Source organism: Salmo salar, chromosome ssa12 (genome assembly GCF_905237065.1).
Source record: "Salmo salar chromosome ssa12, Ssal_v3.1, whole genome shotgun sequence".
Lineage (NCBI taxonomy): Eukaryota > Metazoa > Chordata > Actinopteri > Salmoniformes > Salmonidae > Salmo > Salmo salar.
This window is the reverse complement of record NC_059453.1, coordinates 17573182-17638181: the sequence shown is the minus strand read 5'-3', so window position 1 is coordinate 17638181 and position 65000 is coordinate 17573182. Positions and strand designations below refer to the sequence as shown.

At 42.6% G+C, this 65000-nt stretch overlaps 2 protein-coding genes, 1 long non-coding RNA gene and 2 pseudogenes across 3 annotated transcripts in view; all 5 read left to right on the top strand.

The window, feature by feature from the left end:
- Window positions 1-5018: 5018 nt before the first annotated feature.
- On the top strand, window positions 5019-18707 carry LOC123725438 (B-cell receptor CD22). Its single transcript, XM_045690919.1, has 9 exons — window positions 5019-5115; window positions 9775-9852; window positions 10116-10457; window positions 14080-14301; window positions 15881-16144; window positions 16309-16399; window positions 16505-16559; window positions 16643-16878; window positions 17758-18707. The coding sequence occupies exons 2-9, from the start codon at window positions 9798-9800 to the stop codon at window positions 17861-17863; spliced, it is 1371 nt and encodes a 456-aa protein (XP_045546875.1). The 5' UTR covers window positions 5019-5115; window positions 9775-9797; the 3' UTR covers window positions 17864-18707.
- Window positions 18708-28742: 10035 nt separating this feature from the next.
- On the top strand, window positions 28743-29591 carry LOC123725437 (uncharacterized; annotated as a pseudogene).
- Window positions 29572-33997, top strand: LOC123725436 (uncharacterized protein K02A2.6-like; annotated as a pseudogene).
- Window positions 33998-47028: 13031 nt separating this feature from the next.
- On the top strand, window positions 47029-54716 carry LOC123725434 (uncharacterized). The gene is made up of 6 exons (XR_006757904.1): window positions 47029-47171; window positions 47546-47609; window positions 52738-52815; window positions 53098-53442; window positions 54185-54249; window positions 54428-54716. It is a non-coding gene; the product is annotated as an uncharacterized lncRNA (long non-coding RNA).
- A 5929-nt stretch (window positions 54717-60645) lies between these two features.
- LOC106601629 (B-cell receptor CD22) overlaps window positions 60646-65000 on the top strand; it is an 8449-nt gene continuing 4094 nt past the window's right edge. Inside the window, exons 1-4 of the mRNA XM_045690915.1 lie at window positions 60646-60911; window positions 62068-62145; window positions 62431-62760; window positions 64269-64478. Of these exons, the coding sequence (XP_045546871.1) occupies window positions 62091-62145; window positions 62431-62760; window positions 64269-64478 (595 nt within the window). The 5' untranslated portion in view covers window positions 60646-60911; window positions 62068-62090. The remainder of the gene's footprint in view (window positions 60912-62067; window positions 62146-62430; window positions 62761-64268; window positions 64479-65000) is intronic.

Sequence of the window (65000 nt, the reverse complement as noted above, 5' to 3'; positions counted from 1 at the left end):
CACTACCAGAACCCACCACAGGGGGTATTGTATAGACAGACTGCACTACCAGACCCCACCACAGGGGGTATTGTATATACAGACTGCACTACCAGAACCCACCACAGTGAGCATAGCCATTATTAGAGGAGTTTGATTTCTGATTTGCCCAAAACACTACAACAATAATGAAATACATGCTGTACATGAAATACATGCTGGACCTCTCCTCCCCTCAGGACTACAGTGCTGGACCTCTCCTCCCCTCAGGACTCCAGTGGTGGACCTCTCCTCCCCTCAGGACTCCAGTGGTGGACCTCTCCTCCCCTCAGGACTCCAGTGGCGAAACTCTCCTCCCCTCAGGACTCCAGTGGTGGACCTCTCCTCCCCTCAGGACTCCAGTGGTGGACCTCTCCTCCCCTCAGGACTCCAGTGGTGGACCTCTCCTCCCCTCAGGACTCCAGTGGTGGACCTCACCTCCCCTCATGACTCCAGTGGTAGGCCTCTCCTCCCCTCATGACTCCAGTGGTGGACCTCTCCTCCCCTCAGGACTCCAGTGGTGGACCTCTCCTCCCCTCAGGACTCCAGTGGTGGACCTCTCCTCCCCTCAGGACTCCAGTGGTGGACCTCACCTCCCCTCATGACTCCAGTGGTGGTCCTCTCCTCCCCTCAGGACTCCAGTGGGTGAGTATGTTTAATTCTGGTTATTCCACAGTATATATTCCTACAGTTATAGGTTCTATAGGCTGTCTCAAATAGCACCCTGTTCCTATATGCATTGTATTTTGACTGTGGTCACCTCCCTCCCTTCCTCTCCTACATTCTGTACTTTAGTTGTGTGGAGATATAATTAGAATGTTGAACTCTGATACTCTCTATGTTCTGTAGTTGTGGGGAGATAGAGAGTATCAGAGTTCTACATTCTAATTCTTTATTCGGTACTGTAGTTGTGGGGAGAGAGAGAGTATCAGAGTTCTACAAGAGAGATTATGTGCCTTTGTCAACTTCAAGAATCCCAACGTGTCCACTTGCACCTTGGAGAGGCTAAAGGTGAGTGGTGGGATGAAACATAATGCTGTCATATGCATTGAACTATGTGAGATGTGCTATCAATTTTTTAGCTTGACCTTAAGGACTGTGTACTTTTGGGACCATGCTATTGGTTCAATTGTACTTTTGGGACTATGCCATTGGTCCCATTGTACTATTGGGACTATACTATTGGTTCCACTGTACGCTTAGGACTGTGCTATTGGTTCTATTGTACTTTTGGGACTATGCTATTGGTTCCATTGCACTTTTGGATAATCTTTATTTAACCAGGCAAGTCAATTAAGAACACATTTTTATTTACAATGGCGGCCTGGCAAGAGGCAAAAGGTCTCCTGTGGGGACGGGGGCTTAAAATGAGGCAATACAAACTAGTGACATGGGCTGACAACTAGAAACAGCTACATATCTCAATAACCTGTTCATCTATTTGTCCTTTGAACTCCTCCAATGGAGGACATTCTAAGATCAAGGGGCTGAATAATGAAATTAAAGGACTTTTTTTCATGTTTGGTTCTAATTTTCAGAACTGTTAGCATAAAACAAGATAGAGATCTGAGTTTGTATGTGTTCACATTTCATGCTAGAAGAGAGGATATATAACATGGCAGTTTTCCTTAAATGGTCTTCTAAATAAGAATGTACCAGTGTTGGAGCCTGCGTGTTGCTACTGATGTCCACCTGACAGCACTGTAGAGATCACAATGGTGAGTTAGACGTCTCTGCATGATACACAGAGTCAAGAGCCTTCAGTGTAGAGCATGAGTCTTGCACATAAATAGTATCACTGTCCAACACAGAGAGAAAAGTACAACGATTCAACTCCTTTCTGGTGGCAAATGATAAACAAGCCGGTAATAAAATCCAATGCAATGTTATTGGTTTCATTGTACTTTTGGGACAATGCTATTAGTTCCATTGTACTTTTGGGACCATGCTACTGGTTCATTTGTATGTATTTGGACTACGCCTGCGGTTTGTCTTCCTGTCCAGGGGGTGGAGCTGGAGAGTACCAGGCTGGTGCTCAGGTACCAGGACAGCCAGTATTACAACAATATAGAAATACATACTGTACATCTAATAATGATTTATTGTGAGGTTTAGCTACGTTTCACCAAAGATAGTACATTAGAATGACTCTCTGGTTTTACAAATAATAAGTGCACCTTTTCTTGTACTTTTGAGACTAATCGATTGGCTCCATTTTACTTTTGGGACAATGCTTTTGGTTCCATTGTACTTGTGGGACTTTGCTATTGGTTCCATTCTAAATATTTTGACTGTTGCTGCTGTTTGTCCTCCTGTCCAGGGGGTGGAGCTGGAGAGCACTAGGCTGGTGATCAGGTACCTAGACCGCTGGCTGTAGAGAACCCCTCCCTCTCCTCAGAGGACCAACCCTATAGGCCTCATCACCTCCTCAGCCTCCCAGTACGCCTCCACAGGGTACGGACATCCACAGGGTATGGACATCCGTCTGTCAAAACATCATTATGAGTTATTCTAAAGTGTTATCAATCAACTCATAAACTTTTGAAATGTACAAAGTGATGGAAGGAGGAAGCAGGAGCACAGGTGCAGGTGCTTGTGTTTTGATACTGTTTGTCTCTCTCTCCCAGGACCAGGAGGATGGCTCCCATCAACGGTGACGAGTGTTTCTTCTGGAGGACCACCGGCTGTTTCTATGGTGACAAATGTCGCTTCAAACACAAGCCTGACTAGAGAGGAAGAGACAGGAATCCATGGCAACGCTGACCACCATGACAACCCTGACCACCACACAGTGACTGGATAGTAGAGAGGGAGGAGAATGATGAAGATTAAGGAAGAGGATGAGGGACCGTGTCCCAACTTTAAAAGGGAACAGGAGGTTTGGGGGGATGGTGGATGGGGGGACAGAACACTAGACATATAGAATGAGTGTGTGAAGTGTAAATCAAAGTGAAGAAGAATGCACCTCTGATTTCCTTCCCCCTCTCCCTCGGCATGATCTGTGAAACATGTCATCATTGATGTCAGATGATGGAGATGATGTCATCATTGATGTCAGATGATGGAGATGATGTCATCATTAGAACTTGAAGGGATCTTTGCCCAGTGAACCTCCTCTATGATGACCATGTTGTAAACACTAAGGAGGCTGACATCTGTTGTTATCATGTGTTTTACTGTGTATGTATGTTGGTCATGTGACTGGACATGTGACCTGAAAGTGTGACCCCTTGTGATGTCACTGTGAGACTCACTGCAAGCCTGATGCCATAGGGTGTTTAGTAATTGTCCCTACAGGGGATAAATAAATGCACATTTTTTATTGAATTACAATTGAATATGGGGCATGTTCCAGGCAGACTATATTGCAGTCACCTGCCTGCTCTCACAAACATTAGTCCTTCTCCTTTTTAACCTAAAGGGGTACTATAAATCAAAATCAAATATCTAAATGATCCATGGTACGACCACCTTAAACCAATTCCATATGTCAGCTAGTAGAACCCCCCCAAACGGCTTAGACTTTTAGATGTTCAGAAACCCAGTGTCAGAGGGAGCAATGTCCAGCACCTAAACACACAAATCAAATCAAATTGTATTAGTTACATGCGCCAAACACAACAGGTGTAGACCTTACTGTAAAATGGTTAAAAACAAGCACTTACATAAAAACAACTGCATTGTTAGTTAAGAAAATAATACAAAATGCTATAAAAAAAGATCACACAATAAAATAACAATAATGAAGCAGCAATAAAGATTATTCATTGTCATTTAAAGGAAACACGAATCATGCAGACACAATGGGACACAATAATCCCAGACAGACAGACAGACTTAGTTATATGCATGTCAGGGTTCACTTTGGGTCCGTTGTTCTGAAGATCAGTGAGCTGAAGACACCTCTTTCACACAAGCACACTGGAAATTCAGAGCAGCTTGCCTTGGCCTTGGCATAATGACAGCTCAATGTTGTCTGTTGTTTCTAGCTAGCTAATGTTGATAGCTAAATGTTAGCTTGTGAGCTAGCTAGTTAGCTAACTATGGGGTCTTGCTGTAATTCAGCGGCAGCGCATCGTATTGTTCACAATCCAGTCCATTCAGAGTAGCTGTGTGACGCACAAAAATTCTTATTTTATCGCTGAATAACAGCAGCTTCATGTAACTTTTCTACATCCATAACAACTAGCTCTCTAGAATTTGATTCATTCTCCATAAACCTCATATACGCCATCTAGCAGACACTTTTATCTAAAGTCATTCACTCAGTCATTACAGTCATGGTGCATAGATCCTTCATATGGGAAGTCCCAGCAGGAATGGAACCCATTCACTCAGTCATTACAGTCATGGTGCATAGATCCTTCATATGGGAAGTCCCAGCAGGAATGGAACCTGTGAGCCATGCTGTACAAACTGAGTCACACAGGACTACTCTATTCACACTTAGAATAAGAGTGCTGATCTAGGGTCAGTTTAGCCTTTTATTAAACTGTGATGAATAAGAAATGAACCTTGTAAATATTTAATAAGTAACAATTTTTTTGAATATTTCTTAAAGCAAACTCGGTATCTGATTACAAGAACTTTTGACCAAAACGTTATATATCTGAATTAGTCAGCCTCGATGTTCAGTTATATTTTACATTACTATTATTTTGTTATATGTTATTGTGACAGGTTAAAGGAAATACTCATAGCCTGTTATACATTAAAAAGTATTAGTAAGTTCATAGTATGTGAGGATCTTAAAACATCTAAGGTTAAAAAGATCATGCATTCTATATTAGTTGATAGAGATTGATAACATTCATATAATTGTGTTAAAAAGTTAAAATCCGTCAAGCGTACAAAGGGTAAGAATTGTAAAAGGAATGTGTAAACATTACATTGATTACTTTATTTTGTGGTGCCTAATTGAAGGGGAAAAGTGTTAATCTGTGATCTACTAAATGCTCTTAATCTATGAGCCTGAGATCGATTGCTCTGGTCTCCACCCAAGTTCGCGGGGAAATCGCGGGTTTTTCCTCATTGCACTGAAGGTTATTGAGGAAACGATACCATATCATGCTCGTGATTATTTCTCCCCTTTTTCAGGTACGTTATTGAAGATTAAACAGAGTCATTTAAATGTAATAACTCGCTAACATGTCAAGAGTGTTTAGGTGTGTCTTAGTAACATCTTGAGGAAGTTAGAGTTAAGTTTTCTGAGAGTAATATGAGCTCTGCTCGGTTGCATGAAGGATAGCTTCGTACTGAGAGTAGCTGCCATTTTATGTCGATCATCAATGAACATGTGCGTTGTTATTAATAAGATATTTTGCGGTGTTGTTTGTATAATGGTTTTTCAAACACTTTATTGACTGTTGATAAATTGAGTTATGGTTTACTGAGTTAAAGCTTTGTGCTTGACAGTTACATTGATATTAGTATATGTTTCAGTGAATTCGTGTATACTGTTGTGACTTGAATAAGCCTTGTACCCTACAACACTAGCTCTTTCCTGTAGATCTGTTGTTCTGTAAAATGTGTTACTTTTGTAAAATGATTGCACTAAAGGTTATTGAGGAAACGATACCATATCACGCTCGTGATTATTTCTCCCCTTTTTCAGGGGCGTAACAATCTGTCTGAAAAAATCATCAGACTTGTGAGACTAAATATGAACTACTGTATTACTTCATATGGTACTGTAACATGATACACATAATATACGTTTGTGTGATTTCTTAAATAGTTTTTATGACAAGTTAAGGCACAATTTTGCCTCAATGTCCAGGAAAGAGTTCTGCTTGATGCAACGTTTCTTATTGCTTTAAAAAAATGTGTGAAGTGTGATATTTTTTGTAGTCTTTTCAGAATAAACTTCATTGTCATTGTTTCCACCTTGTTATAACAGTTTCTTCAGTGGAGAGGAAATGAAAAGCTTTCAAAATCTCACCTCTTATAGTGTACAGTACATACAGTAACTACAAATAATACATTTACATTGGTTTGGAGGGCAATAGTGGTTTATTCACCTTCAATATCATCATCATCTGTACAAAATAAACACAGACACTTTCAGAAGGAGCAAATGTCCTGTTACATGAAATATTATTTATTGCCATTTTAAAAGACATCATGCAGACACAATATGACATCATGGATGTTTGGAGTGTTGAAGGTAGTTCCATCAGCGAGGGCATTCCACTCCGGAAGACAGAAAGATGGAACATACCGGAATGTTCCATGATTGTTAATATATCTCACAGTTTATTTCTTCATTTAAAGCCTTTGTCCTTAGATGAATATCCACCATTTTGTCCAAGTAGTAGTTAGAGAATAGAATACATCATTGTTTAGTGAGAATGTGATGTCATATGTTTCATGACCCCCTAACTAGTGTGAAACTTTCCCAGGTAGGAAGAGAGGGGTGAGGGGTGGATGGGAGAGTGGAGATCCAATGGAGAGGTATCGTTTACCCCCCTGACATCTCCATTGAGTCTGTTTTTGGATAGAGCATGGGGCGGGGGCAGTGGGGGTAAATATGGGCGTCCCTTCTGGTATGCCACACCCACAGGAAGTGTCACTAAATGACGTCGAACAGATGCATTGACTGCATGATGTTCTCATCCTGGCCTGGAGGCAGGAAGGGACAAAATGCACAACGGGTAAGAGGCAGCTGGAGAGAAGGTTTAATTCTATTTCCATGTATCTCTTTCCTCCTAGAAACCCTGTTGTATAAGAACCCAAAGTGAACCGGAGGGCCTTGTTGTGGTCACAATAACAACCCTTTGTCAGACATCCCTGTGGTCCTTCACACATTCCTGAGTCAGTACCTAGGGATTAGTAGAGGTCATCCAGACCGTTTTTACATGTATAAACAGCTGGATCTCGTCTGAGTGGTTAGCTGACAATGCCGAGACCCGCTACGTACTTAATGCTGATTGGTTTAGGTTCTGTCCACTATAGTGCTGTCTGGTCAGAACATGGTGTTGAGGCCCGTCACTCTACTCTTGATGGTCACCACCACCACATACATGCAGACACAGCTGTTTCCATTTGAAGATGTTTTATATTATTGTGTGGTTATATTGGCTGGTCTCACACTTCAGTAAGGAACTGCATGTCAAAAGTCTGTCAGCAACACAACACTTCTCAAGACTGAAGATGCCGTGCACTAACTAAAGGTGAGGGGAGGTGGTGTCCTGCAGCGCATCCAAGTACCCTGATTGGTTGGATGAACAGCGGTGTGAAGGGTGATTGACAGGGCTGCAGGCCAATCAAGTTGAGAAGGCAAACACATGCACACAGTCATACCATGCCCATTGGGCTCTGGTCAGAGGTAGTGCACTATAGGGATTGGGGTGTCATTTTGGACGACCCGCGGAATAAAGTAGTTTGTGGGTCTAAATGTGTGTTTTTTTGTCAAGTAGCCAGTGTTGTGTTCCACCATTCTATCTGATTCATTTCCAGTTTGTTATGTTGTTATTATCCCAACATTGTTGAGGACATTATTATTAGGATGGTGCAGTAATGTTGAGATGCCAATAGGGAGATCTGTAGTCTAGAACACTGGAATCTTCAGTACCACTTTGATACAGCTGATGAGGAGTGTAAATTTTAATGGGTTTGTAGAATAGAATGAAAATCTAATCAAAAGGTTACCGTGAAATGCTTACATACAAGTCCATGGAGCTTACCAGCTGTCAGCAGCATACCACCCTGCATCCCACTGCTAGCTTGCCTCTGAAGCTAAGCAGTGTTCACCCTGGTCAGTCCCTGGATGGGAGACCAGAACCTACTGGCAGTGGTGTTGGAGGGCCAGTAGGAGGCACTCTTTCCTCAGATCAAAATTATTATATGCCCGAGGGCAGTGATTGGGGATATTGCTCTGTATAGGGTGCTGTCTTTTGGATGGGACATTAAATGGGTGTCCTGACTCTCTGTGGTCACTAAAGATCCCATGGCACTTGTTGTAAGAGTAGGGGTGTTAACCCCAGTGTCCTAGCTAAAATTCTTGATCTGTCGCTCATGCCACCTAATCATCCCCTTATTTGAATTGGCTCATTCATGCCCCCTCCTCTTACCTTTGAACTATTCCCCAGGTTGTTGTTGTAAGTGAGAATGTGTTTTCAGTCAACTTACCTGGAAAAATAAGGCTTAGATAAATAATAATAAATATATATAGAACTTTGACCTTGTCCATGTAGAACTGAGAGGGGCAAGGCAACACATTCTAAGATATTATAAACATTCTAAATAGTTGGCTATAGTAAACACATTCTAAGATATAAACATTCTAAATAGTAGGCTATAGTAAACACATTCTAAGATATTATAAACATTCTAAATAGTAGGCTACAGTAAACACATTCTAAGATATTATAAACATTCTAAATAGTAGGCTACAGTAAACACATTCTAAGATATTATAAACATTCTAAATAGTAGGCTGTAGTAAACACATTCTAAGATATTATAAACATTCTAAATAGTAGGCTGTAGTAAACACATTCTAAGATATTATAAACATTCTAAATAGTAGGCTATAGTAAACACATTCTAAGATATTATAAACATTCCAAATAGTAGGCTATAGTAAACACATTCTAAGATATTATAAACATTCTAAATAGTAGGCTACAGTAAACACATTCTAAGATATTATAAACATTCTAAATAGTAGTCTATAGTAAACACATTCTAAGATATTATAAACATTCTAAATAGTAGGCTACAGTAAACACATTCTAAGATATTATAAACATTCCAAATAGCAGGCTATAGTAAACACATTCTAAGATATTATAAACATTCTAAATAGTAGGCTATAGTAAACACTATTCTGACGTGCTGGTCTGGTCCTCATGCATGTTAATGTCTTAAAGAGGAAGGAAAGGACAGTTCTGCATCAGCTACTTGTGTTCTGACTACTATAAATATGTATCAACCACAGAACCAACACTTACTAGCAGTTCCCACTCACTACCAGTCAGTTGACTCACTGTACAAGACCTCTCCCCTTCAGTCTGTAAGTACTCTTGATATCTTGAAATATAGTTGTTTGTTTTTAGCCACAAGTCATGTACTCAAGGGTCTCGGACTTGGAGTGCTGATCTAGGATCAGGTCCTGCTGGTCCATATAATTATGATCTAAATGGGAAACTAATCCTAGATCCTACTCTGAGATACTTTGTGAATACAGACACTATCATATAATGATGATATTAAAGGTATGTGTCTGTCACTTACTGTTTATCCTCACAGCTTGGGGATAGGAGTTATCATTGAACCTGGTGGTCAGTCTTTAGGCTGCTGTACAGCTTGACGGACCGTAGAGGATTGAACATTTATCCTCCTATATTTGGGGTTCTGAGAATAAAACAGCTTCAGAACAATCAATGTAGAAATATATGTTTACAGTACTACACATCTGTTCAATAAGTGACTTGTTGTTGTTGATGATGATGATGATTATGACTTTATTTTATCCATTAGATCTTTTTTTCTTGCATCATACATCATGTCATCTTAAATAGACAGACGTAGACAGACATGCAACACATCACACACATTACATACATAGTACAATAGACTTACAGACAGACAGTATTCACATAGACAACCATATAACACAATACAGCACAACACAATATGAGCCTGGTTCATTTTCAGTAATAAGGCCCTGTACCCCATTTACAGTTTCTACTTCAATGTATCAGGTGGAGTTATTCACCAGCTATAGAGTGAGTTGTTGTTTATGTTTCTAAGACTGCAGGGTGGGAGATGCAACAATGGCCTTGAGAACAGCAGGAAGTGTGTTGGTGGTCTTTCTCTGGTCTGTAGCAGGTATGGTCTCACTCTTAATTGTATTATAGTATCCTTAGACATTTCTAAAAGAATACAGATCTTGATGTTATTCTGGAGTGTTCAGTGGTGTCGTCTGTTAGGAATCTCCACTTCACTTTTATAGCTTCTTTTCACACCTCAATAAGTGCAGCTGTAGTTTCCATTCACACTCAACTCAGCAACTACAGACACAAAGTGTGGACAAAACCCTACTGTTAGTGTAAGCCAGTAGGTAATACCCTTGTGTTGTGTGAATGTTTCAGTGGTACTGGGTCAGACTGGCTGGAGTGTGACTTGCACCAAGAAGAGTATCTGTGCCTTTAAGGGGTCAAAAGTGGAGCTGTCCTGCTCTTACACATATCCCAGCGTTCATACAATCACAACAACCTTCTGGTTCACTAAATATGATGCTGAGGGGAAACCTGTGAGTCTGAGAGATGACCCAGACTACAATCGTCGTGTGACGTACCATAGAGATAAGAAGAATAGACTGACAATCAGAGACCTGAGAGAGAAAGACTCAGCTACGTACAAGTTCAGATTTATAACAGATCAGACTGGAGGGAAATATACTGGTGATCCTGGAGTCACTCTGTCTGTAACAGGTACAGTAACATTCTATATACTGGTGATCCTGGAGTCACTCTGTCTGTCACAGGTACAGTAACATTCTATATACTGGTGATCCTGGAGTCACTCTGTCTGTCACAGGTACAGTAACATTCTATATACTGGTGATCCTGGAGTCACTGTCTGTCACAGGTACAGTAACATTCTATATACTGGTGATCCTGGAGTCACTCTGTCTGTCACAGGTACAGTAACATTCTATATACTGGTGATCCTGGAGTCACTCTGTCTGTAACAGGTACAGTAACATTCTATATACTGGTGATCCTGGAGTCTCTCTGTCTGTCACAGGTACAGTAACATTCTATATACTGGTGATCCTGGAGTCACTCTGTCTGTTACAGGTACAGTAACATTCTATATACTGGTGATCCTGGAGTCTCTCTGTCTGTCACAGGTACAGTAACATTCTATATACTGGTGATCCTGGAGTCTCTCTGTCTGTCACAGGTACAGTAACATTCTATATACTGGTGATCCTGGAGTCTCTCTGTCTGTCACAGGTACAGTAACATTCTATATACTGGTGATCCTGGAGTCACTCTGTCTGTAACAGGTACAGTAACATTCTATATACTGGTGATCCTGGAGTCACTCTGTCTGTCACAGGTACAGTAACATTCTATATACTGGTGATCCTGGAGTCACTCTGTCTGTCACAGGTACAGTAACATTCTATATACTGGTGATCCTGGAGTCTCTCTGTCTGTAACAGGTACAGTAACATTCTATATACTGGTGATCCTGGAGTCACTCTGTCTGTTACAGGTACAGTAACATTCTATATACTGGTGATCCTGGAGTCACTGTCTGTAACAGGTACAGTAACATTCTATATACTGGTGATCCTGGAGTCACTCTGTCTGTTACAGGTACAGTAACATTCTATATACTGGTGATCCTGGAGTCACTGTCTGTAACAGGTACAGTAACATTCTATATACTGGTGATCCTGGAGTCACTCTGTCTGTCACAGGTACAGTAACATTCTATATACTGGTGATCCTGGAGTCTCTCTGTCTGTAACAGGTACAGTAACATTCTATATACTGGTGATCCTGGAGTCACTCTGTCTGTAACAGGTACAGTAACATTCTATATACTGGTGATCCTGGAGTCTCTCTGTCTGTAACAGGTACAGTAACATTCTATATACTGGTGATCCTGGAGTCTCTCTGTCTGTTACAGGTACAGTAACATTCTATATACTGGTGATCCTGGAGTCTCTCTGTCTGTCACAGGTACAGTAACATTCTATATACTGGTGATCCTGGAGTCTCTCTGTCTGTCACAGGTACAGTAACATTCTATATACTACTTTTCTTTCCTTTTCAAATCTTTATTTATTTATTTGAGGTTTTGCAGGATGAAATCTATTGAGATGCATCACCTAGTTTTCAAGTGTTTAAATGAAAAAAGCAAAGCAAACTATACTTACTAACAAGAATAATATGGCAACTAATCAAATCAAATGTTATTTGTCACATACACATGGTTAGCAGATGTTAATGCGAGTGTAGCGAAATGATTGTGCTTCTAGTTGCAACAATGCAGTAATAACTAACAAGTAATCTAACAAATTCACAACAACTACCTTATTCACACAAATGTAAAGGGATGAATGGGAATATGTACATATAAATATACGGATGAGCGATAGCCGTGCGGCATAGGCAAGATGCAGTAGTCTTTGATGTACCTGTACTGACCTCGCCTTTTGGATGATTGCGGGGTGAACAGGCAGTGCCTCGGGTGGTTGTTGTCCTTGATGATCTTTTTGGCCTTCCTGTGACATCGGGTGGTGTAGGTGTCCTGGAGGGCAGGTAGTTTGCACCCGGTGATGCGTTGTGCAGACCTCACTACCCTCTGGAGAGCCTTATGGTTGTGGGCGGAGCAGCTGCCGTACCAGGCGGTGATACAGCCTGACAGGATGCTCTCGATTGTGCATCTGTAACAGTTTGTGAGGGTTTTAGGTGACAATCCACATTTCTTCAGCCTCCTGAGGTTGAAGAGGCGCTGTTGCACCTTCTTCACCACGCTGTCTGTGTTGGAGGACCATTTCAGTTTGTCCGTGATGTGTACGCCGAGGAACTTAAAAGGGGGGGTGCTCCCTCTGCTGTTTCCTGAAGTCCACGATCATCTCCTTTGTTTTGTTGACGTTGAGTGAGAGGTTATTTTCCTGACACCACACTCCGAGGGCCCTCACCTCCTCCCTGTAGGCCGTCTCATCATTGTTGGTAATCAAGCTTACTACTGTAGTGTCGTCTGCAAACTTGATGATTGAGTTGGATGCGTGCATGGCCACGCAGTCATGGGTGAACAGGGAGTACAGGAGAGGTCTCAGAACACACCCTTGTGGGACCCCAGTGTTGAGGATCAGTGGGGTGGAGATGTTGTTTCCTACCCTCACCACCTGGGGCGGCCCGTCAGGAAGTCCAGGACCCAGTTGCACAGTGCGGGGTCGAGACCCAGGGTCTCGAGCTTAATGACGAGTTTGTAGGGTACTATGGTGTTAAATGCTGAGCTGTAGTCAATGAACAGCATTCTCACATATGTATTCCTCCTGTCCAGATGGGATACTGCAGTGTGCAGTGTGATGGCGATTGCATCGTCAGTGGACCCGTTAGGGGGGGAGATGTGGAGTGGGTCTAGGGTGACAGGTAGGGTGGAGGTGATATGATCCTTGACTAGTCTCTCAAAGCACTTCATGATGACAGAAGTGAGTGCTATGGGGCGATAGTAATTTAGTTCAGATAGCTTAGCTTTCTTGGGAACAGGAACACTGGTTTCCATCTTGAAGCATGTGGAGACAACAGACTGGGATAGGGATTGGTTGAATATGTCCGTAAATACCCCAGCCAGCTGGTCTGCACATGCTCAGAGGACACAGCTAGGGATGCTGTCTGGGCCGGCAGCCTTGTGAGGGTTAACACGGTTAATGTTTTACTCACGTCGGCCATGGAGAAGGAGAGCCCACAGGTTTTGATAGCGGGCCATGTCAGTGGCACTGTATAGTCCTCAAAGCGAGCAAAGAAGTTGTTTATTCTGTCTGGGAGCAAGACATTGATGTTATCTTTTAGTAATCCGTGATTGACTGTAGACCCTGCCACTTGCGTCTCATATTTGGGCCGTTGAATTGCTACTCTACTTTGTCTCGATACTAACGCTTTGCTTGTTTGATCGCTCACCGAGTCAGCGTATTCATAAATGTTGTTGTCTGAGGCTACCCGCAACACATCCCATTCCACGTGATCAAAGCAATCTTGAAGCGTGGAATCCGATTAGTCAGACCAGCGTTGGACAGATCTGAGCACGGGCATTTCCTGTTTTAGTTTCTGTCTATAGGCTTGGAGTAACAAAATGGAGTCAAGGTCAGATTTGTCGAAAGCAGGGCGAGGTAGGACTCAGCTGAGTATCGCTTCACTTTTAAAACAGACAACTTTGAATGGGGTCATAGTTTCCCAGGAACAACTCTGACTGTCACAGGTAATACTACACTGTATGATACAACTGTAAATCATATTGAATTACAGGAGAAAATAAATGAACCATCCTGTTAACACAGAGGTGTATGTGGTTTTATACATATTGTTTCAGGTCTGCAGGTGAAGGTGACTCCTGCTGGAGAGGGACAGAGGACACTGACCTGTAGCACCACCTGCACTCTGACTAACAACTTCAACCCCACCTACATCTGGTACAAGAACAGACAACCTGTAAGAAAGGCCTCCTCCCCCATGTACTCCATCAGCAGTGAGGATGCAGACAGTTACTCCTGTGCTGTAAAAGGCCACGATGGTCTCAGCTCTCCTGCAGTGTGTGAGTACAGTACAATAGTACTGTCACGCCCTGATCTGTTTCACCTGTCCTTGTGATGGTCTCCACCCCCTCCAGGTGTCTCTTATTTTCCCCAGTGTATTGTTCCCTGTGTTTCCTGTCTTTCTGTGCCAGTTCGTCTTGTATATTCAAGTCAACCAGCGTGTTTTTCCCGTGCTCCTGCTTTTCTATTCTCCTTTACTAGTCCTCCCGGTTTTGACCTTTGCCTGTTTTTCTGGACTCCATTCCCGCCTACCTGACCATTCTGCCTGCCCTGACCTCTAGCCTGCTTGCCATTCTGTACCTCTGAACTGGTTTTGACCTTTTGCCTGTCCACAACCATTCTCTTACCTACCCTTTCTGGATTGTTAATAAACATCTTGGACTCTGACCATCTGCCTCCTGTGTCTGCATCTGTGTCTCACCTTGTGCCCTTATAAGTACAATATACTACTTAGCAAGTATCATGCATCTTACTTTATCAATCATTACAGAACAAAAAGCCTTTTTTACTCATTGTCTATATTACTGTAAAATCTTATAATTATTATGAAAGTATTGTGACATTAAGGCTTTGGGACATTAATCTTTTACATCAGACAAACCAAAGAACACCTCAGTGTCAGTCAGTCCCTCTGGTGAAATAGTGGAGGACAGTTCAGTGACTCTGACCTGCAGCAGTGATGCCAACCCACCTGTGGACAAATACACCTGGTACAAGAAGAATGGAGGTGACTATCAGAGTATGACAGGACCACAGCATGTCTTCAATCAAATCCAGTCATCTGACAGTGGAGAGTACTACTGTGAGGCCCAGAATGAGATGGGGACAGACAGGTCTAGGACCATAAACATGGATGTGAAGTGTGAGTAAAGTACAGCTCAGTGTTTGAATGATAAGGTAGCAAAACAATTGGAATTAAATGCATTAGTCCTAAAGCATAACATCTCCATCTGTATTTATTAACGTTTTGTGTAAGTTAGAGTTTTAGATAGTTCTCTGACTTAACAGATCATTTATTTTTGACATGACATTTGTAAATATACTACGGTCATAAATATACTACTGTCATATCCTTCTGACAAATTCTCCTTTACCAGACGGCCCAAAGAGCACTTCAGTGTCAGTCAGTCCCTCTGGTGAAATAGTGGAGGACAGTTCAGTGACTCTGACCTGCTGCAGTGATGCCAACCCACCTGTGGACAAATACACCTGGTACAAGAAGAATGGAGTCTACTATCCATCAACCACCTATATGACCACAGGACCACATCTTGTCTTCAATCATATCAAGTCCTCAGTCACTGGAGAGTACTACTGTGAGGCCTGGAATGGGATTAAGACAGGGAGGCCTGAGTATATCAACATCAATGTGAGATGTGAGTAAAGTACAGCTCAGTATCACATGTGTTCCTGTTAATGTTTTGTGTTAGTGGATTCTATTTTTAATAGTCTGGCTTCACAGATTTTTGACATATCATGACCATTATAATCATCTGACAAATTCTAATTTATTTTTTTACGTTTAATTTGTAAATATACTACTGTCATAACCCTCTGATAAATTCTCCTTAACATCAGATAAACCAAAGAGCACCTCAGTGTCAGTCAGTCCCTCTGGTGAAATAGTGGAGGGCAGTTCAGTGACTCTGACCTGCAGCAGTGATGCCAACCCACCTGTGGACAAATACACCTGGTACTTTCAAAATGAGACTTTTCTAAATGGATTTGGACAGATGTACAACATAAGTAAGTTCAAGTCTAAGGACAATGGACATTACCACTGTGAGGCCTGGAATGGAAGAGGATCTAGGAACTCTACAGCTCTGATGATCATTTTACCAGGTGAACTTTCATCTTCAATATTTCAATACAAAATGACATTTCAATCTAATATTAATAATTATACATTGGCTTATCAGACTGTTTAATATTTATATATACATTGAGATTAGATCAGTTAACAAATATTGTACTATTGTACTCATATCATCCATATTATATTATAGGGAAACAGACCTCAGTTGTGACTGCAGCTGTAGGAATCATAGTGGTTGTTCTGGTTCTCATCCTCTGTCTCTCTGGACTCATGTGGTTCAGGTGAGTGATTCTTTTAAAGATTATTTCACTCTAACACTTTTTTATTAACTTCATTTGTTCATTAATTCATTAAATAATAAATGTATTAATTAATGTGCAAACCAGGAAGAAGTCCTCCATATCCACCTCTGACACAAGAGACACATCAGAGAATGTACAGGTGAGTCTGTTACAATCAGATTATTTGTATTGCTTTGTGGAACATTTCTACTCATTATGTTGTCTGTCCTCTCTTCCCATCAGGGAGACTCTAGTCCAGTGTATGAAAACGTCTCAAGCGTGGCCATGGCCCCTACTGCAGCAAAGACAGCAGCCACCGTCGACCAGGATGATGTTCACTATGCCAGCGTCCACTTCTCTCGCTTCAAAAACCAGGAAGTGCCTCTGTACTCCACCGTCCAGCTGCCTCAACCCCAGAAACAGGACGAGGATGTCCAGTACGATGCTGTAAAATTCAACCTCTCCAGTGCTGCCAACCAGTGAGCATATTCTGCCATTGAAACAACATAGAGTCAATTCTAGAGCATTGTGGATACACCGCATTACAGGAGAAGTTGGCTTTTTTACAACCAAATTTCTATTTTTTTTATGTAAATGCCATGTTATAGAAGGGTCCAGACACCTTTTATTGCGATTTACCCAACCAGCAATTCACTTCCTCATCCTCGTTGTGCAGTACGGAGGCTCTGAAAAAAGATAAACACTCCAAAAACACCCAAATACTGTCTTTTAGAAACAGAAAGCTCTCAGTATAGTGATGCAGGTCTTTAGATGTAACAGTTGTACACATGAAATTGTGTCATTCCAAACTTTATCCACAACGTTATATTCCATTTTGTGTGACTCGTGCTGTTTCCCCGTCCAACTGTTCTATTCTCTGTGTATCATGCTGCTAGAACGGACGAGAGGCATCGTTCAAGTCTCAACAACATGGAACATAACGTTGCGGATAAAGTTCTGGATGACACAATTTCATGTGTACAACATCTAAAGACAAGCATCACTATAGACTAGTTAGAGCTTTTTAGATTCTAAAAGGATGTTTTGGGGTGTTTTTGGAGCCCACTTACTGAACAACGAGGATGAGGAAGTGAATAGATGGTTGGGAATAGTTTCTCAAAAAAAGAGTGAATTCGCACCAAAATAATCTGGACCCTCCTATAACATTCCAGTTACATATGTTTTTAGATTTGGTTGTAAACAAGCTATATTCTTGATTACAGCTCATTCACATGCTGCTGCTTATTGGACGAGAAGACCATGATGGGTCTTGGTCAAAGTAATGCACTATAAAAGAGAATATGAAGGTTTTTTGGAGGGATGCAGATTCAGTTAAATTTCTGTTTCTCTTTCTTCAGACCCACGGCAGCACAAGCAGCTGAGGAGGACTCTTCTGAGATCTATAGTAGAGTCAACAAACCCAGAGGACCTGAACACAACAAACCCAGAACCAAGAAGACCTGAACACAACAAGTTTGACAGAAACCTTGTATATCTGGACATGTCTAGTCCAACTAAGTGTTATAATAATATATCATGATATGCCATTTAGAAATGCTTTCATCCAAAGTGACTTATTATGTGTGGATCCATCTTTCATGCCGGTGGCACCATTGGGAATTGAACCCATACACCATGTTCTACCAACTGAGTCACAGGACTATTGTATTCACACTTAGTAGGAGTGCTGATCTAGGGTCAGTTTTGCCTTTTAAACTATGATGAATAAGATGGGAAACCTTGTAAATCATTTGTATGTTAAATATTTTTCCATAAATGTTTAAGTAACATGGAACAGAATCTGAACACAACTTTGCTTTGTATTTCTGTAATAGCCTCGATGTACAGTTCTATTTTATATGAAGGCTGAGAACATTATAAATATATGTTTTAATTTCTTCTTGATGTTTGCTCACAGGAACAATACTTCTATTCTACAGTTGTCACGACTTCCACCGAGGGTGACTCCTCTCCCTGTTTGGGCGGTGCTCGGCGTCGCCGGCCTACTAGCTGCCACCGATCCCCTTTTCCTTTTCATTTAGTGCTGTCTAGTTTTACACACCTGTGTCTTGTTTTCTCTGATTTAGGTGGGTATAATTTTCCCCGCTGCAGGTTAGGCTGCGTGCGGGATTGTTTGCCTTAGGGAACATGTAAGGGGTGCGTGCCTGCACCACGGGCGTTGTTTGTTTCATTTACGGTATGTGTTTACCGGGGACATATTTGCTCGTGGCTAGTGGAGTTGAGGTTTCTCCCCTGTGTGTGTCGCTGTGCTTGTGGAACCACCAAAATAAACAATGGATTCTCCTTGAACCCTTCTGCTCTCCTGCTCCTGATTCCACACACCCCCCTCCATCGAGAGGCCTTGTTACAATAGTACCATTCTGTTGCATTCTACAGTACTTTACTATTATACTACATTCTACAGTACTATTCTGTTACATTCTACTGTCCTGTACAGTACTATTCTGTTACATTCTACAGTACTGTACTATTCATTTACATTATACAGTACTATTCTATTACGGTACATTCTACAGTACTATATTGCAGTATACTGTACTATTCTATTACGTTATACAGTCCTATTCTATTACAGTCCTGTACTTTTACAGTACAGTACTTTTACAGTACAGTACTATTACAGTACTATTCTATTACAGTACTGTAAGATGATACACAATGTTACCTTGATATTTTCATATACATTTATTATTGGTTTTATGACAAAGTTATGGTAATATTTTACCTCATTGTTCTGATGCAACGTTTCTTATCACTTTGTAGTGTCTGTGACTGTCATATGATGACATGCTATTTTAACAAATCCATTACCTAACGTTTAATTGATTATGTGATTGAATTAAATCATGCAACAATTAACTCACTAATAACCTGGGGCTTATTTAAAGGATTTCTCTCTTCCAAATGAACTCTTACAGATCTAAAAATATCTTACATTTCAGTCATCCATTATTCTTGACCTCATTCAGTCTCATCTGAACGTCGTAAAATTATTGGTTATCTGCACGAACTCTGGTTTCCATAATGAATCAGCAATATACACATTGGCTTATTTATTTAATAACTAAATAATCACACAGAATGACATAAACAAACAGTAGATATTGGTTACTGACAATGATAGAAAAGTCCCTAGTGCACTAAGCGGATATGACCTCTCGGTAGACAAAAGAAAGGGGCGGGAAAGACAAAATGGATTCACTACACAGTCTATAATTACATTCATTGAAATGCTAATCCTTTGCACATGAACGGCCGCTCATTCGAGAATAATTGCAATGTTATATATATATATATTTACGCCCCTATGTCGTTGTCATCTTCTCTGTTGGAATCCTTGATCTTCCTGTGGGTTCCTCAGTCTCATTTTGTCCAACTAGTAATAGAGAATAAAGGACATTATTGCATAGTGTGAATGTGATGTCATATAGAATGAGTGCTATGGTCTCCAACACAGCGTGACTCTTGAGCCCACCATCCCAGGTAGGGGTTTTTGGGCAAGAGGGCTAGAGGGGAGAGAGAGGGAGACCCATGAGGAATGGGGGAGGGGCATGTTTTACCCCCTGACAGCCCTAATGAGTCTGTGTTTAGGGATAGAGGAGAGCTAGGGGTGGAGGCTGTGGGGCCAAATATGGGCATCCTGTCCAGAAATTCCTCAATGGTGACCACACCATCTTTGTTCTTGTCCATTTTCTAACAGAGAAACAGTTGAATATGCAACCCTTTCTCTTCCCCGAGGGTGTCTCAGTGGGAGTGGGATATGTAAAAAACATCATTTCACACCACACACACACACTGTACAGGTTACACACCTACATCTGAAACAGGACAAATATAAGCACAACCTATTTGACCTTTTTGGTCCTGGTTGTTCATAAGGTCTGAGTGCACCAATAAGGAGAAGATTATGTCCACAGGATCCTTTTAAAACACTTTGTGGAAAACACAGGATGTAGACGTATCTAACCCTTGATCCAATTAGAAACCACAGGATGTAGACGTAGCTAACGCCTGGATCCAATTAGAAACCACAGGATGTAGACGTATCTAACCCTGGATCCAATTAGAAACCACAGGATGTAGACGTATCTAACCCTGGGGCCTGGATCCAATTAGAAACCACAGGATGTAGACATATCTAACCCTGGTCCTGGATCCAATTAGAAACCACAGGATGTAGACGTATCTAACCCTGGGGCCTGGATCCAATTACAAACCACAGGATGTAGACGTATCTAACCCTGGGGCCTGGATCCAATTAGAAACCACAGGATGTAGACGTATCTAACCCTGGGGCCTGGATCCAATTACAAACCACAGGATGTAGACGTATCTAACCCTGGGGCCTGGATCCAATTAGAAACCACAGGATGTAGACGTATCTAACCCTGGGGCCTGGATCCAATTAGAAACCACAGGATGTAGACGTATCTAACCCTGGGGCCTGGATCCAATTAGAAACCACAGGGTGTAGACGTATCTAACCCTGGATCCAATTAGAAACCACAGGATGGTGACGTATCTAACCCTGGGGCCTGGATCCAATTAGAAACCGTGCTAAAGCATTACAAGGTAATTTCCAATTGAGCCGACATCTGCTGTGTTTACCTTGAATGTGATCTCCACTAACGCAGGAACTCTGCCTTTAAATAAACATATTGTCTACAAGCACATTTGGGTTGACTGAAGGGCCACAGTGGATTCAGAAAGTATTCAGACCCCTTGGCTTTTTCCACATTTTGTTAAGTTACAGCCTTATTCTAAAATGAATGAAATTGTTTATTTTCCCCTCAATCTACACACAATACCCATTAATGACAAAGCAAAAACACAATTAAAAATGTTTGCAAACATGTGGTTAGTTCTGTTACCTGGAATAAGTTGTCGACATGCTCCATGGGTACATTTTTTATATTATTTAACCAAGTAAGTTGACTGAGAACACATTCTCATCTACAGCAACAACCTGGGAAATAGTTACAGGGAGAGGAGGGGGATGAATCAGCCAATTGGAAGCTGGGAATGAATAGGTGACTGATGGTATGAGGGCAAGATTGGGAATTTAGCCAGGAAACCAGGGTTAACACCCCTACTCTTATGATAAGTGGCATGGGATCTTTAGTGACAAGAGAGTCAGGACACCCGTTTAGCATCCCATCCAAAAGAGGGCACCCAACACAGGGCAATGTCCCCAATCACTAACCTGGGACATTGGGATATTGTTTTAGACCAAAGGAAAGAGTGCCTCCTACTGGCCCTCCAACACCACTTCCAGTAGCTTCTGGTCTCCCATCCAGGGACTGACCAAGACCCACCCTGCTTAGCTTCAGAAACAAGCCAGCAGTGGGATGCAGGGTGGTATGCTGCTGGCCAACACATTCCCATCATATTGTATCATAGATGGAGAGCATGATATGAGTCATCCCCTGGAACACATACACCACCCTAATCCCTATATAGTGCAATACTTTTGACTATGGGCTCTGGGTATTGCACTATATAGGGATTAGGGTGCCATTTGAGACAGAAACAGTGTAACAGAATATGACATTGGCATGTTGTCCCAATACAGACATCAGTTTGTAGCGGTACTGTTAGAGAGAGGTAAAGAGAAAGGTTTTTATGTTCAGGCGCCAGACAGGTATTAACCTGCTGAACTGGAAAGAGTAGGATAGATAGAGAACCACTACCAGACAGGTATTAACCTGCTGAACTGGAAAGAGTAGGATAGATAGAGAACCACTACCAGACAGGTATTAACCTGCTGAACTGGAAAGAGTAGGATAGATAGAGAACCACTACCAGACAGGTATTAACCTGCTGAACTGGAAAGAGTAGGATAGATAGAGAACCACTACCAGACAGGTATTAACCCTGCTGAACTGGAAAGAGTAGGATAGATAGAGAACCACTACCAGACAGGTATTAACCTGCTGAACTGGAAAGAGTAGGATAGATAGAGAACCACTACCAGACAGGTATTAACCTGCTGAACTGGAAAGAGTAGGATAGATAGAGAACCACTACCAGACAGGTATTAACCTGCTGAACTGGAAAGAGTAGGATAGATAGAGAACCACTACCAGACAGGTATTAACCTGCTGAACTGGAAAGAGTAGGATAGATAGAGAACCACTACCAGACATCAGCAGAAGAGACTGCCTATAGGGTAGCCTGTTGGCCAGATAGCCAGTGGAGGAAAAGACACCATATAAAAACACACACGTCACAGCACAGGGGTAACCCAACCAATAATACCTCACACAAAATTAATGTCAAAGCAATTCAAAGGCAACTTCCTGGAAACAATGGACAAGAAAGAACCCAGTCATAAAACGTAGAGAATTTAATATATTCTGTATTACCTCCAAGTGGAGGAGGGAGGGGGTATGAATGGGTGTGTTCATAGACAACAAAAGGCCTTAAAAATGTCCAAATGTCAGTTGTCCCACACAAAATCAATAAAGTTCAAAACAATACACTCACACAACCTGCCTCTAACTAAAATGTCAAACAGTAGTACAGTGAATTATTAGTTCACTGAAGGCAGTTTACATAAAAAGGAGCGCAGCACAAAGAGAGAACAAATTTCACTGTAAAGCACTGAAGAAGGAGATAGAAAGTGAGATGGGCTAAACTGTTGTGTCCAGGCTTGAACGTGCATTTGTCCGTCCGACACAATATTTGGTTGTTCATTTGACAAAAGCTTGCAACAATGTTGCTAGTAATCGATGAGATCAGAGGCCAGAACGCTTCCAACTTGTCAGGAGTAGCGCGACAAAAGGCGACCAAACTTGGAAACGTTATAACTAAGCACATTGAAACTAAAGAAGACTTGCTCTCGCCGATCGAGAGCTCCTAACAGAGCTGGAAGAGCCGTCTTGATTTCCTCTTTCCTGACTGCTGCTGCGCTCTTAAAGTGGCAGTGCATGGTGAAGGCTCCGTGTAGGATTTCGTTACTAGTGTTTGTGTGCTTAACTGTTGCTTTGTCAAGTAGCCAGGGATGTTTTTCACCATTCTATCTGATTAATTTACAGTTTGTAATGTTGTTATTAGTCCAACATTATTGAGGACATTAATATTTGACTGCTGCAGTAATGTTGCTATGACACTAGGTGGAGATCTAGTCTAGAACAATATTCCGTCAGTAGCACTTTGATGAGAGTAAATTGAATGTGTTTGTAGAATAGAATGAATGGCATCATGGAACTGACCAAATTTAAATGGAACTTTGACCTGTTCCATGTAGAACTCAGAGGGACAAGGCAACACTGTCTTGTTTTGCACGCTTTGTACAAAATAATAAAATGCAGTACTACAGGATATTTCTTAACGTAGCTCTTTATTAGCTAGCTACAACTGCATGTTCACTTATCTCCAACCATGATCAACTGACCATGACCTCACCATCTGGGTGGTCTTAACCAATCATAGCACAGTATGATACGGCGGTAAAATGCATCCAATTACAATTCAGTATGTTTACACATATGAATATTACATCCCCCTTCTTTTAAAACAAAAGACAAATGTTTACATATTCTAAGCGTTTCTTTTGAATACATGCTCTGTAGTATGAACTCAAGGTAAGTAACCATTTATATTGCATACTACACCAACTGAATCAACATAGACTCTGAAACAATGATCCAACATACTGTTACGTTTCGAACAAGGGATTCTCAGCAACTCAGCTTTCACTGTAGAAATGACATCTTAACAATTCAAACAAATACAATACCAAAGCATTTCAAGTGAACTTTCAATAACAAGTTTACAGTCTGGAACTCTTTTAGGGCAGCGATCCACCTACACCCTTTGACATTTCACAGGTCTAAGACAGCTCTGGGCTTGACCTCTCTTCCTGACCTTGTGCGATATGATGTTGAGCATGCTTCTGTGTCAGTCAGCAGTTCTTGTGGTGTTGCAGGTAAGTATGGTGTATGTTGTGCTGTGTGTGTGTTTAGTCCATCACGTTCTCTTTCAGGGGAACAGTTCATCTCATCAGTGTGTTATTCTTTTGTGTTCAGTAGGTGACGACGATTGCGGTGGTACACCGCTCCTTCTGCTGTGCGGACATGATATGAGCGTTCAGTGTCAGCTGGCTGGATGACGACTGCTGGCTTCCAGGGGCCATGCTCCTGGATTGTAACTGACTCTCCGTCGATCAGTGGTGACAGTCTAGCTAACCTGTTGTAGTATCGCTTTTGTTATTGTTGTCTCTGTGCACGTTTTTCATGCATTTCCTTGTAGCTGACGACCTCAGGTTGCAGTTGCTGGTTGGTGCTGGGAAGGCTTGAGCGAAGTCTGCAGCTCATCAACAGCTGGGCTGGTGATTTGAAGTTGATAACTGGAGTGTTGCGGCATTCAAGGAGACTGAGGTAGGGGTCTCTCTTGTCTGCTTTTACTTTGTCCATGAGTGATTTAGCAATCTGCACAGATTTTTCAGCAAGGCCATTACTTTGAGGGTAATGTGGGCTTGTGGTGACATGTGTGAACTCCCATGCTTTTGTGAAGGATTCAAACTCATTTGATTTGTAACAGGGCCCATTGTCAGATATTAAAGTCTCTATAATGCCATGCCTGGCAAAGGCTGCTTTCAGCTTGTATCACAGCTGCAGATGTGGTGCTGTGAGGCTTGTCGAGTTCGAAGTATCTGCTGTAGTAGTCCACTGTTACGATGTAGTACTCGTTGTTCTAGGTGAACAGATCGGTTGCCATGACCTGCCAGGGTTGGTCTGGGATACAGTGAGGTAACATTGGCTCTTTGGTGTTTGAGGGGTGTCGCTCAAGATAGATGGCGCATTTACCAAGAATGTCCTCTATTTTTTTGCACATTCCGGGCCAAAACAAAATGTCCCGTGCTCTCTGTTTGCACTTTTCCATGCCCATGTGTCCAGCGTGGATCTTTGTCAAAATCTCTTCTCCGAGACTGGTAGGAATAATGATTTTCTCTCCTTTGAAAATGATTCCGTTGATCTGTGATAATTCATCACGATGTTTCCAGAATTCTGAGACGCTCTGAGGGCATTTTCTCCTCTCCTCAGGCCATCCATCCTGTATGACTTCCCTCAGCTGTGTGAGTTGTGAGTCCTTTTCTGTTTCTGCTTGGATCGCCTTCAGTTTTGTGTCACTAACTGGTAAGTTGCTGTACACAGTGTGCACTTGCATGTCCATGCCTTCACTGAGGCTGCTGTCCTTGTAGGTAAGAAACTTTGGAGAGTGTGTCTGCGACAGTGATGTCTTTGCCTAGACGGTGAGTGATTGTGAAGTCGTATTTTTGTAGTTGAAGGATCATTCTCTGTAGCCTTGGCGGGGCTGCGGCTAGTGGTTTCCTCATGATTGACTCAAGGGGCTATGGTTGGATTCCACAATGACTTGTCGTCCATATACGTACTGATGGAAACGTTTTACATCTGAACAGAATGGCATAGAGCTCCTTTTCGATTTGAGCGTAGTTGATTTCACAGTCTGTGAGAGATTTGGAAGCGTAGCCGATGGGTTTTCCTGCTTGCAGTAGCACTGCACCTAGTCCATACTTCGACGCGTCCACTTGGAGTCTGAGCTCTTTGTTGGGGTTGTAGTAGGCAAGGATTGGTCCTGGTTCTCTTGTGATCAAGTCTTTCACACTCTGGAAACCAATGTCGTGTTGCTTGTCCCAGAGAAACTCACTGGACTGCTTTAGCAGTTGACGCAGGAGTGCATTAGCATTGGAGAGGCTGGGTGCGAACTTGGATAAGTAGTTGACCATGCCAAGCACTGTTTCCAGCTCTGCACAGTTCTTTGGTGGCTCCATTTCTTTTATGGCTGAGATCTTCTGTGGATCTGGCTTGATTCCGTTCGCTGTGAGAAGATGTCCAAAGTAGCTGACCTCTGTAGCACCGACTGGGCTCTTCTCGGGGTTGAGCCGAACTCTTCTCTCGCAGGACCTTTGCAGCATCGCGCGGAGGTTTCGGTCGTGCTCCTCTTTGGTTCGACTATAGACAAGGATGTCGTCCACAACTGCCAAAACTCCGTCTAGGCCTTCATACAGTTCGTCGATCTTTCGCTGAAACTCGTCTTGGGCTGAGACAATCCCAAAAGGCAGGCGACAGAACCTGTAGCGTCCAAACGGTGTGTTGAACATTGTGAGCGTAGACGACTCTTCTGTGAGCTTGATAGCCCAGTAGCCTGATCTAGCGTCCGTGACACTGAAGTAGTGTGCTCCTGCTAGCTTGTGTGTGTGATGTCATCTAGCGTCGGTAAAGGGTAATGGGGGGCGTTTGATTGCCATGTTCAAGTCTCTTGGGTCGAGACATACTCGGAGCTTGCCTGTGCGTGGTTTCTCCACCACCACTAACGCGTTTACCCAGTCAGTCGGTTCTGTAACCTTGGTGACTGTGTCAGATTGCTCCATGCTCTCCAACTTTTCTTCAGACGGGCACGGAGAGCAAGGGGAATCTTTCTCGGTGGGTAGAACACAGGGGTTGCGTCTGGGTCAAGGTGAATGGTACATTCTCCTGGGAATAATCCTATTCCTGTAAAAACATCAGCAAACTTCTCCAGTACATTTTCTGTCTCTACTGGTGCTGTCACTGATAAAACTAGCTTGATGAGGTCCATGTCTAAACATGCTTTAAGACCTAGCTCTGCAGGTGTTCTAGTGTCAACAACGTAAAAGTCCAACATCATGTCACTTTCCTTGTATTTGCCTTTGAAAGTGCATGTGCCTTTTACTGGGAGCTGTTCACCACCATAACCAGTCAGTCTGCACATGGTGGGCTGTAGCTCACACTCAGATGTCAAGCTGTGGTACTTATTCAGAGGAATAATGTTTACTTGTGCACCAGTGTCTAGTTTGAACTTTAGCTTTGTGCCTTGTGTTCCTATCTCAATGTCAGCAAAGGCTTGCTCTGTCTCTGATATTTGACTTTTCTGTGTCACTGAATCAATAAACAGTTCACCAGCGTTTGACTCTTTGATTGACATTTCCTCTGTGTTCTGTTTTTCCACGTTAAGCTCTGCACACTTTTGCAAAGTGATTCCATTGACTATATTTCAAGATATTGTCAAGTGTATTTACAAAGTGAAGTGAAGGGGAGAGGTCTTGTACAATAAGTCAACTTACTGGTTGTGCATGGAAACTGACAGTAAGTGTGAATTATACGGTTGATACATATTTAAAGTAGTTGGGTGGGAACAAATAGCTGATGCAGAACTTTATTAACTTCCTCTTTAAGTCATTAACATTCCATTTACCACATGCCTTTAGCTGGGCAATTTCCTTGTTCGCCATGCACTTTGTATCCACAATATCCACATGTTTTGGGGCGTTTTCAGTAATGAGGCCCTGTACCCCATTTACAGTTTCTACTTCAATGTATCAGGTGGAGTTATTCACCAGCTATAGAGTGAGTTGTTGTTTATGTTTCTAAGACTGCAGGGTGGGAGATGCAACAATGGCCTTGAGAACAGCAGGAAGTGTGTTGGTGGTCTTTCTCTGGTCTGTAGCAGGTATGGTCTCATTCTTATCTTTTAGTTGCTCTGTTTAATAATCTACAGACATTTCTAAAAGGATAAGAATCATAATGTTATTCTGGTGTGTTCTGTTAGGAGTCTCCACTTCACTTTAAATAGTTATCTTTCACATTCACACTCAACTCAGCAAATATGGCAACAAAGTGTGAACAAACCTTACTGTCAGTGTGAACCAATAGGTTTGTGCTTAATGTAATGTGCTTGTGATGTCTAACTGTGTTTTAGTGGTACTCGGGAAATATGGTTGGAGTGTGACTTACACCAAGAAGAGTATCTGTGCCTTGAAGGGGTCAACAGTGGATCTGTCCTGCTCTTACACATATCCCAGAGGTCATAGAGTCACAACAACCACATGGAATAAACGGAAGAGTTTAACTTGGACTCAAATCCAAGATAAATATTGTTAGTGTGGACACTATATAAATAATGACATGGTTATTATTGGTATTGACCGTGACCTTTCCCTTTTGATGATGTCATCACTAAGAGTGATTTCTGTGCAATGTGATTCTACCACCGGTTGAGTGGGCTATATAGTTCTGCTATATTTGTACCGTTTGTACCTGGCAATACACCTTTAGGTTTGGGTTGAAAGTAAAGGAAAGTAATATCGAAATGCGTGTGGGCATTCCTTGTCAAGTTACTACACTTTTTGGCGACGAGGATAAAACTTTATCAACTTGTACAGGGCGAGGTGTTAGCTAGCTAAGAAACAGTGGAGGAAGTCAGTTAGCTAGCTAGCTTAATGAGCGACGGAGCGCAGGTGCCCCTGGACGGAAACACCGACGGGGACAATCAGCAGCAAGTGAAAATCGCTAACGAGGATCAAGGACAAGTTGGCGTTATAATGGCAATGTTTGGGACTATCACTGAGTTTGTGGAAGAGAACGAGGACTGGACGGAATATGTGGAAAGGTTGGGACACTTTTTCTTGGCAAATGGAATCATAGATGAGGCTAAACAGCGCTCTATTCTCTTGAGTGTGTGTGGGGCTAAAACCTACAAGCTAATGAGGAATTTGCCTACACTACGGAGACCGGGAGAAATTCCTTTTGGGGATCTAGTTGCTCTCATTCAGACTCACCACAATCCAAAGCCGTCAGTGATTGTCCAGAGGTTCAAGTTTAACTGCCATTTTCGGAAAACAGGTCAGTCTGTTGCTAACTTTGTTGCTGAATTACGTGAACTCTCTGAACATTGTGAGTTTGGGGCTATGTTAGAGGACATGCTCCATGACAGATTAGTCTGTTGCATTAATGAGGACAGCATACAGCGCCGGTTGCTGGGGGGAAGCCACACTGACTTTCAAGAGAGCATTGGAACTATCTCAAGGGATGGAGATGGCCGCTAGTAATGTGAAAAATATTCAAAAGGCCAACAGTGAAAGTTGTGCAGTGCATCAGGTGACAAAAGAGGTGGCAGGAAAAAGGGGAAAAGCAGTGGAATGTTTCAGATGTGGAGGGACACATTATGGTAACAACTGTAAGTTCATGGAGACTGTCTGTCACAATTGCAACAAAAAGGGCCATTTAGAAAAAAATGCAGGGGTCCTAGGAGCAAGCCAGAGGGTGGGTGGACTGGGCTGGGCAAGTTCACAGCACCAAAGCCTCAGTCAGCAACGCACCACCTAGAGAGCACAGAGGAGGAGGAAGAGCATTGTTCCTACAACATGTTTAATGCTACAGTGGAGGTAGATGGAAAGCAGATGAGGATGGAGGTTGACACGGGGGCCTCTGCCTCTGTCATAAGGGAGGAGACCTACAAACAAAAATGGGTCTCAAGACAGGTTTCTGCCCTCACACCGGCAGGGATCAGACTGTGTACGTACACCGGGGAGACCATACCATTGCTGGGGGCTCTAGAGGTGGACATTGCATACAACAGCCAGGAAGCGAGAGCACGGCTCCTGGTGGTGAAAGGGAATGGGCCTAGTTTACTAGGGCGTGACTGGCTAAACAAAATACAACTGAGCTGGGGTGAGATAAAACACACCCGAGTGACTGAGGATGTCATTCAAAAGTACCCAGAGATTTTCAAAGATGAACTGGGCACACTGCAGGGCACTGCAGTTAAGCTGTTCGTGGATCCTCAGGCCGAGCCTCGCTTTTTCAAGCCCAGGACAGTGCCTTACGCCATGAAAAAGAAAGTGGAAGATGAGTTGGAGCGGCTGCAGGAAGCAAACGTCATTACTCCCGTTCAGTTCTCCCGCTGGGCAGCTCCTATCGTTCCCGTTCTGAAAAGTGACGGCACGGTGCGTATATGTGGGGACTACAAATTCACCATCAACAGGGCCTCTAAGCTAGACGCTTACCCGCTGCCACGGGTGGAGGACTTGTTCGCGACACTGGCAGGAGGCCAGACGTTCTCAAAGCTTGACATGAGTCACGCCTACCAACAGCTCCTCCTGGACGAGGACTCAAAAGAGTATGTCACAGTGAACACGCACAAAGGCTTGTTCAGGTACAACTGCTTGGTTTTCGGAGTGGCGTCCAGCCCAGCCATTTTCCAGAGGACAATGGACAATCTGCTGCAGGGGATCCCTCATGTAGCAGTGTACCTGGATGACATCCTGGTTACAGGGGAGACGGAGGAGGAGCACCTCCACCATCTGGACCAGGTGTTAAAGAGATTCTCTGAGGCAGGGCTGCGCCTGAAGCGTAGCAAGTGCACATTCCAAGCACAGAGTGTGACATACCTAGGTCACAAGATCACAGCGCAGGGTCTGTGTCCTGTGGAGGACAAAGTCAGGGCAATCAAGGATGCTCCAAACCCCAAGAATGGGTCAGAGCTCAGGTCGTTCCTGGGCATGGTGAACTACTATGGTAAGTTCCTCCCAGAGCTGTCAACAGTGTTGGCTCCACTTTATCAGTTGCTCCACAAAGACTATAAATGGAAGTGGGGGCCAGCACAAGAGAAAGCTTTCAAGGAAGTGAAAGCACTACTACAATCAGCACAACTTCTGGTTCATTTTGACCAAGACAAATAGATCATCCTGTCATGCGATGCCTCACCCTATGGCGTCAGGGCAGTACTCTCTCATCAGATGGAGGACGGGTCAGAGAGACCCATTGGATTCACATCACGTACGCTGACGAGTGCTGAGAAGGGTTATTCACAGTTAGACAAGGAAGGTCTGGCCATAGTCTTTGCTGTGAAACGCTTCCATCAGTACCTCTACGGTCGTCATTTCACCATATGCACTGACCACAAACCACTGATGAGCCTTTTTAGTGAATCAAGATGCATTCCGCCCATGGCTTCAGCAAGGTTACAGCGCTGGGCCCTGACACTGTCAGCTTACCAGTACACGATAGTGTATAGAGCGGGGAAGCACAATGCAAATGCAGATGCGCTCAGCCTACCAGAGATGCCTGCCACAACTGTGGTGCCTCCCGAGACAATTTTCCTAATGGAGAGATTGTCAAACTCACCTGTGAATGCCAAACAGATCAAACAGTGGACAGACCGGGATCCTATCCTGTCCCAAGTGAAAAGATTCCTGATGCAGGGTTGGCCTCCTGTCATAGAGGATGATGGACTAAGACCTTATGCAAAGCGCAAAACTGAGCTGAGTGTGCAGGATGGCTGCATACTCTGGGGGTCCAGAGTGGTTGTTCCACCCCCTGGCCGTGCACAAGTTATGGATGAGGTCCATGAGGCTCACCTGGGTGCCTCCCGGATGAAAAGTTTAGCCAGATCTTACATCTGGTGGCCTAACATGGATCAGGAGGTAGAAGACAAATTTAAATAATGTTCTGAGTGCCAGATCAACCAGAAGATGGCGCCGCCTGCGCCACTACATCTGTGGGAGTGGCCTGACCTCCCATGGTCCAGGCTGCATATAGATTTTGCAGGCCCTTTCATGGGTCACATGTTCCTTGTCATGTGTCTGGAGGCGCACATCATGAGCAACATCACAGTGACCACAACCATCGAAAAGCTTCGGCAGGTGTTTTCAACCCATGGTCTGCCGGACTCTCTGGTGTCCGACAACGCAACAACGTTTACCTGTGACTTGTTCCAAGAATTCATGCGGAGAAACGGGATCCGCCATGTCCGCAGCGCCCGTTTCACCCGGCCTCATACGGCTTAGCGGAGCGGGCTGTGCAGACACTGAAAGAGGGGCTCAAAAGGATGACTGGGGGAACCATCACAACTAAGCTCTCTCGGTTCTTGTTCCAGTACCGCATCACGCCACAAACAACAACAGGACAGGCTCCAGCGGTGATGTTAATGGGCAGGAAGCCAAAAGCTCACCTGGATCTACTGCGTCCGAACATCAGAGCACGAGTGGAACGGAAGCAGGAGAAACAAAAAGAGAGACATGACCACCACGCAAGGGAGAGACAGTTAAAACCCAATGACACTGTCTACATCCGCAACTTCACAAGCAGCCAACGCTGGTTGCCAGGTATCAGAGTCAGAGTGGTCCCGTCTCCTTTGTGGTCAAACTGACTGATGGGCGAGTCATGCGCAGACACCAGGACCATCTCCGCCTGCGCTATGACAAAGACAAGACCATGTTTTCAGACGGAACAGCTGTGGGTGGTAGTATACAAGTTGAAATCCCACAGGAAACAGCATCTGAGGAACAGGGGCATTCAGTGGTTCCAGCAGAGGGTGATGGACATTCTCTCACAAACACCCAACCCGCTCCTGTGCCCTCAGACCGAGCTCCACTGGGACACGCCTTACCTGTGTCTCGTAGCACACCAGGAGTACTGCGCAGATCACAACGTAGTCACAAGCCTCCTGTAAGACTAACTCTGTAGTTGAGACTGAGCGACTCATGGTGTTAGTGTTTGTTTGGAGCAGCAGACCTAGTTGAAAAGAAATAAGGACTGTCATTTTATTGTTGTTGTTTTGGTTACATTTACGGTAACACCAGCAGAAGTTCTACAGTGAGAACCTTGGGATGGTGCTGACTGACAGATGTTCTCCATTGTTCTTTCATAACTTTCAAAGGCACCCTATTTATTTTTATTCCATCCATAATACCTGATTGGTTTAATTACGTTATTGTCATTGACCCTGCATTCAGACCTGCAGGTGAAGATGACTCCTGGAACAGAGGCAGGAAGGGGAACACTGACCTGTAGCACCACCTGTACTCTGACTGACAACCCCACCTACATCTGGTACAAGAACGGACACAAAGTAAAGGAGGACACTTCCAGCCTGTACTCAGAATACTTTAGTGATGTAGACTGCTACTCCTGTGCTGTAAAAGGCCATGAGGATCTCCACTCTCCTGCTGTGTGTGAGTCTGGAATTTTTAATTAAGATGTTATATAAATGCAGTTTAGTTCAGGTTGTGAGACTAATGTCAATTAATCACTAAATACTGATCATTGTCAAAGTGAAGAGGAGTGCACCTCTGATTTCCTTCCCCCTCTCCCTCGGCCTGAGAAGTGAAACATGTCGTCATTGATGTCAGATGATGGAGATGATGTCATCATTAGAACCTTGAAGGGATCTTTGCCCAGTGAACCTCCTCTATGATGACCATGTTGTAAACACTAAGGGGGCTGACATCTGTTGTTATCATGTGTTTTACTGTGTATGTATGTATGGTCATGTGACTGGACATGTGACCTAAATCTGTGACCCCTTGTGATGTCACTTTGAGACTCACTGCCAGCCTGATGCCATAGGGTGCCTAGTAATTGCCCCGACATGGGATAAATAAATAAAGCTTTTTAATTGAATATGGGGCATGTTCCAGGCAGACTAAATTGCAGTCACCTGCCTTCTCTCACAACACCTGGATAGGTGTTTGTTTAAGATGTCAGCTAACCCAATCATGTTATAGCAAACTGATGCACGACTGCACAGTCCGTGGCGTGGCACACAACCATGAGTCAGCCTGGAACGTCTCCAGTGTCCATGGGGTGTTCTAACATCCACACTAGACCACCTTAAATGAAACAAGTAGTGTGCTACTGTGGATATTGGAACAAGACCCATAACACCTTCCTAATATTGAGTTGCTCCACCCCCTTTTGCCCTCAGAAAAGCCTCAATTCGTCGGGGCATGGACTCTACAAGGTGTCAAAAGCGTTCCACGGGGATTCTGGCCCATGTTGACTCCAATGCTTCCTACAGTTGTGTCAAGTTTGCTGGATGTCCTTTTGGTGGTGGACCATTCTTGATACACACGGGAAACTGTTGAGCATGAAAAACCCAGCAGCGTTGTAGTTCTTGACACACTCAAACCAGTGCGCCTGGCACCTACTACTGTACCCCATTCAAAGGCACTTAAATCTTTTGTCTCCCCCATTCACCCTCTGAATGACACACATACGCAATCCATGTCTCAAGGCTTAAAAATCCTTCTTTAACCTGTCTCCTCCCCTTCATCTACACTGATTGAAGTGGATTTAACAAGTGACATCAATAAGGGATCAAAGCTTTTACCTGGTCAGTTAATGTCATGGAAATAGCAGGTGTTCCTAATATTATGTACACTCAGTGTCTGTTCAGTGGACTAATACAATTGAAGTTGACTAAAGTGACAATATGAGGAGTACAGAATGACTGTCAATCAGTTGTATTCATTCATAATAAAATACAGTTTTATCAAATCAGATGAAGTTTCATTATTAAATGTAATTTTTATCTGTATCTTTACCCGGTGCCACGTGGCGTATATTTACGTTTCACTCTCTGATTGGATTGTCTGAATTCACTCGTCGAGTGACAATTTAAAGAAAAAAAACTACATTGATGAAAGATGTGAATCCCTCTACCCTGGCAAAGACATAGACCATATCTAGGAAAACGATTTAGGCTTTGACTGTTTCTCTCTGCCCCTGGCCCCAATCCTTTCTGTCTGCGTCCCTTTTCTCCACCTTCCCGAAGTGTGCACTAACAATTAATCACCAAACACACACACACACACACACACACACACACACACACACACACACACACACACACACACACACACACACACACACACACACACACACACACACACAAAGGCAGTGTTAACTGAGTTGTCTCATTTCAGGTGGAGAGTTCAGACCCTGTGAAGAGAAAGAGAGCTTCACTAACAGGTGACATTAATACAATTGTCTCAGAATGATTATTTCTATTCACTGAAATGACCCCAGTTTAACACTGTATGTGTGTGTTCTCCTCCAGAGAAGGGTATTCAGTTGTTTAAGCAGGGCCAGTACTCTCAGGATGTGGACATGTTCTCTGAGGCTATCCACTGTTACCCCAAAGACCACAGGTACACCTTAAAGCTTGTCCTCTAACCTATGACCCCAAACACCACAGGTACACAACATAAAATATCACTATACTCCCACCTGAAATTAGATTTGTGTAATCTTGTCCAAACTCTCTCTGTCTCTGTCTCTGTCTCTCTCTCTCTCTGGTTCTTTGGGAATAATTGATACAGCTACGGGTGTTTGGAGATCTACTCCTCTGACTTATCAGATGCTCAGAAGTCTATCCAGCTTGCTCCTGATTGGCCAAATGGATACTTCCACAAAGGGAGTGCACTAACAGAGTTGAAGGTCACTATCTGAGCTATCTACTGTGAACGTGCACAATGCTTTGTGTGTTTGTCTGTCTGTCAGAATTCTGACTATCTCGCCATCTCTCTTCCTCCCCCTCCTCTCTTCTCTCCAGCGGTATGGTGAGGCAGAGAGGGCCATGTAACACAGTGGAGGCTCCTCAGAGGAGGAAGGGGAGGGCCATCCCCCTTAGTGAATTTCAGTTATTTTTTTATGTTAAACATTAAAAAAGTTATCCTTTTTAGATGAAACTATGTAATCAAATAAATGATTAAAACACACTATTTTGCAATGAAGGTCTATAGTAGCCTCAACAGCACTGTGTAGGGTAGCACCATGGTGTAGGTGGAGGACAGCTAGCTTCCGTCCCCTGGTACATTGAATTTCATACAAAACCCAAGAGGCTCATGGTTCTTGCCCCCTTCCATTGACTTACACAGTAATTATGACAAGTTCCAGAGCATGTCCTCCAACCTATCAGAGCTCTTGCAGAATGAACTGACATTTTGTCCACCCAATCAAAGGATCTGCAAATGAATCTAGTACTGAAAGTATAAGCTACAGCTAGATAGCACTGCAGTGCATAACATGTGGTGAGTAGTTGACTCAAAGAGAAAGACAATAGTTGAACAGTTTTGAACAAAACAAACACATTTCTTCCAAAATGAAGGAGAAGCAAGATAGAGAGCGATAGAGAGAGATTTCGTAATTCTTTTTCACTTTCACTTACTTAGCCAGCAAATGCAGCTATCTAGTTTAGCCTACTCAAACACCCTGCTCAAACAGAGGGATGCTATGTTAGCTAGATGTCTATGACTATCCAACAGAACACTGGAACTCTTCCAACTCAAGGTAAGCTTTTGGTTTTACTAATTTATTGCCATCAGGGCTCGCCTGTGTAAGTGCTAAACTGCTTACTGACTGTACACAGTAACTTTACTGCATGATTTTAGTGGGATTACTAAAGGGTTAGTTCTGTTAGCTATTGTAGCGACACGCACAGACAGCTGTGTGTTATGTGTTAGGCTATTAGTTGGTTGTGTTGTACTTACCAGTACCCAGTGTTCGCGGGGTCCGACATGCCAATCAACCTGCCAATCACGGGAATGCCTGGAATGTTCTGATGCCGGGCATACTGGTGGTTGGTGGAGTGGCGTGGAGGGGGGTGTCGCATGGAAGTTAAGACCAGAAGTTCATGGTTGTTTTATAGGGTATCCTTCATTTATTTGGCGTGGGCTACGGCCAAACAGTAATCTGTGTGAAATTGGATTAATAAAACGTAAATTCGTTAACTCAATCCTCTGTCTGGACAATTGTTCCTTTATGATCTAGCCAGGTCATTACACTATGTTGACTATGACGTTACTTTAGCTAATATGGTGACAACGATATAGGGTGTGTGTAGTGGTTTGGCTTGGAAAGTTTTTTTTGCCAGGTCACATACAGCTGATGTGTTGTGCATTGCTACTATAACAACCTCCACTCTTCTGGGAAGGCTTTCCACTAGATGTTGGAACATTGCTACAAGCATTTCGCTACATCATTTGGCTAACACCCGCAATAACATCTGCTAAACACGTGCATTTGACAAATACAATTTGATTTGATTTGATTGCTGTAGGGACTTGCTTCCATTCAGCCACAAGAGCATTGGTGAGGTTGGGCAGTGATGTTCGGCGATTAGGCCTGGCTTGCAGTCGACGTTCCAATTCATCCCAAAGGTTTTCGATGGGGTTGAGGTCTGGGCTCTGTGCAGGCCATTCAAGATCTTCCACACCGATCTCGACAAACCATTTCTGTATGGATCTTACTCTGTACACGTGGGCATTGTCATGCTGAAACAGGAAAGTGTCTTTCCCAAACTGTTGCCACAAAGTTGGAAGCACAGAATCGTATAGAATATCATTGTATGCTGCAGCGTTAAGATCTGTCTTCACTGGAACTAATGGATCTAGCCTAAACCATGAAAATCAGCCCCAATCCATTATTCCTCCTCCACCAAACTTTACAGTTGGCACTGTGCATTGGGGCAGGTAGCGTTTCTGGCATCTGCCAAACCCAGATTCGTCCGTCTGACTGCCAGATGGTGAAGCGTGATTCATCCTCCAGAGAACGTGTTTCCACTGCTCCAGAGTCCAATGGCGGTGAGCTTTACACTACTCCAGCTGACGCTTGGCATTGCGCACGGTGATCTTAAGAAATGAAAACCCATTTCATGAAGCTCCCGACAAACAGTTATTGGGCTGAAGTTGCTTCTAGCCGCAGTTCGGAACTCGGTAGTGAGTGTTGCAGCCAAGGACAGACGATCTCTACACGCTACGCACTTCAGCACTCAGCAGACCCCGTTCTGTGAGCTTGTGTGGCCTACCACTTCACGGCTGAGCCGTTGTTGTTCCTAGACGTTACCACTTCATAATAACAGCACTTACAGTTGACCAGGTCAGCTCTAGCAGGGCAGAAATTTGACGAACTGACTTGATAAACTGTTGTAAAGTTGGCATCCTATGAAGGTGCCACGTTGAAAGTCACTGAGCTCTTCAGTAAGGCCATTCTACTGCCAATGTTTATGGCGATTGCATGGATGTGTGCTCGATTTTATACATCTGTCAGCAACGGGTGTGGCTGAAATAACCTAATCCACTAATTTGAAGGGGTGTTAACATACTTTTGTATATATAGTGTATGTGTCCAAAAAAACACATTTCCTGAGCTTTGTTATATCCCCTAGATATAGGACAGTCACTTCAAAACATTAGTCCTTATGATACATTTTTTCACTGTCTTTTTTTTTAGAACCATTTATGAATGTGTTGTTCCATGTGTTTGTATTGTCTATAGCAGTACAGGCCAAATTCAATATTTTATCAAATCACTTTTTAATGTACACTGCTCAAAAAAATAAAGGGAACACTTAAACAACACAATGTAACTCCAAGTCAATCACACTTCTGTGAAATCAAACTGTCCACTTAGGAAGCAACACTGATTGACAATACATTTCACATGCTGTTGTGCAAATGGAATAGACAACAGGTGGAAATTATAGGCAATTAGCAAGACACCCCCAATAAAGGAGTGGTTCTGCAGGTGGGGACCACAGACCACTTCTCAGTTCCTATGCTTCCTGGCTGATGTTTTGGTCACTTTTGAATGCTGGCGGTGCTTTCACTCTAGTGGTAGCATGAGACGGAGTCTACAACCCACACAAGTGGCTCAGGTAGTGCAGCTCATCCAGGATGGCACATCAATGCGAGCTGTGGCAAGAAGGTTTGCTGTGTCTGTCAGCGTAGTGTCCAGAGCATGGAGGCGCTACCAGGAGACAGGCCAGTACATCAGGAGGCGTGGAGGAAGCCGTAGGAGGGCAACAACCCAGCAGCAGGACTGCTACCTCCGCCTTTGTGGAAGGTGGAGCAGGAGAAGCACTACCAGAGCCCTGCAAAATGACCTCCAGCAGGCCACAAATGTGCATGTGTCTGCTCAAACGGTCAGAAACAGACTCCATGAGGGTGGTATGAGGGCCCGATGTCCACAGGTGGGGGTTGTGCTTACAGCCCAATACCGTGCAGGATGTTTGGCATTTGCCAGAGAACACCAAGATTGGCAAATTCGCCACTGGCGCCCTGTGCTCTTCACAGATGCAAGCAGGTTCACACTGAGCACGTGACAGACGTGACAGAGTCTGGAGACGCCGTGGAGAACGTTCTGCTGCCTGCAACATCCTCCAGCATGACCGGTTTGGCGGTGGGTCAGTCATGGTGTGGGGTGGCATTTCTTTGGGGGGCCGCACAGCCCTCCATGTGTTCGCCAGAGGTAGCCTGACTGCCATTAGGTACCGAGATGAGATCCTCAGACCCCTTGTGAGACCAAATGCTGGTGCGGTTGGCCCTGGGTTCCTCCTAATGCAAGACAATGCTAGACCTCATGTGGCTGGAGTGTGTCTGCAGTTCCTGCAAGAGGAAGGCATTGATGCTATGGACTGGCCCGCCCGTTCCCCAGACCTGAATCCAATTGAGCACATCTGGGACATCATGTCTCGCTCCATCCACCAACGCCACGTTGCACCACAGACTGTCCAGGAGTTGGCGGATGCTTTAGTCCAGGTCTGGGAGGAGATCCCTCAGGAGACCATCCGCCACCTCATCAGGAGCATGCCCAGGCATTGTAGGGAGGTCATACAGGCACGTGGAGGCCACACACACTACTGAGCCTCATTTTGACTTGTTTTAAGGACATTACATCAAAGTTGGATCAGCCTGTAGTGTGGTTTTCCACTTTAATTTTGAGTGTGACTCCAAATCCAGACCTCTATGGGTTGATAAATTGGATTTCCATTGATTATTTTTGTGTGATTTTGTTGTCAGCACATTCAACTATGTAAAGAAAAAAGTATTTCATAAGATTATTTCTTTCATTCAGATCTAGGATGTGTTGTTTAAGTGTTCCCTTTATTTTTTTGAGCAGTATATTTAATTTTTTTACCTAAAGGGGTACTATAATTCAAAATCAAATAAGGTGGTACAACCACCTTAAAACAATTCCATATGTCAGCTAGTAGAACCCCCCCAAACGGCTTAGACTTTTAGATGTTCAGAAACCCAGTGTCAGAGGGAGCAATGTCCAGCACCTAAACACACAAATCAAATCAAATTGTATTTGTCACATGCACCGAATACAACAGGTGTAGACCTTACTGTGAAATGGTTACTGACAAGCCCTTAAGCAACAATGCAGTTGTTTTTATGTAAGAAAATATTTGATTTTTTTAATTATAAAAATGCTAAAAAAATGAATTACACAGTAAAATAGCAATAACGAAGCAGCAATAAACAATTACATGAAAGATTATTCAATGTCATTTAAAAAAAAAAAATGCATCATGCAGACACAATAGGACACAATAATCCCAGACAGACAGACAGACTTAGCTATGAGCATGTCAGGGTTCACTTTGGGTCCATTGCTCTGAAGATTAGTGAGCTGAACACATCTCTTTCACATAAGAACACACTGGAAATTCAGAGCAGCTTGCCTTGGCCTTGGCATAATGTCAGCTCACTGTTGTCTGTTGTTTCTAGCTAGCTAGCTAACGTTGATATATAAAAGTTAGCTAACTAACTAGCTCACTAGCTAACTATGGGGTCTTGATGATATTCAGAGGCAGCTTATCGTATTGTTCACAATCCAGTACATTCAGAGTAGCTGTGTGATGCACAAAAATGCTTGTTTATCACTGAATAACAGCCTCTTCGTGTAGCTAACAAGCTAGCTGAGCTCCCTAGTTCACTCAGTTCAAATGCCAGTTCAACATAAGTCCCAATGACACAGTATTTTTACGTGCATGCCTGGTTTAATCTATATATATTTTTAATATTTTCAAATGTTATTTGACCTTCTATTTTGTATATTTACATCGGTCTAGTAGGGACATATGAAGCCTGGAGGCTGCAGTAATGTTGAGATGTCAGTAGGGAGAGCTCTAGTCTAGAACACTGGTACCAAAGACACTCCCCTTTCATCTGTTCTGGAACCTTCAGTACCACTTTGTTGCAGCTGATGAGGAGTGATGGGAATGGGTCACATTTTGTCTCTTGTAAATTATGTAGGCCCACTCAAATAAAGAAATGTAACTACAGTATGCTGACTTTAGACCATTTTCTATTTAGATACAGTAACATCCTTTATGTGACATGCTGTTCATGCATGTTAATGCCCAGACTAGGCTACTTTAAAACGTGTCAACCACAGAACTCACACTTAGGCTATGCCTGCTTCTACTAATACTTACATTAGACTACTTCTTGTTTCCGCGCACTGACAGTATGTTGACTGACTGTTCAAGACCTCTCCCCTTCACTTCACTCTTTAAGTACACTTGACAATATGTTGGAATATAGTTTTTGTTTTGATGTTTTTAGCCATACATCACATGACTCCCTGTATCTTTGTACTTTTTGGTTTATATTGAACTGTGTTTTGGTTGTTACATCAGGGCCTGTATTCATAAAGTGTCTCAGACGGTCCATATCATTATGATCTAAAAGGCTAAACTGATCCCAGATCAGCTCTCCTACTCTGATACACTTTGTGAATACTGATCCTGGACTGTGGTTTCATGTGTTTAGTTCTGTTTATTCATTTGCATGTTTAAAACATGTTCAGTAGAGTATGCCAGTAATACCCAGATCTCCATTCAATAGGGTCAAGTTCACTGTCAAAGTATAACAGAGTCAAGTATAACTGTGGAAGTGTGCAGGGTGTGTGTGTGTGTGTGTGTGTGTGTGTGTGTGTGTGTGTGTGTGTGTGTGTGTGTGTGTGTGTGTGTATATAAATGTATTTTTACATCTTCATCTGATGGTTGGATATACAGTCACGACCAAAATTATTGTCACCCTTGACAAATACTGAGCTATATATTGTGTGATACAAAAGATGGGATGTAAATTGTACATGTTTCACATAAAAACTTGTGCATGCTATTTTAAGAGCTCTGAGAGCAATAGATTGTTGTGGAGACATTTTGAAAATGGCGTGTAATTGACATTTGTCACATGCACTGAATACAACAGGTGTAGACCTTACAGTGAAATGCTTACTTAAAAGCCCTTAACTTGTTAAGGTATCGGGGACAGTATTTTCACGGCCGGATGAAAAACGTACCCAAATTAAACTGCCTACTACTCGGGCCCAGAAACTAGGATGTGCATATTATTAGTAGATTTGGATAGGAAACACTCTGACGGTTCTAAAACTGTTTGAATGATGTCTGTGAGTATAACAGAACTCATATGGCAAGCAAAAACCTGAGAACAATCCAACCAGGAAGTGGGAAATCTGAGGCTTGTAGTCTTTCAAACCATTGCCTATTGAAACTACAGTGTCTGTGGGGTCATTTTGCACTTCCTAAGGCTTCCACTAGATGTCATCAGTCTTTAGAAAGTTGTTTGAGTCTTCTATGGTGAATTTTGAGGGAATAACAGCCGGTTCAAGCAGTGGACTGGCTGAGGTCATTTAGTTACTTCATGCGCGATCACGCATGGCTAGCATTTTACATTTTTCTTCTGTAATGAATACGCTATTGTCCAGTTGGAATATTATTGATTATTTATGTTAAAAACACCCTAAGGATTGATTGTAAACATTGTTTGACATGTTTCTACAGACGGTAATGGAACTTTTGAACTTTTGGTATGTTGATTTGCGCTCCCGCATCGTGCCTTTGGAATAGTGTTCTGGATGCACCAACAAAACGGAGGTATTTGGACATAAATGAACCTTATCGAACAAATGAACATTTCTTGTGGGAGTCCTGCGAGTGCATTCCGCCGAAGATCAGCAAAGGTAAGGAAAGATTTGTAACACTAATTTAGAGTTTTGTTGATGCCATGACTTGGCGGGTAGCTGTATAGCTTTCATTGATGGCTGAGCTCTGTACTCAGAATATTGAACATTGTGCTTTCTCCGTAAAGTTATTTTGAAATCTGACACAGCGGTTGCATTAACATCTATGGGCTACGTGGGACGCTAGCATCATAATAATTGGCCATAATGACTATCATTATGTTTGGAGGAAAAAGGTGGAGGCTTGCAAGCCGAAGAACGTCATCCCAACCGTGAAGCACGGGGGTGGCAGCATCATGTTGTGGGGGTGCTTTGCTGCAGGAGGGACTGGTGCACTTCACAAAGTAGATTGTATCATGGAGGGGAAATTACGTGGATATATTGAAGCAAGTTAAAGGAAGTTAAAGCTTGGTCGCAAATGGGTCTTTCAAATGGACAATGACCCCAAGCATACTTCCAAAGTTGTGGCAAAATGGCTTAAGGACAACAAAGTCAATGTATTGTAGTGGCCATCACAAAGCCCTGACCTCAAACCAATAGAAAATTTGCTTGCAGAAATGAAAAAGCGTGTGCGAGCAAGGAGGCCTGAAAACCTGATTCAGTTACACAAGCTCTGTCAGGAGGAATGGGCCAAAATTCAACAAACTTGTTGTGGGAAGCTTGTGGAAGGCTACTCGCAACGTTTGACCCAAGTTAAACAATTTAAAGGCAATGCTACCAAATACTAATTGAGTGAATGTAAACTTCTGACCCACTTTGGAATGTGATGAAAGAAAAAGCTGAAATAAATCACTCTACTGTTATTCTGACATTTCACATACTTAAAATAAACTGGTGATCCTAACTGACCTAAGACAGGGCATTTTTACAAGGATTAAATGTCAAGAGTTGTGAAAAAAAATGAGTTTAAATGTATTTGGCTAAGGTGTATGTAAATTTCCGACTTCAACTGTATATGGATAGATTAGACTATATGGATAACAGGCTACATTAGACTATATATGGATATGTCACAATAGTTGAAGCCGTGTTGTATGGACCAAACGGAATGTGGATACTCATCTTTTTAATATAGACGAGCAACTCATACACAGAAAAACAACAATGAACGACATCAGACAGGCTACACGTACAAAATAGCAGTGCTAGCTCAACCACCCACAAATTCAAGTAACAAACACACACCTAAATATATGACTCCCAATCACGAAGAACGATCCCCAGCTGTTCCTGATCAGGAGTCACAAGACCAACAGAAACAGACATACTAGACAACACATACAGACTTCTGCCACGTCCTGACCAAAATACTACACCACTACTCCCTCTGCTGGTCAGGACGTGATAGTACCCCCCCCTAAAGGTGCAGACCCCAGAATGCACCTTTACACAAAAAAGAATATTCCCTAAACAAAAAAGGGAGGGAGGGGAGGGTGGCTGCCGTCAATGACGGCACTGTGCTACACCCTCCCTCCCCAACCCACCTATCCTGGAGGTGGCTCTGGTTCCGGCCTCCTTCCCTCCAGGTTGTAGGCAGACTCATTGGGGTCCGGGTCGTAGACAGACTCAAGTTGTTGTGGCTCGTGGGCAGGTTCCCTCATCTCCACTCTGTAGGCAGACTCATTTACAACACAGTTAGTCAATTTCAGTTCCGAGTCGCAGGCAGACTCCCTCGGTTCCGGACTAGACACTGGTGCCGGATACTCTGGACTGCACACTGGTGCCGGATACTCTGGACTGCACACTGGTGCCGGATACTCTGGACTGCACACTGGTGCCGGATACTCTGGACTGCACACTGGTGCCGGGCTCTTGAGGCTGGGCCGTCGCACTGGAGGCCTGGTGCGTGGGGCTGGTAGAGGTGGTACCAGGCTGAAGACACGCACCCTAGGGCTAGTGCGAGGAGCGGGAACAGGCTGAATAGGACTAGGCCGACTCATGGGAAGCTTGGTCCGGGTTGCTGGTACTGGTCGTGCCATACTGGAGGTACTCACTTCCGGGATAGCACGAGAGGCAGGAACCGGAAAGACTGGGCCATGGAGGCGCACAGGTGGCCTTGACCGCACCGCCTGCACAACCCGTCCTGGCTGGATGGAACTAGCAACCCTGCACGAGCGGGGTGCTGGTACAGGGCGAACTGGGCTGTGCAGGGGCCTGATGGTTGCCGTGCATAGAGCGGGAGTAGGGTAGCCTGGTCCTAGGAGATGTACCGGCGACCAGATGCGCTGCGCAGGCATCCTCCTACCAGGCTGGATGCCCACTCTAGCACGGCATCTGGTGAGGGCACCGGACTGTGCGGGTATGGGTGAGAGAGTGATCAGCAAAACACGACGTCACTCCATATGCTAATAAAGGGAGCTGGCTGATGGCTCTTCCTTGGCCTAGCCAAACTACCCATGTGCCCCCCCCAAAAAAATTATTGGGGGTGCCTCTCCGGCTTCCTCGCCAGTCGTGTACCCGGTAGCGTTCCCGGTCCTCACCGGACTTTCACCACGGGCCCTCTCCGACCAGAATCTGGTCCCAAGTCCATTTCTCATGATTGTCCATGTTGAAGTCTATTTCCTCAGAATAGTCCATATATTCAGCGTCCTGCTCCTTTTTCCGCTGCTTGGTCTTGTTGTGGTGGGTGGTTCTGTCACAATAGTTGAAGCCGTGTTGTATGGACCAAACTGCAGACGGCATGTGGATACTCATCTTTTTAATATAGACGAGCAACGCATACACAGAAAACAATAAACAATGACCGACTTCAGACAGGCTACCAGGCTATACTTACAATATAATAGCAGTGCTAGCTCAACCACCCACAAACCCAAGTGACAAACATACTCCTAAATATATGACTCCCAATCAGGAACAACTATCCCCAGCTGTTCCTGATCAGGAGTCACAAGACCAACACAGAAACAGACATACTAGACAACATATACAGACTTCTTCTGCCACGTCCTGACCAAAATACTACACCACTACTCCCTCTGCTGGTCAGGACGTGACAGGATAACAGGCTACATTAGACTATATATAGATAACAGGCTATATTAGACTATATATGGATAACAGGCTACATTAGACTATATATGGATAACAGGCTACATTAGACTATATATGGATAACAGGCTACATTAGACTATATATGGATAACAGGCTACATTAGACTATATATGGATAACAGGCTACATTAGACTATATATGGATAACAGGCTACATTAGACTATATATGGATAACAGGCTACATTAGACTATATATGGATAACAGGCTACATTAGACTACATATGGATAACAGGCTACATTAGACTATATATGGATAACAGGCTACATTAGACTATATATGGATAACAGGCTACATTAGACTATATATGGATAACAGGCTACATTAGACTATATATGGATAACAGGCTACATTAGACTATATATGGATAACAGGCTACATTAGACTATATATGGATAACAGGCTACATTAGACTATATATTGATAACAGGCTACATTAGACTATATATGGATAACAGGCTACATTAGACTATATATGGATAACAGGCTACATTAAACTATATATGGATAACGGGCTACATTAGACTATACAGTATATGGACAGCAGCAGTCAATACAGAAGGCTATGGTGATGATGATACTGATTCCTCTGCTAACTAATGCTACTACCAGTACTGTACACAACGGTCAACAGTGTAACATAATATGATAGTGGCATGTTGTAATACTACAGACATCAGTGTTTGTGTGATTAAATGTGACTTTGTCAAGTAGACAGTGTTGAGCTTCACCATTCTATCTGATATATTGTCAGTTTGTAATGTTGTTATTACCCCAACTTTAATGAGGACATTATTATTAGGATGGTGCAGTAATGTTGAGATGCCAGTAGGGAGAGCTCTAGTCTAGAACACTGGAACCTTCAGTACCACTTTGATGCAGCTGATAAGGAGTGTAAATTTAATGTGTTTGTAGAATAGAATGAATGACATCATGGAACTGACCAAATGTAAATTGAACTTTGACCTGTTCCATGTAGAATTCAGAGGGACAAGGCAACACATTCTAAGATATTATAAACATTCCATATAGAATAGTCAACATTTTGTTAACATGGTTTTGTATTGAATAAAAGATGGGAATTTTGTAATTTAGAAAAGGCCCACTCTAATACATAATCTTCCTTTTCTGATGTGCTTTTGGTAGTCATGCATGTTAATGTCTTTAAGAGGAAGGAAAGGACAGTTCTGCATCAGCTACTTGTGTTCTGACTACTATAAATATGTATCAACCACAGAACTGACACTTACTAGCAGTTCCCACTCACTACCAGTCAGTTGACTCACTGTACAAGACCTCTCCTCTTCACTTCACTCTGTAAGTACAATATAAAATATAGTTTTGGGTTATTTGTTTTTAGTCATTAGTCATATTCTTGAGGGTAATGTATCATTTTACTTCTTGTTATGTTTTGAGCTGTGTTTTGGTTGTTACATCAGGGTCAGTATTCATAAAGTGTCTCAGTGTAGGAGTGTTGATCTACATAGGGATGAGATGATTAACCAGGGTAAAAAATACATACAGTCAAACATTGTAACACTGCAGTGTGTCTGTCTGTCTGTCTGTCTGTCTGTCTGTCTGTCTGTCTGTCTGTCTGTCTGTCTGTCTGTCTGTCTGTCTGTCTGTCTGTCTGTCTGTCTGTCTGTCTGTCTGTCTGTCTGTCTGTCTGTCTGTCTGACGTTGTTGAACAGATGCATGGACTGCATGATGTAATCATCCTGGCCTGGAGGCAGGAAGGGACAAAATGCACAACGGGTAAGAGGCAGCTGGAGAGAAGGTTTAATTCTATTTCCATGTATCTCTTTCCTCCTAGAAACCCTGTTGTATAAGAACCCAAAGTGAACCGGAGGGCCTTGTTGTGGTCACAATAACAACCCTTTGTCAGACATCCCTGTGGTCCTTCACACATTCCTGAGTCAGTACCTAGGGATTAGTAGAGGTCATCCAGACCGTTTTTACATGTATAGACAGTTGGATCTCATCTGAGCGGTTAGCTGACAATGCCGAGACCCTCTACGTACTTAATGCTGATTGGTTTAGGTTCTGTCTGGTCAGAACATGGTGTTGAGGCCCGTCACTCTACTCTTGATGGTCACCACCACCACATACATGCAGACACAGCTGTTTCCATTTGAAGATGTTTTATATTATTGTGTGGTTATATTCGCTGGTCTCACACTTCAGTAAGGAACTGCATGTCAAAAGTCTGTCAGCAACACAACACTTCTTCTCAAGACTGAAGATGCCGTGCACTAACTAAAGGTGAGGGGAGGCGGTGTCCTGCAGCGCATCCAAGCACCCTGATTGGTTGGATGAACAGCGGGTGCAAAGGGTGATTGACAGGGCTGCAGGCCAGTCAAGTTGAGAGGGCATGCAAACGCACACAGTCATACCAGGCCCATAGGGCTCTGGTCAAAGGTAGTGCACTATATAGGGATTATGGTGTCATTTAGGACGCAGTCAGTGTAACAGAATGACAGTGGCATGGTGTACTACTACAAACATGTGTTTGTGTGCTTCAATGTGACTTTGTCAAGTAGCCAGTGATGTGTTTCACCATTCTATCTGATGTATTGTCAGTTTGTTATGTTGTTATTAGCCCAACATTATTGAGGACATTATTATTAGGATGGTGCAGTAATGTTGAGATGCCAGTAGGGAGATCTCTAGTCTAGAACACTGGAACCTTCAGTACCACTTTGATGCAGCTGATGAGGAGTGTAAATTGAATGGGTTTGTAGAATAGAAGTAAAATCTAATGAAAGGTGTAGACCTTACCATGAAATGCTTACTTACAAGTCCATGGAACTGGCCAACTGTTAGCAGCATACCTCTCTGCATCCCACTGCTAGCTTGCTTCTGAAGCTAAGCAACATTCCCCCTGGTCAGTCCCTGGATGGGAGACCAGAAGCTACTGGAAGTGGTGTTGGAGAGCCAGAAGGAGGCACTCTTTCCTCTGGTCTAAAAATATACATCCCAATGCCCCATGGTAGTGATTGGGGACATTGTCCTGTGTAGGGTGCTGTCTTTTGGATGGGATGTTAAACGGGTGTCCTGACTCTCTGTTGTCACTAAAGATCGCATGGCACTTATTGTAAGAGTAGGGGTGTTAACCCTGGTGTCCACTGCTAAAATTCACAATCTGGCCCTCATGCCACCTAATCATCCCCAGATTTGAATTGGCTCATTCATCCCCCTTTTAAATATTCCCCAGGTTGTTGCTGTAAATGAGAATGTGTTCTCAGTCAACCTACCTGGTAAAAAAAGGCTTAGATAAATAATAATAAATATATAGAACTTTGACCTGTTCCATGTAGAACTGAGAGGGGCAAGGCAACACATTCTAAGATATTATAAACATTCCAAATAGTAGACTATAGTAAACACATTCTAAGATATTATAAACATTCCAAATAGCCGGCTATAGTAAACACATTCTAAGATATTATAAAAATTCCAAATATGATAGTAAACACATTCTAAGATATTATAAACATTCTAAATAGTAGACTATAGTAAACACATTCTAAGATATTATAAAAATTCCAAATAGTAAACACATTCTAAGATATTATAAACATTCCAAATAGTAGGCTATAGTAAACACATTCTAAGATATTATAAACATTCCATATAGTAGGCTATAGTAAACACATTCTAAGATTTTATAAACATTTCAAATAGGGGACTATAGTAAACACATTCTAAGATATTATAAACATTCTAAATAGTAGGCTATAGTAAACACATTCTAAGATATTATAAACATTCTAAATAGCAGGCTATAGTAAACACATTCTAAGATATTATAAACATTCCAAATAGTAGGCTATAGTAAACACATTCTAAGATATTATAAACATTCTAAATAGCAGGCTATAGTAAACACATTCTAAGATATTATAAACATTCCAAATAGTAGGCTATTGTAAACACATTCTAAGATTTTATAAACATTCCAAATATTAGGCTATAGTAAACACATTCTAAGATATTATAAACATTCCAAATAGTAGACTATAGTAAACACATTCTAAGATTTTATAAACATTCCAAATAGTAGGCTATAGTAAACACATTCTAAGATTTTATAAACATTCCAAATAGTAGGTTATAGTAAACACTATTCTGACGTGCTTTTCTGCACGTCATGCATGTTAATGTCTTACAGAACTGTCCTTTCCTTCCTCTTTATCAGCTACTTGTGTTCTGACTACTTTAAATACAGTCGTATGAAAAAGTTTGGGTACCCCTGACAATTTCCATGATTTCCATTTATAATTAATTGGGTGTTTGGATCAGCAATTTCATTTTGATCTATCAAATAACTGATGGACAGTAATATTTCAGTAGTGAAATTAGGTTTATTGGATTAACAGAAAATGTGCAATATGCATCAAAACAAAATTAGACAGGTGCATAAATTTGGGCACCTGTAACGGCGTTGGTAGTCGTGTTTGTAGGAATGAGGCGCAGGAAGCAACGAGCACAGGGAGTGGTGTTTTTAATAACACTTTGAAGGAAGAAAACAAAGTTCCCAAACACAGGGGAATAAATACAAGGTGCGACAATGCCAAGCCGACACGAACAAGACAGTCGATAACAACAATAAATCCCGCACAACAAGGAGCGGGCCAGCTAAACTAAATAGCCCCTCTAATGGCTAATTGACCACAGGTGTCTAAAATAAAAAAAGGGAAAAGCAAAAAGGGATCGGTGGCAGCTAATAGGCCGGTGACGACGACCGCCGAGCGCCACCCGAGCAGGAGGGGGCGCCACTGTCGGTGGGAATCGTGACAGCACCCCAATAGAGAAATCACATCAATATTTAGTAGAGCCTCCTTTTGCTAAAATAACAGCCTCTAGACACTTCCTATAGCCTCTAATGAGTGTGTGGATTCAGGATGAAGGTATTTTGGACCATTCCTCCTTCCAAAACATCTCCAGTTCAGTTAGGTTTGATGGTTTTCGAGCATGGACAGCCCGCTTCAAATCATCCCACAGATTCTCAATGATATTCAGGTCTGGGGACTGGAATGGCCATTCCACAACATTGTACTTGTTCCTCTGCATAAATGCCCGGGTAGATTTTGAGCAGTGTTTTGGGTCGTTGTCTTGTTGAAATATCCAGCCCCGGCGTAACTTCAACTTTGTGACTGATTCTTCAACATTATTCCCAAGAATCTGCTGATATTGGGTGGAATCCATGCGACCCTCAACTTTAACAAGATTCCCAGTACCGGCACTGGCCACACAGCCCCACAGCATGATGGAACCCCCACCAAATGTTACTGTTGGTAGCAAGTGTTTTTCTTGGAACGCTGTGTTCTTTTGCCGCCATGCATAACGTCCCTTGTTATGACCAAATAACTCAATCTTTGTTTCATCAGTCCACAGAACCTTATTCCAAAATGAAGCTGGCTTGTCCAAATGTGCGTTTGCATACCTCAAGCGACTCTGTTTGTGGCGCGTGTGCAGAAAAGGCTTCTTCCGCATCACTCTCCCATACAGCTTCTCCTTGTGCAAAGTGCGCTGAATTGTTGAACGATGCACAGTGACACCATCTGCAGCAAGATGATGTTGTAGGTCTTTGGAGGTGGTCTGTGGGCTGTTTTTGACCGTTCTCACCATCCTTTGCCTCACTGATATTTTACTTGGCCTGCCACTTCTGGCCTTAACAAGAACTGTGCCTGTGGTCTTCCATTTCCTCACTATGTTTCTCACAGTGGACATTGACAGCTTACATCTCTGCGATAGCTTTTTGTAGCCTTCCTCTAAACCATAATGTTGAACAATCTTTGTTTTCAGGTCATTTGAGAGTTGTTTTGAGGCCCCCCACATTGCCACTCTTCAGAGGAGAGTCAAAGAGAACAACACCTTGCAATTGGCCACCTTAAATACCTTTTCTCATGATTGGATGCACTTGTCTATGAAGTTCAAGGCTTAATGAGCTCACCAAACCAATTGTGTTCCAATTAATCAGTGCTAAGTAGTTACAGGTATTCAAATCAACAGAATGACAAGGGTGCCCACATTTTTGCAGAGCCTATTTTTCACATCTGATTTAATTTCATACAACTTAATATTGCTACACTAAAAATCTTAGTCTGGACAATACCCCAGTACTCAGCTTTTATTCGAAAATGAATGGCATGCCACTGTGATCATTTTCTGTGACGACAGAGTCAATTATTATTCAGCCTCAGAGGGGTGCCCAAACTTTTTCATACGACTGTATGTATCAACCACAGAACTGACACTTACTAGCAGTTCCCACTCACTACCAGTCAGTTGACTCACTGTACAAGACCTCTCCCCTTCAGTCTGTAAGTACTCTTGATATCTTGAAATATAGTTGTTTGTTTTTAGCCATAAGTCATGTACTCAAGGGTCTCAGACTTGGAGTGCTGATCTAGGATCAGGTCCTGCTGGTCCATATAAATATGATCTAAATGGGAAACTAATCCTAGATCCTACTCCTATAAAAGGTATGTGTGACTTGTTGTGTAGTCTCACAGCTTGGGGATAGGAGCTATCATTCAACCTGGTGGTAACTGCCTTGCTCAAATTGGCAGATTTTTCCACCTTGCCAGGTCGGGGATTTGAACCAGCAATGTTTCAGTTACTGGCTCAACTCTCTTAATCGCTATGCTACCTGCCGATATCGCTGACACAGACCATATTACCAAACTATTATAATGATGTTATTTACACACCATCCACTCAAGGCTGTGGTGATGATGTGTTGTTATACTGCATCCCAAATGACACCATATTCCCTATAGAGTGCACTACTTTTGACTAGAGCCCTACCTGCTGCCCCTGATGGTATGTATGTAGTTATTCACCAGCTATAGAGTGAGTTGTTGTTTATGTTTCTAAGACTGCAGGGTGGGAGATGCAACAATGGCCTTGAGAACAGCAGGAAGTGTGTTGGTGGTCTTTCTCTGGTCTGTAGCAGGTATGGTCTCATTCTTATCTTTTAGTTGCTCTGTTTAATAATCTACAGACATTTCTAAAAGGATAAGAATCATAATGTTATTCTGGTGTGTTCTGTTAGGAATCTCCACTTCACTTTAAATAGTTATCTTTCACACCTCACTGAGTGATGCTTATCTCTGGTTTCCATTCACACTCAAATCAGCAACTACAACAACAAAGTGTGGACAAACCCTACCTTCAGTGTGAGCCAATAGACCTTGTCTTCATTCTGATACCATTGTGTTGTGTGACTGTGTTTCAGTGGTACTGGGTCAGTATGGCTGGAGTGTGACTTACACCACTCAGAGTATCTGTGTCTTGGAGGGGTCAACAGTGGAGCTGTCCTGCTCTATCAGATATCCCAGTGGTACAGTCACATCAACCGTCTGGTTCACTAAATGGGGGACTGGTGTAGAACCTGAAGATCTAGGTCAGGACCCAGAGTATGCAGGTCGTCTGGAGTATCATGGGGATAAGAAGAATGGTCACAACCTGAGAATCACAGACCTGAGAGAGAAAGACTCAGCTACGTACAAGTTCAGATTTATAACAGATCAGACTGGAGGGAAATATACTGGTGATCCTGGAGTCACTCTGTCTGTCACAGGTACTGTAACATTCTATATACTGGTGATCCTGGAGTCACTCTGTCTGTCACAGGTAAAGTAACATTCTATATACTGGTGATCCTGGAGTCTCTCTGTCTGTAACAGGTACAGTAACATTCTATATACTGGTGATCCTGGAGTCACTCTGTCTGTAACAGGTACAGTAACATTCTATATACTGGTGATCCTGGAGTCACTCTGTCTGTCACAGGTACAGTAACATTCTATATACTGGTGATCCTGGAGTCACTCTGTCTGTAACAGGTACAGTAACATTCTATATACTGGTGATCCTGGAGTCACTCTGTCTGTCACAGGTACAGTAACATTCTATATACTGGTGATCCTGGAGTCTCTCTGTCTGTCACAGGTACAGTAACATTCTATATACTGGTGATCCTGGAGTCACTCTGTCTGTCACAGGTACAGTTACATTCAATAAAGCCAAACTGTTGAATTCCATTTAGTTATGGACATTTGTCTTGGTTTGTGTTTACATCTGTATAAAATTGGATTTCTTCCATCAGTGTATTAGAGAGAAAACTCAGTGATAAAGGGATTTATGGTTTAATTGTTTTTTAGTCACACTTAATTTGGATAATCTGGATAGATGCTCTACAGATGGTCATGATATCAACAAACTACCTGTTGATAAGTAACTGCTTCTTTTTTTATTACTGCGTCATAATAGTCTCTTTGTACTATTTTCACTGTTACCTTGACACAGCTCTCTCTCCACAGTGTCCATCCTGACCCTAACGGTGACACACACACACCAGTGAAAATGAGGACCAGACATTCTGGCTGTAAGTATGTTATAACGTATTAATTTATGTGTTTATTTTGTATACAGTTTTGTGTTTGTTTGTGTGAGTGGGTAATTGGGTGAGTGAGAGAGAGACAGTGAAAGTAGAGGTGAGAGAGAATGCTACAGAGCAGTGTGTAAAGTGCTCATACTGTGTTTCCTGTGTCGCTGTCTCTCAGAGTGTGAGGTGCTCGCCCAGTGACACGTTCACTGCTCTTCAGAGAGACGCTCAGCCCTCCATGTATCAGACCATCCAGGGGAGAAAACCACCACAGAACCTGGACTGATAGAACCACCACAGAACCTGCACTGAAGAGAACCACCACAGAACTTGGACTGAAGACAACCACCACAGAACCTGGACTGATAGAACCACAACAGAACCTGCACTGAAGAGAACCACCACAGAACCTGGACTGAAGAGAACCACCACAGAACCTGGACTGATAGAACCACCACAGAACCTGGACTGAAGACAACCACCACAGAACCTGGACTGAAGAGAACCATCACAGAACCTGGACTGATAGAACCACCACAGAACCTGGACTGAAGAGAACCACCACAGAACCTGGACTGAAGACAACCACCACAGAACCTGGACTGATAGAACCACCACAGAACCTGGACTGATAGAACCACCACAGAACCTGGAGTGATAGAACCACCACAGAACCTGGACTGAAGAGAACCACCACAGAACCTGGACTGAAGACAACCACCACAGAACCTGGACTGATAGAACCACCACAGAACCTGGACTGAAGAGAACCACCACAGAACCTGGATTGAAGACAACCACCACAGAAGCTGGACTGATAGAACCACCACAGAAGCTGGACTGATAGAACCACCACAGAACCTGGACTGAAGAGAACCACCACAGAACCTGGACTGAAGAGAACCACCACAGAACCTGGACTGATAGAACCACCACAGAACCTGGACTGAAGAGAACCACCACAGAACCTGGACTGAAGAGAACCACCACAGAACCTGGACTGAAGAGAACCACCACAGAACCTGGACTGAAGACAACCACCACAGAACCTGGACTGATAGAACCACCACAGAACCTGGACTGAAGAGAACCACCACAGAACCTGGACTGAAGAGAACCACCACAGAACCTGGACTGAAGAAACCACCACAGAACCTGGACTGAAGAGCACCACCACAGAACCTGGACTGATAGAACCACCACAGAACCTGGACTGAAGAGAACCACCACAGAACCTGGACTGAAGAGAACCACCACAGAACCTGGACTGAAGGGAACCACCACAGAACCTGGACTGAAGAGAACCACCACAGAACCTGGACTGAAGGGAACCACCACAGAACCTGGACTAAAGAGAACCACCACAGAACATGGACTGAAGAAAACCACCACAGAACCTGGACTGAAGAGCTATGGCTCCAAACCAAAGCTAGTCCATACACCTCTATTCTCTTGCTAATATATTGTTATATCTTGAAGGTTCACCCAAATTACAAAATGACACATTGGTTTCCTTACCCTTTTACCAGTCTATGAACATGGTGTGACAGCAGTCCATGCTTTGGTTTAGTTTCCCCTGGCACTGTTTCAACTTGCTAACTTTTTAGCATTCGTGGCACAAATCCCATTCGTCATGTGACTGATAAGAGGCATTTCTCGCACATAATGTCGAAATCATTCAAAAGTAAAAAATGCATTGTCAAGCTCAACAAAGTCACTTATAGATCATTTGAACATGATGTGAGAATGTTAATATGTGAAATATTAATATCTGTCCCATGACTTGAATGGGATTTTTGTTACAAATGCTATAATGTTATGTAAATGTGGGAGTGTTCGACATTGCAGCCAACTTTATAGGCGAGTCAAGATCTACAAATCACCTTGCATGATAAATAACTACTCAATATTATCAATAGACCAGTCAGTCACAATTTACCCATCATACATCACAGTTTTGATGCTCTTGAACACTGTCTGTGTGACTGTGGAATGAAGCCCTCTGCATAACTGTCTTAGTTACTGACATAGAGTTGGATAGAGGGTATATCTTGGCATCTTTGTCAAGATGTCTTCTGTGACAGAATGAGCAGCGCCATTGAGGGCTATTTCCATTTTAAAGCAGTTAATGTATTATTTTTCAACTTCCATAAGTTTAATAACAGTCGGTATAACAATTGAAATGGTGTATTCAATGGCTTAGCCATGCTAAAACAGTCTTTTTAGCAAGTGCGCCTTCTATTCAACTCTATTGTCCCTGACTGCTTCAAAGTTGTCAACCACAGACTTCAAACCTCACACTCAGTGTCTATTTACATAGACTTCCGGTAAGTTAACTTACAACACATCTCCCCTTCACTCTGTAAGTACGCTTGACGATATCTTAAAACATGTATCTTTTATAATTTGTTTGTAACCATGAACTTCTGTATCCTGTTTTGTGCATGGCAATGCTATTAGAATTTACATTGTTTTGTTTTTCTGTTAAGTACAGTATACTTTGTAGATGTATTTTGCATATTAATCTGATACAGTATTGTACATGTGGTTTCACATATAATACTTTTGCATGCTATTTTAAGGACTTTAACAGTAATAGATTGTTGTGGAGACTTGTTTGAAAATGGTCTAAAGTAAGAGTGAGAGTAAGAGTAAGAGTGATTGGGTGGATGCTTCATAAGAGGTTTAGGAGTAGTATTAACATGAGACACAGTGATGGTGGGTTATGTTTAGGAGTAGTATTAACATGAGACACAGTGATGGTGGGTTGTGTTTAGGAGTAGTATTAACATGAGACACAGTGATGGTGGGATGTGTTTAGGAGTAGTATTAACATGAGACACAGTGATGGTGGGTTGTGTTTAGGAGTAGTATTAACATGAGACACAGTGATGGTGGGATGTGTTTAGGAGTAGTATTAACATGAGACACAGTGATGGTGGGTTGTGTTTAGGAGTAGTATTAACATGAGACACAGTGAGGGTGGGTTGTGTTTAGGAGTAGTATTAACATGAGACACAGTGATGGTGGGATGTGTTTAGGAGTAGTATTAACATGAGACAGTGATGGTGGGTTGTGTTTAGGAGTAGTATTAACATGAGACACAGTGATGGTGGGATGTGTTTAGGAGTAGTATTAACACGAGACACAGTGATGGTGGGTTGTGTTAAGGAGTAGTATTAACATGAGACACAGTGATGGTGGGTTGTGTTTAGGAGTAGTATTAACATGAGACACAGTGATGGTGGGTTGTGTTTAGGAGTAGTATTAACACGAGACACAGTGATGGTGGGTTGTGTTTAGGAGTAGTATTAACATGAGACAGTGATGGTGGGTTGTGTTTAGGAGTAGTATTAACATGAGACACAGTGATGGTGGGTTGTGTGTAGGAGTAGTATTAACATGAGACACAGTGATGGTGGGTTATGTTTAGGAGTAGTATTAACATGAGACAGTGATGGTGGGTTGTGTTTAGGAGTAGTATTAACATGAGACACAGTGATGGTGGGTTGTGTTTAGGAGTAGTATTAACATGAGAACAGTGATGGTGGGTTGTGTTTAGGAGTAGTATTAACATGAGACACAGTGATGGTGGGTTGTGGTTAGGAGTAGTATTAACATGAGACACAGTGATGTGGGTTGTGTTTAGCAGTAGTATTAACATGAGACAGTGATGGTGGGTTGTGTTTAGGAGTAGTATTAACATGAGACACAGTGATGGTGAGTTGTGTTTAGGAGTAGTATTAACATGAGACACAGTGATTGCTGGTTTTGTTTAGCAGTAGTATTAACATGAGACACAGTGATGGTGAGTTGTGTTTAGGAGTAGTATTAACATGAGACACAGTGATGGCGAGTTGTGTTTAGGAGTAGTATTAACATGAGACACAGTGATGTGCGGTTGTGTTTAGCAGTAGTATTAACATGAGACACAGTGATGGTGAGTTGTGTTTAGGAGTAGTATTAACATGAGACACAGTGATGGCTGGTTTTGTTTAGCAGTAGTATTAACATGAAACACAAGGCCGGCCTGCATAGGATTAGGCCTATGTCGGCAGATTGACGAGGGCAGCATTTTCTGAGCTAAACTGACCAAGACCCACCTCCAACAACACAGAAAACATAATTCTGCCTAAAAACAATGACAATTTCTCTCAACCAGTGTGGTTTTTAGGTGAGCACTGATTCCACCCTGTGATAAGCAGTAACCACTTTGTCAATGGCAGGGATGCACAATATGTATCTTGTCCGTTCCCAGCGCTCCTCTCCAGGGTGCTGTTGGAGAGACGCATCACTGCTGAGCTCCACCAACATTCTGTAAAAAAAGAAAGAAAGAGTATGTGGCCTTTTCCGGAAACTTTTTATATCAGGTTTCTCCGATCAAATAGGCTTACCTAAATGGCGCCCAGTCACTTTAAAAATGTGCTGACACTTAACAAACAACATATTCTAAAAACAGGACAGGTCAAAGTAAAATAGACAATATGGTAAGGACAACCAGGCTAGTCACTGCTGTCCAGGAGGTTCATCCATGGGCTAAATTGTCATGATCAGTGGTTTTAAGTTTGTATCCTTCAATTTTTTACTAAGCTGATCATAGCGAATATTAAATATTTCTGCATTTGTTGCTGTGTAAACACATTGCAAATAGCCTCAGGATAACTCCTCCTGATAAAGTTGGGTAGCTGATTTTCAGAGCTTAATTAGCCAAATTGATTATCACAGGAATCAGGACTAATTAAGTTGATGCAACGGCCTGTTTTACAAACGGTGGACCTACCAAATGGATGGGCATTCATAAAATTCAATTGTGCCCGGCATCTTTGGACATCTTTGGTCATGTCCGAACTGGCAGTCTTTTTTGTTTTTTTACAAATGGTAGGCCTACAACATAGATGGGCATTCCTAAAATTCTATTTCAGACAACACTGTAGGCTATACCTCAGTAAGCACCGTCCAACACTGACACCTTTTGGATGTCTTTTTTTGGTCCTGTCTGGACTGGATGTTTTTTTGGTGCATTCCGGACCGGCACTGATTTCCACATTCATGGACGTTGGTTTTTGGTCTGGTCCGGACCAAATCTGAACCAATCATAGACGTCTGTGTTTGGTTCAGATTTTGCCCTGTCTGGACAAGCTTTCATTTGGCCCAAACAAAGACGTCTATAAATCATGTCTTTTCATCTTTCATTCAGAACCTAAAGTGAACCTAACTTCAACGTCTGGAAAAACAAGTATTTTAAAACCACGACCTAGAGATGTAACACCGGCCATCAACTTAACACTTTACAACTAAGCACGCTGAAAATAAACAAGACTTCTACAGAGCAGCACACACTGTGCACCAACTGACAGCTCCACACAGAGAGCAGGAATAACTTTATTTCCTCCTTCCTGACTGCCAATGTGCTCTTAAAGTGGCAGCGCACGGTGAAGGCTCTGTGTAGGAATTCGCCACAACATTAAACTATATATGGATAACAGGCTACATTAGACTATATATGGATAACAGGCTACATTAGAATATATATGGATAACAGGCTACATTAGACTATATATAGATAACAGGCTACATTAGACTATATATGGATAACAGGCTACATTAGACTATATATGGATAACAGGCTACATTAGACTATATATGGATAACAGGCTACATTAGACTATATATGGATAACAGGCTACATTAGACTATATATGGATAACAGGCTACATTAGACTATATATGGATAACAGGCTACATTAGACTATATATGGATAACAGGCTACATTAGACTATATATGGATAACAGGCTACATTAGACTATATATGGATAACAGGCTACATTAAACTATATATGGATAACAGGCTACATTAGACTATACAGTATATGGACAGCAGCAGTCAATACAGCAGGCTATGGTGATGATGATACTGATTCCTCTGCTAACTAATGCTACTACCAGTACTGTGCACACGGGTCAACAGTGTAACATAATATGATAGTGGTATGTTGTAATACTACAGAGATCAGTGTTTGTGTGATTAAATGTGACTTTGTCAAGTAGCCAGTGTTGTGTTTCACCATTCTATCTGATGTATTGTCAGTTTGTAATGTTGTTATTAGCCCAACATTATTGATGACATTATTATTAGGAGGCTGCAGTAATGTTGAGATGCCAGTAGGGAGATCTCTAGTCTAGAACACTGGAACCTTCAGTACCACTTTGATGCAGCTGATGAGGAGTGTAAATTGAATGGGTTTGTAGAATAGAATGAATGACATCATGGAACTGATCAAATGTAAATGGAACTTTGACCTGTTCCATGTAGAACTCAGAGGGACAAGGCAACACATTCTAAGATATTATAAACATTCCAAATAGAATAGTCAACATATTAAAATGGTTCTGTATTGAATAAATTGTGGATATGGGGGACATTCTGTCCATTTTAGAAATGTAGGGTCCACTCTAATACAGTAACACCTCTTTCTGACATGCTGTTCTGGTCCTCATGCATGTTAATGACATAAAGAGGAAGGAAAGGACAGTTCTGTATCTTCTACTTGTGTTCTGACTACTATAAATATGTATCAACTACAGAACTGACACTTACTAGCAGTTCCCACTCACTACCAGTCAGTTGACTCACTGTACAAGACCTCTCCCCTTCAGTCTGTAAGTACTCTTGATATCTTGAAATATAGTTGTTGGTTATTTGTTTTTAGTCATTAGTCATATTCTTGAGGGTAATGTATCATTTTACTTCTTGTTATGTTTTGAGCTGTGTTTTGGTTGTTACATCAGGGTCAGTATTCATAAAGTGTCTCAGTGTAGGAGTGTTGATCTACATAGGGATGAGATTATTAACCAGGGTATAAAATACATGTAAACAAACATTGTAACACTGCAGTGTGTGTGTGTACTGGCCTGTGTGTGTGTGTGTGTGTGTGTGTGTGTGTGTGTGTGTGTGTGTGTGTGTGTGTGTGTGTGTGTGTGTGTGTGTGTGTGTGACACAGTGGATTTATCTGAGGGCCCTTCAGGACCAGACTGATAGGGAGTAGAGTTGACATCTATACTGTGTAGGATGTGTGTTTTAACTTTTCTACATCCATAACAACCAGCTCTCTAGACTTTGATACAGACTCCATGGGCCTTCACTACAGATGGTGTGTGTGTGTGTGTGTGTGTGTGTGTGTGTGTGTGTGTGTGTGTGTGTGTGTGTGTGTGTGTGTGTGTGTGTGTGTGTGTGTGTGTGTGTGTGTGTGTGTGTGTGTGCGTGCGTGCGTGCGTGCATGCGTGTGTGTCACTTACTGTTTATCCTCACAGCTTGGGGATAGGAGCTATCATTGAACCTGGTGGTCAGTCTTTAGGCTGCTGTACAGCTTGACGGACCGTAGAGGATTGAACATTTATCCTCCTATATTTGGGGTTCTGAGGATAAAACAGCTTCAGAACAATCAATGTAGAAATATGTGTTTACAGTTCTACACATCTGTTCAATAAGTGACTGTTGTTGTTGTTGATGATGATGATGATTATGACTTTATTTTATCCATTAGATCTTTTTTCTTTCATCATACAGCATGTGATCGTAAATAGACAGACGTAGACAGACATGCAACACATCACACACATTACATACATAGTGCAATAGACTTCCAGACAGACAGTATTCACATAGACAACCATATAGCACAATACAACACAACACAATATGAGCCTGGTTCATTTTCAGTAATGAGGCCCTGTACCCCATTTACAGTTTCTACTTCAATGTATCAGGAGGAGTTATTCACCAGCTATAGAGTGAGTTGTTGTTTATGTTTCTAAGACTGCAGGGTGGGAGATGCAACAATGTCCTTGAGAACAGCAGGAAGTGTGTTGGTGGTCTTTCTCTGGTCTGTAGCAGGTATGGTCTCATTCTTATCTTTTAGTTGCCCGGTTTGTGAAACTACAGATATTTCTAAAAGCATAACCATTTTTATGTTCTACTGACGACACATTAGGTGTCTCCACTTCACTATAAACAGTTGTCTTTCACACCTCACTGAGTGAAGCTTATCTGTTGTTTCCATTCTCACTCAAACAAAGAGTATCAATGTCTCAACTCAGCAACTATGGAACAAAGTGTTAGTCTGAGTCAAAAGACCTTGAACTTAATGTAACGTCCTTGTGATGTCTAACTGTGTTTCAGTGGTACTGGGTCAGAATGGCTGGAGTGTTACATACCCCACTCAGAGTATGTGTGTCTTGAAGGGGTCAACAGTTGAGCTGTCCTGCTCTATCAGATATCCCAGTGGTACAGTCACATCAACCTACTGGTTCACTAAAAAGGGGAATCCTTTGAGTCTGAGTGATGACTACAAAGGTCGTGTGACTTACCATAGTGATAAGAAGAATGGACACACCCTGAGAATCACAGACCTGAGAGAGAGAGACTCAGCTACGTACAAGTTCAGATTTATAACAGATCAGACTGGAGGGAAATATACTGGTGATCCTGGAGTCACTCTGTCTGTCACAGGTACAGTAACATTCTATATACTGGTGATCCTGGAGTCTCTCTGTCTGTCACAGGTACAGTAACATTCTATATACTGGTGATCCTGGAGTCACTCTGTCTGTCACAGGTACAGTAACATTCTATATACTGGTGATCCTGGAGTCTCTCTGTCTGTAACAGGTACAGTAACATTCTATATACTGGTGATCCTGGAGTCACTCTGTCTGTAACAGGTACAGTAACATTCTATATACTGGTGATCCTGGAGTCTCTCTGTCTGTTACAGGTACAGTGACATTCTATATACTGGTGATCCTGGAGTGACTCTGTCTGTAACAGGTACAGTAACATTCTATATACTGGTGATCCTGGAGTCACTCTGTCTGTCACAGGTACAGTAACATTCTATATACTGGTGATCCTGGAGTCTCTCTGTCTGTCACAGGTACAGTAACATTCTATATACTGGTGATCCTGGAGTCACTCTGTCTGTCACAGGTACAGTAACATTCTATATACTGGTGATCCTGGAGTCACTCTGTCTGTCACAGGTACAGTAACATTCTATATACTGGTGATCCTGGAGTAACTCTGTCACAGGTACAGTAACATTCTATATACTGGTGATCCTGGAGTCTCTCTGTCTGTAACAGGTACAGTAACATTCTATATACTGGTGATCCTGGAGTCACTCTGTCTGTCACAGGTACAGTAACATTCTATATACTGGTGATCCTGGAGTCACTCTGTCTGTAACAGGTACAGTAACATTCTATATACTGGTGATCCTGGAGTCACTCTGTCTGTAACAGGTACAGTGACATTCTATATACTGGTGATCCTGGAGTCACTCTGTCTGTCACTGGTACAGCAACATTCTATATACTGGTGATCCTGGAGTCACTCTGTCTGTAACAGGTACAGTAACATTCTATATACTGGTGATCCTGGAGTCTCTCTGTCTGTAACAGGTACAGTGATATTCTATATAGTGGTGATCCTGTTGAGTCACTCTGTCTGTCACAGGTACAGTGACATTATATATAGTGGTGATCTGTTTAATCACTCTGTCTGTTACAGATACAGTGATATTATATACAGTGTTGATCTGTTTAATCACTCTGTCTGTTACAGGTACAGTGATATTATATATAGTGTTGATCTGTTTAATCACTCTGTCTGTTACAGGTACAGTGATATTATATATAGTGTTGATCTGTTTAATCACTGTCTTACAGGTACAGTGATATTATATATAGTGTTGATCTGTTTAATCACTCTGTCTGTTACAGGTACAGTGATATTATATATAGTGTTGATCTGTTTAATCACTCTGTCTGTTACAGGTACAGTAACATGCTTTACACAGCTATTCTGTTTATTTAAAATCTACTGTCCATTTAGGTCTAGAAATTGGATTTGTATGTATGAAACAGATTGAAGAATGAAATGAGTATGAGAATGTCTTGCATCATGTGATTAAACTATAGAACAGGTGATTCAGGGTTTAATGATGTGATCTACTCCAGCTCTGCAGGTGAAGGTAACTTCTACAACTTGGGTGACAATTACCTGTAGCACCACCTGTACTCTGACTGACAACCCCACCTACATCTGGTACAAGAACGGACACAAAGTAAAGGAGGACACTTCCAGCCTGTACTCAGACTACTTTAATGATGCAGACAGTTACTCCTGTGCTGTAAAAGGCCACGATGATCTCAGCTCTCCTGCAGTGTGTGAGTACAGTACAATAGTACTGTCACGCCCTGATCTGTTTCATCTGTCCTCGTGATTGTCTCCACCCCCTCCAGGTGTCGCTTATTTTCCCCAGTGTATTTATCCCTGTGTTTCCTGTCTCTCTGTGCCAGTTTGTCTTGTATATTCAAGTCAACCAGCGTGTTTTTCCCGTGCTCCTGCTTTTCTATTCTCCTTTACTAGTCCTCCCGGTTTTGACCTTTGCCTGTTTTTCTGGACTCCATTCCCGCCTGCCTGACCATTCTGCCTGCCCTGACCTCGAGCCTGCTTGCCATTCTGTACCTCTGGAACTTTGAACTGGTTTTGACCTTTTGCCTGTCCACAAAAATTCTCTTACCTACCCTTTCTGGATTGTTAATAAACATCTTGGACTCTGACCATCTGCCTCCTGTGTCTGCATCTGTGTCTCACCTTGCGCCCTTATCAGTACAGTATACTACTTAGCAAGTATCATGCATCTTACTTTATCAATCATTACAGAACAAAAAGCCTTTTTTACTCAT

Coding starts and splice junctions, on each gene's coding strand:
- LOC123725438 (XM_045690919.1), top strand. CDS start 9,798: ATGGCCTTGAGAACAGCAGGAAGTGTGTTGGTGGTCTTTCTCTGGTCT. Junction 16,560..16,642: donor ACACATCAGAGAATGTACAG/GTGAGTCTGTTA, acceptor TCTTCCCATCAG/GGAGACTCTAGTCCAGTGTA. Junction 16,879..17,757: donor CTCTCCAGTGCTGCCAACCA/GTGAGCATATTC, acceptor CTCTTTCTTCAG/ACCCACGGCAGCACAAGCAG.